This window comes from Ambystoma mexicanum, chromosome 1p, assembly GCF_040938575.1.
Source record: "Ambystoma mexicanum isolate Mex_15411 chromosome 1p, UKY_AmexF1_1, whole genome shotgun sequence".
Taxonomy (NCBI): domain Eukaryota; kingdom Metazoa; phylum Chordata; class Amphibia; order Caudata; family Ambystomatidae; genus Ambystoma; species Ambystoma mexicanum.
In genome coordinates this window covers 1,079,071,502-1,079,143,590 of record NC_090921.1, presented here as the reverse complement: position 1 = coordinate 1,079,143,590, position 72,089 = coordinate 1,079,071,502, and positions in this window count along the sequence as shown.

Below are 72,089 nucleotides of genomic sequence, written 5' to 3'. Positions count from 1 at the left end.
TGTAGTAGTGCTGGCACAGATGGAGTGGTGCCAATGGGAGGTGTACACCACAATTGACCTGGGCAATTGGGGTGAAGGGGGTGGGAAGCAAGATGTTAACAGCCCCCCTGCACCTGCAAGGCTGTATGTGACCCCGGTGATGTGGTGATGGGTCACGCAACGCTCAGGCACCCCAAAACTGCAGTAAAACCGTGCACGCAACCCTGCAGCCTACGTGCGTGGATTCAACCTCCCGCAGTACGCGGTGGCACCCAGTAACACGAATAACGCGTACGCGTGGGACACGCAGGCTACTATGACATCGAAAATGGGTGCGATACACAGGGGCACCCGCAGTGGGAAAAAGAGCGTGTGCGACTCACCGTCTGACTAGCGCGATGCAGAAAAACACGCGTAGCCAATACCCCCGCCAAAAGAAGAGATACGTCCTTGATAGCTGTGAAGTTGTGATGGCGCGCGAAACAACAGGAAGCAGCAACACACGTCGGTCTCCACGAAAGGCACGTACAGCGAACTGCTGGGCCCGCTCACCTTTAACCGTGCTGAGGGAAACGCACGCGCGCGTCACGTCACTTACGCGCATGGGCCCTTTCCTCGTATTACATGCGGACGTGCAGTTTTTCACGCGCGCTTACGCGCATGGGCCCTTTCCTCGTATTACACGCGGACGTGCAGTTTCCACGCGCGCTTACGCGCATGGGCCCTTTCCTCGTATTACACGCGGACGTGCAGTTTTTCACGCGCGCTGAAATGCCCATGCACGTCTGTACGCGTCACGTCACAGGGGCGCTTGCGCTTGAGGGGCCTTCTGTCCAATGAAAATGCATATGCGTGCAGACGCGCTTACGCGCTAAGGGCTTTTCCTCGAATTACACGCTGACGTGCAGATTTTTCACGTGCCAAATCACTCCGTATCAAGCTGGCCACGCGTAAGCACACGGAAGACCACGCTCCTGCCCAGAAGGCCGAACTACTGCCCCCCAGAGCCGCGAGCACGCTCCCACCTGCCATCTGCTGCTGCCTGACTGCCTGCTGCCCACGTGCCCTGCCATTTGCTGCCTGCACATCAGCCAGGGGTGCTGTTGCTGTGACCACCCCTGCTGGAACCGAAGACTCCCGACTGGGATTCCATCGCTCCACAGCCCAGCCCCAGGACCCAGTTGCCCACCCACTCTTGCCTCTGGGGTTGTCATGTCGGGGCAAACACCATCTGGGACCACTGACAACCCCCGGCCAGAGAGGCAGAGGGGCACCAGCTTCAGTGCCACCGAAGTTGGTATCCTGGTGGAGCAAGTCCTGGGGCAGTATGATGCCCTCTTCGGAAGTTCCCGCGCCGACAAGGAAGGACGGACTCGGATCTGGACTGACATCTTGACTGCCATCAACGCGGAGGGGGTGGCAGTCCGCGACACACAACATGTCAAGAAGCGCTGGGAGGACTTCAGGTCCAGGACCCTGAACAAGGCCCGACGCCTCTTGAAGGCAGCGGATGCCAAGGGGCGCCGGGGCCACTTGTCGGAAGAACAGATGAGGGTCCTGGAACGCATATCCCCAGCGCTCCACGTCCAGGTCCTTGAGAAGCAGACCCGTCTGGAGTCGAGCGGTGAGTGTACATGCATCCTGATTGTGAGCAGTGCGTCTGGTGATTATTCAGTAGTGTGCAGGTTGCACATCTGTTTGTATGGGGTCGAGTATGGGTGGAGGTGTACAGGGCCGTGGGGATGACACATGCGAGGGCTGTAATGTGTGAGACATGGATGGTGCTTGTGTGTGTAGGCTTGCATGCCAAATGCAGTTGTGTGGGCACACATGTTTGGATGAATGTGTATGTAAGTAGACATGTCCGTGATGTCACGCATGTATGTTGTTTTTGGCTGCATGTATCAGCACTGTGTACATGTGCATGTGTGTGTATTTGACAAGAGTGCAACAGTGATGCAACATGGATGCATGTGACAGCGGTATGTGGAAGCCTGATTGGCAGATGTGACAGGGATGCCCGTCTGAACACTGCGACACTTGGCAGAGGTGTACACATGCATGCAAGTGTGGTGGTGTGTGTACATGTGTGGTGCACTTCCTGTGTTGCATGTGATGTCTGGCTCACCTTTGGCTGCTCATGCTGTTGTATGTGTATGGATGGTGGTGGCAGTTGCGATATGGCTGTGGTATGGCTCATGTGAGCGCGTTGTAATGACATGTGTGTTGGGGATTGTGATGACATGTCTGAGGTTTGCCAATGCCACTCATGTACAACTGTCATGTGTGTATGTGTCCATTGTACAGTGCCCTGATGCCTGTGTTTTGTTTCTCCCTGTCTGCAGCGTCAACTGATGAAGAGGGCGGAGAAGGTGCTGTGGAGCACAGCGGCGGGGATCCCACCGCCAGCCGGAGACGCAAGGCCCGGCTCCCCTCCCATGTTGTCATCTCGTCGGGGAGTGAGGAGTCCGGTGCCGCGTCCCAGGCCGCAGCTGCCGGGGGGAAGTCCAAGAGGCGGAGGTTGGAGTTGGACTCCTCGGCAGCAGAAGGGGCAGCTGGGACCCCACAGGGCCCAACAGGGGAAGATGGCACGGAGTCATCCAGGTTGGTGGGGGGTTTGGTGGAGGAGGAGGCCGTGCAAGCACCAGAGACGGGGTCTGGAGGTGGGGATCCCACTGGTGCTAGTGGTGCAGTGCAGGACCAGGGACAGGAGGCAGCACAGGCCGCCGCGGAGGTGCCTGTGTGCAATCCTGTGCCTGATCCTGTCCGTGCATCATCTTGCACCAGCAGGGATGCCTACGTCCAGACCCGTTTTCAGGCAGGGGATGAGCTCACGTCAACTGGCCTTCCTCTGCCTGCGGACGTGGCTATCCAGGTCCGGGTTGAGCCTGTCCTGGCTGGTGTGGCGTTGCATCAACGGGCCATGCGAGGTGACCTGCAGTCTTTTCATGAAGAGACTGCACGTCATCTCGAATGGCTCGTTGACCACGTCAGCCTGCTGGGACAGGTCACCCAGGCCGGATTCCTCTGTCTGATGGGGCTTGCTCCGACCCCCTCCTCAACTGGACCCCCTACGCGCCAGTCGTCCTCTGTGCCATCTTCCCACCCATCAGTCACCAGGGTGCCCTGTGGAGCTGCCTCTGACGGTGCGGCCAGGCTGGTGGAGGGGGCATCCCTGCCACAGTCGGGAGTCGGACGTCCAGCAGGGGTGGCCACATCTACGACTGCACCCCAGCCGGCGGAGGATGTGCAGGCAGCAGGAGGCAGTGCACGGGCAGAGGCACAGCAGCAGCAGCAACGTGGTGGGAGCCATGAAGGCTCGGGGCCTTCAACATCGGAGGGGCAGGCATCGGCCGGAGGGCAGGAGGACCCAGGACAGAGAGTGTCTTCCGTGTGGCAGCGGTTGGGCCACGCCATAGATGCGGAGCGGCAGCGGCGGAAGAGGCACGGCTCACAATGGTCAGGGCGGAGAACTCCATGCGGAGGGCCCTGAGGCGGGCCGAGTGCCTCGAGGCAATCCGCAGGGGTTTGGAGGTGGAGACGTCGACGGCCCTGCGGACCCTCGGGGCCATGGAGGAGGACCGCCTCCGGGACATTGAGGAGGAGTTCGATGATGCCCTGGCCCGGGACATCCACAAGTGAGCCGTGAAACTAGCCCGCTGCCCTTGTACATAGTTATGTAGGTAGTGTTAGGTTTCATTTTTGTTTTTATTTTATTTGGACCTTTCAGACATTGGCCACATTTTTGTATATAGTTTATTTTATTAGTTAGTGTAGTTAGATAGGTTTCCTTTATTTTGTTGGGATAATGGACCCTCGCTTGTTCCCATGTACATAGTTCACAGTTGGATTGTATTTTTTTTTTACTTTTTAACCATGGAGCAATGGCTTTCTTTTTTATTTCCCATTGGATTTTGTTTTGTGGACATTGACTTTGGACAACATTACTTTGGAATTTTATTTTTGGTTTTGCTTTTTTTAACGGACATGCTTCTTTTCATTTTTGTACATTCACGTTTCTGTTTCTTCATTTTTTATTCTATTAATGTTTCCTTTAATACATATTTTTTTTTGGTGAACTTCAATGTGTGGTATCTCATTGGTTTCATGCATTTCATGATGTGTGTTTTGAGATTCACTGACACCCATTGGGTGTATGTGAGGGAAATGTGTTTGTTTCGGAACTTGCAATTGGTGTTCTGTGATGTAATTGCAAATTATGAGTGGGTGGATGCAATACTCGGGTGGGTGTTTTGCATTTGGAGGCTGACCATAGGGACCAGGGATCTAGATTGTGATGACATGTTGGCTGGGGAACATGAGTTGCACATGGGTGGGGGCCTGCTGGCAGGTGCCCCACAGTGCTGGGGGGTGGGGGTGCTGGGAAACATGGGTGGGGGCCTGGTGGAGGCTGCCCCTGGTGACTGGGGGGTGGGGGTGCTGGGAGACATGGGTGGGGGCCTGGTGGAGGCTGCCCCTGGTGGCTGGGGGGTGGGGGTGGTGGGAGACATGGGTGGGGGCCTGGTGGTGGGTGCCCCTGCACTGCTGGGGGGTGGGGGTGGTGGGAGACATGGGTGGGGGCCTGGTGGAGGCTGCCCCTGGTGACTGGGGGGGTGGGGGTGGTGGGAGACATGGGTGGGGGCCTGGTGGAGGCTGCCCCTGGTGACTGGGGGGGTGAGGGTGGTGGGAGACATGGGTGGGGGCCTGGTGGAGGCTGCCCCTGGTGACTGGGGGGGTGGGGGTGGTGGTAGACATGGGTGGGGGCCTGGTGGAGGCTGCCCCTGGTGACTGTGGGGGTGGGGGTGCTGGGAGACATGGGTGGGGGCCGGGTGGAGGCTGCCCCTGGTGGCTGGGGGGTGGGGGGGGTGGGAGACATGGGTGGGGGCCTGGTGGAGGCTGCCCCTGGTGACTGTGGGGGTGGGGGTGCTGGGAGACATGGGTGGGGGCCTGGTGGAGGCTGCCCCTGGTGGCTGGGGGGTGGGGGTGGTGGAAGTCATGGGTGGGGGCCTGGTGGAGGCTGCCCCTGGTGACTGTGGGGGTGGGGGTGCTGGGAGACATGGGTGGGGGCCTGGTGGAAGCTGCCCCTGGTGGCTGGGGGGTGGGGGTGCTGGGAGACATGGGTGGGGGCCTGGTGGAGGCTGCCCCTGGTGGCTGGGGGGTGGGGGTGGTGGGAGACATGGGTGGGGGCCTGGTGGTGGGTGCCCCTGCACTGCTGGGGGGTGGGGATGGTGGGAGACATGGGTGGGGGCCTGGTGGAGGCTGCCCATGGTGACTGGGGGGGTGGGGGTGGTGGGAGACATGGGTGGGGGCCTGGTGGAGGCTGCCCCTGGTGACTGGGGGGGTCGGGGTGGTGGGAGACATGGGTGGGGGCCTGGTGGAGGCTGCCCCTGGTGACTGGGGGGTTGGGGGTGGTGGGAGACATGGGTGGAGGCTTGGTGGAGGCTGCCCCTGGTGACTGTGGGGGTGGGGGTGCTGGGAGACATGGGTGGGGGCCTGGTGGAGGCTGCCCCTGGTGGCTGGGGGGTGGGGGTGGTGGGAGACATGGGTGGGGGCCTGGTGGAGGCTGCCCCTGGTGACTGTGGGGGTGGGGGTGCTGGGAGACATGGGTGGGGGCCTGGTGGCAGGTGCCCCACAGTGCTGGGGGGTGGGGGTGGTGGGGAACATGAGTTGGACATGGGTGGGGGCCTGCTGGCAGGTGCCCCACAGTGCTGGGGGGTGGGGGTGGTGGGAGACATGGGTGGGGGCCTGGTGGAGGCTGCCCCTGGTGGCTGGGGGGTGGGGCTGGTGGGAGACATGGGTGGGGGCCTGGTGGTGGGTGCCCCTGCACTGCTGGGGGGTGGGGGTGGTGGGAGACATGGGTGGGGGCCTGGTGGAGGCTGCCCCTGGTGACTGGGGGGGTGGAGGTGGTGGGAGACATGGGTGGGGGCCTGGTGGAGGCTGCCCCTGGTGACTGGGGGGGTGGGGGTGGTGGGAGACATGGGTGGGGGCCTGGTGGTGGGTGCCCCTGCACTGCTGGGGGTTGGGGGTGGTGGGAGACATGGGTGGGGGCCTGGTGGAGGCTGCCCCTGGTGACTGGGGGGTGGGGGTGGTGGGAGACATGGGTGGGGGCCTGGTGGAGGCTTCCCCTGGTGACTGGGGGGGTGGGGGTGGTGGGAGACATGGGTGGGGGCCTGGTGGAGGCTGCCCCTGGTGACTGGGGGGGTGGGGGTGGTGGGAGACATGGGTGGAGGCCTGGTGGAGGCTGCCCCTGATGACTGTGGGAGTGGGGGTGCTGGGAGACATGGGTGGGGGCCTGGTGGAGGCTGCCCCTGGTGGCTGGGGGGTGGGGGTGGTGGGAGACATGGGTGGGGGCCTGGTGGAGGCTGCCCCTGGTGACTGTGGGGGTGGGGGTGCTGGGAGACATGGGTGGGGGCCTGGTGGAGGCTGCCCCTGGTGGCTGGGGGGTGGGGGTGGTGGGAGACATGGGTGGGGGCCTGGTGGAGGCTGCCCCTGGTGGCTGGGGGTGGGGGTGGTGGGAGACATGGGTGGGGGCCTGGTGGTGGGTGCCCCTGCACTGCTGGGGGGTGGGGTGGTGGGAGACATGGGTGGGGACCTGGTGGAGGCTGCCCCTGGTGACTGGGGGTGTGGGGGTGGTGGGAGACATGGGTGGGGGCCTGGTGGAGGCTGCCCCTGGTGGCTGGGGGGTGGGGGTGGTGGGAGACATGTGTGGGGGCCTGGTGGTGGGTGCCCCTGCACTGCTGGGGGGTGGGGGTGGTGGGAGACATGGGTGGGGGCCTGGTGGAGGCTGCCCCTGGTGACTGGGGGGGTGGGAGACATGGGTGGGGGCCTGGTGGAGGCTGCCCCTGGTGACTGGGGGGTGGGGGTGGTGGGAGACATGGGTGGGGGCCTGGTGGAGGCTGCCCCTGGTGACTGGGGGGGTGGGGGTGGTGGGAGACATGGGTGGGGGCCTGGTAGAGGCTGCCCCTGGTGGCTGGGGTGTGGGGGTGGTGGGAGACATGGGTGGGGGCCTGGTGGAGGCTGCCCCTGGTGGCTGGGGGGTGGGGGTGGTGGGAGACATGTGTGGGGGCCTGGTGGTGGGTGCCCCTGCACTGCTGGGGGGTGGGGGTGGTGGGAGACATGGGTCGGGGCCTGGTGGAGGCTGCCCCTGGTGACTGGGGGGGTGGGAGACATGGGTGGGGGCCTGGTGGAGGCTGCCCCTGGTGACTGGGGGGTGGGGGTGGTGGGAGACATGGGTGGGGGCCTGGTGGAGGCTGCCCCTGGTGACTGGGGGGGTGGGGGTGGTGGGAGACATGGGTGGGGGCCTGGTAGAGGCTGCCCCTGGTGACTGTGGGGGTGGGGGTGCTGGGAGACATGGGTGGGGGCCTGGTGGAGGCTGCCCCTGGTGACTGGGGGGTGGGGGTGCTGGGAGACATGGGTGTGGGCCTGGTGGAGGCTGCCCCTGGTGACTGGGGGGGTGGGGGTGGTGGGAGACATGGGTGGGGGCCTGGTGGCAGGTGCCCCACAGTGCTGGGGGGTGGGGGTGGTGGGGAACATGAGTTGGACATGGGTGGGGGCCTGCTGGCAGGTGCCCCACAGTGCTGGGGGGTGGGGGGTGGGGAACATGAGTTGGACATGGGTGGGGGCCTGCTGGCAGGTGCCCCACAGTGCTGGGGGGTGGGGGGGTGGGGAACATGAGTTGGACATGGGTGGGGGCCTGGTGGAGGGTTCCCCTGTACTGCTGGGGGGTGGGGGTGGTGGGAGACATGGGTGGGGGCCTGGTGGAGGGTGCCCCTGGTGGCTGGGGGTGCAGGGGGACATGCGTTGGTGGGCAGTAGTGCAAGTTGACATGTGGGTTGGCTGGGGGGCATGGCCATGGTGGATGGGGTGCCTGCAGGACATGTGCAGGGTAGGCCCCTGTGCAATTCACGTGTGGTGCTCCCCGCGCACCCCTGTAATACACGTAGCCTGATGGAATCGCGTGTGGAACTTCCCGCGCACCCCTGAAATACGCGTACCCTGCTCGCACGGGCCCAATTGCGTGTGGAAATTCCCACGCACCCCTGAAATACATGTACCTGATGGAATCGCGTGTGGAACTTCCCGCGCACCCCTGGAATACACGTACCCTGCTGAAATCACGTGTGAAACTTGCCCCGCACCCCGAAATACACGTACCCTGCTGAAATCGCGTGTGGCACTTCCCGCGCACCCCTGAGATACGTGTACCCTGCTCGCAAGGGACCTATCGCGTGTGGAAATTCCCGCGCACCCCTGAAATGCACGTACCATGCTGAAATTGTGTGTGGAACTTCCCCCGCACCCTGAAATACACGTACCCTGCTGGAATCGCGTGTGGCACTTCCCGCGCACCCCTGAGATACGCGTACCCTGCTCGCACGGGCCCGATCGCGTGTGGAAATTCCCGCGCACCCCTGAAATGCACGTACCATGCTGAAATTGCGTGTGGAACGTCCCCCGTACCCCGAAATACACGTACCCTGCTGAAATCGCGTGTGGAACTTCTTGCGCACCCCTGAAATACACGTACCCTGCGGAAATCGCGTGTGGAACTTCCCGCGCACCCCTGAAATACGCATACCCTGCTCGCACAGGGCCAATCGCGTGAGGTACTTCCCGCGCACCCCAGTGATACACGTAGCCCGCTTGCCGTGCTGGTACAGGGTTAGCGCAGCCCTTTGCGCTGGATTGGGTATATTGATGGCTTTTCCCTGCGCGAGAGGCGTTCTTGGGGGCGTAACTGGCGCTGCTGCAGGGTCGCTGCGCCACTGTGCGCCACGGCTGGTTTTGGTGGCTGGAATCCATGAATACGCTGTGCGCGGAAATAGATTTTAGCGCACGCAGCTGGCGCAGGGATTCGCACGCGCACACTGTGCGCCAGCCGCGTGCGCCACTTGTGCGCTGAATTCTATGAATTACCCCCTTAATCTCAGTGGGCATTGTCTGCAGACAACAGGGTGTGCCTAGAAGGGACCTGGGCCCAAGATGCAGCGCCAAAACGGCTGGCACCGAAAGCGCTGCGCTGGACTGTCTAGCTTCGTAGCTTGGTGAGTACCTGCACTTCTTATTTTCCATTTAAAGAATTGCTTCATTGGTACCAGCAGAGCAATGGCACAGGAAGGGCCGTTAATAGTATTAATGCCTGATCTGAAGACTAACTCAAAGGCAAACATTGATTTGACTGAATTACCTGGAGTAAAAATTATGAAAACATTTATTTTTCACGTGAAATATATTTTTACTCCGATAAAAAATGCGCACGTTCAGAATGTTTTTTTTTATTTGCTAATATATCATTTTATTCATAACAAGCAGTGAAATACTCTCCGTTAAAAATGTCTGGAGCCCTGGTTGCTGTTCAGAGCCCCTTAATATCTGCCTCCCCGTATGTGGGAGGGAGGTGAGCAATCCTGCAGTATGTGGTGATGTCGTGAAAACGCTACCTATGTACGCTATATTAATGTAAGACTTCGCTATTAGACAATTCCTTGGTCCCTATTTAGTAATATACCATGCCTCATTGGCTTGTCTCAAAATTAACGTGCCCCCACCTGTGTGCCTTCCTCGGCGCCCCATCTGTTAATTTAAGTGGTAGGGTCAACAGTCATCTGGACCCCATAGATCTTTGATGAAGCCGCCTCCCACATAACGGCTTGATTTTCGGATGCTCATGAATGATGCGAGCATGAGGCGACGTCGCAATGTCCCAGACCAGGTTTCTTGATCCTGCACTGACACCGGGTGGTCACAATGGGTATTGAAGAGATCGTAACTCAGGCGACGCAGGCAATCCCTAAAGGCAGAGCCGATAGGGACCATTGACAGCATTCATATGTCCAGCTAGACATTTGCACAGTGAAAGTCACGGCGTACAGTATTTTGGTTTGACTGTGTGGCGAACTGCAACTCAACACAGTGCTCCTGTCGGTGCGGGATAAGAAATCGAGGGGCGGGGAGCTCTAATGCGGTGTGATGCAATATTTGGGGGTAGGTCCTATAAAGGGTCTAGCGCAGCCTCAAATCCCCAGTAGCTGATAAAGCTTTAAAAGAGTAGTGGCCTGTGTAATTAAAGGAGTGACCTAACAGAGCCAGTCACGCATACATATGTGCAATGAAAGGGCAGAAATTCGGTTTAAAAGATGTATTTAAATATGGTTAATGTGTGTAAAATGTGTCCCCAAATAAATATATTCAAATATGAAACAGAACATCGAATCAAAAGGGGTCGGTACACCAGGCAATCCCACAGTTCTCCTGAAAGTAACCCATTATTCATACATACCAATGAAAGGCATTCTAATGATAATACTTTAATACAATGTGTGGCAAAAATCAAACAATGTTATCTCTTAAAATGTCCATTTCCAGTCTGAAAAGTAGCCAATTGCAAATGTCTTTAACTGATGTTGTGATTCTAAACATTACTGAAGGTGCCATGACACCTACTGGCAGAGAGCAGTATTGCCGCTCATGTTTGCCACACTTTAAGCCCTGGCTACTGCTGATTCTATGTGCACACACAGAGTACTACATTACTATCTGACCTTAACTCTCTTCCCTCAGGAAAAGATCTGCGACTACACTAATATCGGGACTGTCGGGACTCGGGGCTAGCCAGCCTTTTGCTTGTAGCCCCTGAGCTTCTATCCGGGGCTTCAACCCAAATACCTGGGGCTGTAGCCCCCTCCCTCAGCCCCTCTGTAGGACACAGCTGCAGGTTAATATTATCCTGATCCTGCTGTACTGTGCCCCACTGCTTCTGAGCTAGATTCGGCCCCATAAATAAAAATATAATTTATTACAATCTGGGTCAAAATGACACGTGACCACTGTTCATTGTCCTCTAACTATTTTTTCTAAAAAGAGAGCAATGCAGCCTCACTTCAAAGCACGTCTGGTATCACTTGTTCAGGCGGATCAGGTTCACGAGATATAATTGGAATCAAATGGGGTTTCTTCCCCAAAGAACAAGAAATGTTAAAAATGGGAATCCGCCCTCGACCATCAAACACACTGTACTGCCTTGCGCCTCATGCTCCCGCATAATGTGTGAAGGAGTCCGTGTATTGCCGTGTGTGTCAGGCTACTAGTAAATCAGACTTAAGATACAAAAGGCTATGTTTAAAAAGCAAACATTTAACCTTTTAAATCATCTTTGGTTGGGTAGATTGAAAATTAGAAAGGCAATGCTGAAAGTAGCTCACACGTTTTACCTGCATTAACATGAAATTCCTTGCTAAATAGGATAAAGTTGCTTCTGAAAATGTTATTCAGATAATGACATGGCCATTCACATAATGACAGAAAAAATCGGAAATATAGGTTGCCATTCAACTCAATAGAATGTACATTGTCAACCCGAATACAATGCAAGGCTGTGCAGCCGCTGCCTGGGAATGAAAACCTAAAGACCCAAATCTCTGCCGTTGTTGTTTAACCTACTGAAATATCTTGTCAATAATCAATTGTTAATGTTTTCACAATCAACAAAGAATTGGCTACACTCACTGTCACACTCATGCTAATATTTGTAAACAAACTGATTACTCATTAGTGCCACAACCTACCATCGAAAGTGCTAACTAATGAACTGTGATTCATTGTAACGCTTAGCAATGGCTCAGAATAATCCACATCCGTGGCTCAATATTAAAGCAATAATGCTCAATTCCGAGGATAGTTAACATGTGGCAATGGCCCTGGGCATTAATAGGCCTGAGGGAAGTGAGGGCCTTTAACGAGCAGAAAGGGATGTTACCAGCTGTAATGGCCTGAGGCCGTGGCCATTAATTGCTATTAGCAACCGGGAAGAAACCCGTAAGTTGCAAAACGCAAGTTGAAAGTAAATAACATGGGCCATAGCAAGTGAGCAACCAGTTCAGCCAGTGTTAGAAAGGTAAAAAAAAAACATGGCTGCCATGGAGAAGGAATACGGGGCCCCAAACAGAGGCCCTCTTCCTCCAATTCCATAGCATCTTCTGGGAGGCGGCAGCATGGTGTGCGAATGGCGCCTGGGTGCGATGGCAGCTCCTGGAGGTAATGAGAACAGATGGGCATGGTATGGATAGTGAGAGAGAGTGAGAGAGCCGGGAGTGCTGGGACAAGGCCACACAGCAGACAGCTTGGGTGATCTGGACAGTCAGCAGCTTGGAAGGCAGGTGTGACGAGCCAGTCACTGTGTTCCAAAGAAATAATGTAAGGTATCAGGGTGATTTCAATATTGTACAAAACTAGGTGTCAGGAAAGTAAGTCCAAGTGTATCATGTGAAGGGAGGGTCAGTGGAATGCTCTTAGCAAATGGATCAAAGGAGTGGAGCTCCCCTCTGGCCACAAAGGGTTCGCCAAGTTCTACATATCCTAAAATCAGGAGTCAGGTGAAGAAACGAAAAGTAACTTCAAAACCTAAACATAAAAGGGCCCACAATGTCCTCCTTTTTCAAACGGATTGTCTCCTTCCCTGAGGGATTTCCGAGGAATGGGTCATCTAGTCCTACAGCACTATTTGGATTGCGGGTATCCCGGGGTCCTGGGCCCACGTCTCACTGCCACACAGGTGCTTCTAGGACTCTCCACAGCATTGCCTGTTAGGATTCCTTCTTTGGGGGGATTGTCCTGCAGAACAATGGAAGCCCTCCTCCAGGGTGGTGCCCATTCAGCAGGGTGATGAGGTTTTTACTGGTGGGATTTGGTAGAACAGTTTAGCCCTACTCTTTCCTTCTGCCCACTTCTCTGCCCAGTGTTCCCTATCAGTCCCTCCTTCATCCTGGCTACCCCTATCGTAACGGTGGTGCTGCTTGGTGTAATGGCAGAGGTACGGGAGGAGGGCCTGGGGTGGGATAAGATCGGGGCAAGTATTTGGAAAAACGTTTTGTGTACCCCAGTTGGTACCCCCTTTCCACCGGTTAGACATATCTTGGGTATTACATCTTTGGCTACCAGGATATTTTGGAAAATAATTCTTCTTTTAAGATCCATCTTGTTCCCTCCGGTGTCAACCTTATTTGTCCATTTGAATGCAGCACATACCCAGAATAAATGCGATGTGCTAAAGGTCTGGGTGAACGACGTAGTTACGGCTGCTTCGAATCGTATAACACTATTTGATGAATGCGTCGATGCTGTAATGGTGAGTGAGAGTGCCTGAAACATCTTGTTGTGGAATGCCCGGTCTTAGCTGTTTACTGAGATGAAACTTTTAAACCCTATTTTCGCACTCGCCTTTTGTTAAATTTGGAGACTCTCTGGTGGGACATTTGAGTGACTCCTAGCGACAGATTGTTAATCAATGTGAAAAATAATTTAAAATTGGTCAAGACTGGTTATGAAATTTCTTTATTTTAGGAAAAAAAACGTTTTTTAAGTATCAATATGTATAATGCGATAGATGTTTTTTATGTGTGTTTTCATTCTTGGAACTGTATTTTATTGTTTTTGTTTAATTTATTGTTGTATCTATGTGTGCATATGTGTGTAAAGTTTCTTTTGTAAACTATATCACACTAAATAAAATCATTAAAAAAAAGTAATGGCACCATCCCATAGCTCCACTGACCTTTATAGTCTCCCCTGGACTGAGCTGGCCCACTGGAACCCCCCTATGATCTCTAACTACAAGGGTCGTCTGTCCTGTCTCCCTCTTGAAGAGGTCCAGCCCTATCAAATTCTCTAGAAAATTACTTTCCCTTTCTCCTGCTGTTATGTCTCTCTCCCTCTTGTCCCAAATGGGTCTCCCTCTTCTCACTGTATTCATTCTCCTTTCTCCTCTCTTCCTCCCAGGCTTCTCTTTCCTTCGTAATCCCCCCCTCCAACACATTTGGCCTCATTACGAGGTTGGCGGTAACCCGACGGTGCTTCCCCTCTCAATACCACAATAGCTCCTGCCTTCTTTAGATCAGAGTTTTTCTTCCTACTCCTTTCCATTCTCCCTGATAATCCCTTTCTCTGGCTGCTCCAAATGACTCTCTATCTTTCCTCAGGAAGGGGATATCCCTCTCTCTCTGCTTTTCTCAAGGGGAAATCCCATTTCTTCCACTCCCACTAATATCACTGTCCTCAAATTAATTACTCTTTTCTTTAGCCAACAGGCTCTTTCCTTTGTTTTACAAACCTTTCCTTCCTCCAAAATAGAAAATTCTCTCTCTGCCCCACTAAAATCCCCTTGCTCTAAACTCTACATTTCTCTCACGTTACTACACATCAGTCTCTCCTTGAAGGTCTCCACCTCCAAGCTTGCCACAATCCAGGTCTCCACAACTGGGGCCTGGAAGGGTGTGCTGCTCTCTTCCATCTACCTCTCCCCGGAAATGACTTTGACTGGCTGGACCGACTGGCTTTTAAAAGCAGATCTCTACATCTCTAGGCTGGTGCTTAAGGTTATGGGTTGCCCCTGTTTAGTACTGACTGGGCTGTCCTGTAATCGGCCATGTGCTTGGGGTCAGGTGAGATGGAATCGGACAGAGCCAAGCTTACATTTAAACCCTGTGTTTTTTTAGATTCTGGAAGTTCCTTGACACGTGCGGGAGGTCTGATTCAATTTCCTGCTTTAATCTGGGCCCCTAAATGTTCATTGCGTATGAATTTAAAGTGATAACACCTTCTGGAAAGTCAGTAAAGCTGTCTGGTATCATTGCTACTCCTTCCCTCTGCTACTTTGACTGGAGTAGGAGAATGGATTGTGTTTAATTTCTTTCTCGTGCATATAACATGTCCGCGTTTTCCTTTCTCCTTTGTATCCAAGGGGCTTCCTTGGTCTGCCTGTGCGTGACTGACAACAGGAAATCGTTCTTTTGGCATCTGTGTTTAAGAAAACATGTATATTCGTGCTCACTAGTGACTTTGAAATGTTGCAACTTTGTTTCCTTAAAGGGGAACACTTGGTTTTCTACACTGGATGTTACGGTCTAGTTAGGGAGCTGTAATGGCTACTCGAGTGAGTCAACCTCATGTTAAGCGGTACAATTACGTTTCTTTGACTCCCTTTTACCCCATTGGTGAACCTGGATGTTTTGAGTCAAGCTAGGTATTGGGTCTCTAAGAGGGTCGACCGTAGGGAACGGGACACCCTGGGGGTTTATTAATGCCCCCTTCTCCCCTAGGTGGTCCTGAGTGGGTATACAGGCGAGGGGACTGGGAGTGCTTCTATGACAACCCACTGGGAATGATGGGGGTCTGCAGGGTTTTAGGGCTTGTGGGTGCTCCTGTCACTGCCCCATGCCTTATTGCTGGGACCCGGGCAGTGTGGCCTGGCAAACCCCTGTATGCCACTTCAGGGTCCAGCATCTACTGTTTCACGGTGACCCGACCCTTTGACCATCTCACTGTCATTCCACAAGATTAAGCAGGGGACTCTGTCACACAGGCTTTCAGCTGAATATAATGCCTGCAAGCCCCAGAAGCTGATTGTTCAGCTGTCAACCCCTAGGTCCTAATATCAGTTTGTTAGTTAAATCAATGGCTCAGTATCTTCAGTGACTCAGTATCATCAGTGACTCAGTACCATGAGTGTCTTAGTATACACCGTATTATCAGTGCAGGCCCTGTATCTCACCTTGGTTGAAGAGACACCCTGATCACCCACCTACCCAAAACTGCCCTCGCGCCTATAAGAAGTCTCCCCAGCCTGCTCTCTGTCTCATTAAAAGTCTCCTCAATTATGACCGCATAATGCCAACACTCATCAAAGTTCAGTGGCTAACCCTACAAGCATGTACCTCCTCGAAAGGCAGCGGAATTATATACAAAGCTGTCACCATTCACGCTCCCATCTACTCTGCACAAAAGTCAGCATCTCTGGATGTCAGCATTGTGGTCCACCCTGGACGGGCCTAGAAGGAGGAGTACTACTGCAGGCAGCTGTAGATACTTTATTCTCCCTATGTCTAATACATGTGTGTCCAACTCATGAGGATCTGGACCGCCCTCATTTTAGAGTGTCCTTTTTCTTTCTTGCAGTTACCACAGGGAAGTGGGCACTATCTTCAGTTTATAAAGAACATGAAAAATGGATCCTATCCCATTAATTAGGTTATTTCTTATAATTGAACCATGACAGTAAGCCGCCGGTTCCAGACAGTAGCTAAACAAACACTTATGAACCTGAGACTTGAGGTCAGATATCGCTACTAGATTAGTCTTCTGTTATATCAGTAAAATAAAGGTGTAAGCATTTATGTATATACAACACAGTTATGTTTTCAAAAGAGAAACCTTAAACAGGGATAGACTATGTCCTAGTGCGCTGGGTAGATAGGATTATTTATGTGCCAGCTGCATGGTGAGTAGTATGTGGTTAATTAACCCTGATACCACTACATATACTAGTCAATGGTGAAAAAACCACTCGCGTGCCGCGCTTGGCCAGTAAAGGTCATAATAATTGTCCAGATACAAAGTGTCCCAAAGTCTTCAACTGCTTGTTATTCCAGTTTATTGTCTGGTATATAAGTTAGCAGAAACAGTTAAGTAGATTGGAGTGTTCCTTTGAAGTAAGTATTAAATGATATGGATAATGCTAAAGCCAGCCGTCGCCCTCGTTGGAGTTGAAGATTTGGTGAGGTGTCCTGTATGGAGTCACTTCACGGATGCTCCGCGTGTCTGACTCTGTTCATGTTCATTTTTAATCAGGAGACAGAAATAGGAGAGGCAGAAGTCCCAGAAATTCTTCATCAGGGACCAATATGCAATGGCCTGTACACGGCAGAAAACCGAAACAGGGTGTGAATATTACTGCCTTTTCTAATGATCTAAGATGCAGGATGAAAAGAAAGAGAGAAAAACTACTTTGCTGTCTCCTTCTCCTTCCTAGTCATTCAGCTCCCCAGAGTTGATCTGTTTACAGACATGGAAATTCACAAGAGACAGCTCCAACTGGTGCATATAGAAACCTCAGCAGAGACCTAGGTGCTAGGCACTGTGTTGACCTAGTTTGATTCCTTTTGCAATAAACAAGATCCTCCTTGCTCGGCAACACGTTCTTGTCAGTACGAAACAAAACTTGTTACACAGTACTTTTCTTGTGCACAAAGTGTTCAACTTCAAACTGTCACATTGGGCCTCATTACAAATCAGGCGGTCTGGAAATAACGGTGGCGGTAAACCCGCCGCCACCGTTGTTTCCGGACCACCTGATCCCGACTCCTGCAGGCGGGAGGTGATGTTCCCGCCAGGTTTGACCTGGTGGGTTTAACACCGCCCACCTGCAGGCAGACGAGGAAACACCAGCAGCATTATGAGATGCTGCCGGTGTTTCCATGATCCCCATTCCCTTTGAGTCCAATAGGACTCAATGGGAATGGGGATTAACACCATTCCGCCTCCGTGATTCCCGGAAAACCGGGGTTGTATTGCCCCGGTAATTCCGGGAATCACGGAGGCGGAATGGTAATACGAGTCCGGCGGTAACCAGGCGGTTTTACCGCCTCAGTTACCGCCGGACTCGTAATGAGGCCCATTGTGTCCTACATCAATTACAATCGGCTAATTAACTGGTGGTAACAAAAAGGCTATAGTTTATCTGGTCATATCTTTTCAATCACTGGAGAGCGGGTTCTTAAGCAAGTTGCAGAATTCTCTTCCTCGCACCACTTCCCGCCCTACAGGACACAGGAAATGGTGTTCCATTACAGTGATCACCCCGTCTTTAAGTTCATGGACACAGCCATGGCTCCCCATGGTCTTACCATAGACAATAAAGGACACATTCCATGGGGGACCATGGTTTGTCCATGAGTTTGGCCATGGCTTACCATTGACATCCAAGGTTGGTAAATGGCTCAGGAAAAGACCATGGACACGCATGATCTGTTGTTGTAAGTGCTTGTCCATGATCCTACAGATTTTACATGGTATCTAGTATAGCCATTGATGGACTTTCCATCAAATTCATTTGCATCGAGGGATTTACATCGAAAAAATATGCATCGAATGCATGTTTTTGAGGGGTAAAGGGTCAAAAAAAGAATTTGGGGGGTTTTAAAGGGTAGAAAATGGGAGGTTGGGGGGCCTATTAAAAAACTAAATAAATGAAAAATGCCTTCGATGCAAAAGATTTGATAGACATTTCCCTTGATGCAAACAAAATTGATGGAAAGACCATAAACCATTTTAGACAGTAATGGACAGGTCATGGATAACTATGGTCTTGTTATGTCCTTGGTACCATGGAGGTACATGCTTGTCCCTGACGAGTATGTTTGGATGACTAATGAAAAACGTAGACATGGCCATTGGAATGCCATGACTTATTACTCTACCCCTTGTTCATTTTATCTGTAGATTATCAAAAATGTGTCGGGATGCTTGTGGTCTCGTGCAGAAGGGATGTGACCTAGTAATTCGAGCTGGACGTCCCCATTTGGGGTGGGACCAAGCCTGATTTGCATATGGTCTTTTCCCTTCTGTAATGGCTTGACAGGCTGAAGAAGGATGGTCTGGAGGGTTGCCCAGAGCAATGCCAGAAGTTAAGATTCATTCTAAACATTCCAGCCATCACTCCTTGCTTTTGCTTAAAATTAAAACCGTGCATCACCCTGGATATTGGTGCTTAGTAATACTCACCCCAAAAGGTCTAATTTCCAGGATGTATTGCTGGTGGAAACAGTCCCCCCTTATGCCATTTGACACTCGAGTATTCCAGCCAAACAAACTACCACTGGCAAAGCAGACACCATACAACAACATGGAAACAGGCCTTTTGTGACAAATCATGTGCTACTGTGTTTGTTATAACAAGTGCCTGCGCAGTTGAGTGTCCACCTTCCAAGGACCCTAACAATAGCAGGATGACTTTAGGACTTGAAAGGATTATAACAGTGTTACGCAGAAGTACACATTTATATGCGCATTGTGAACTATTTTAGAAATGTATTCATGTTGGAATGAAAACATAGCTCACCGTAATTGTGCAAAGATTCATGGGTATGCAAATAGGCCCAACCCTGGAAATAGAGCACGCATTTCTCCACTATCCTTAAGACATATGTTTACTTTTACTACACCTCTCAGTCAGCCTTTGAGGCCTTCTCACATTTCCTTCTGACATTGCTATGCCCTTTGTGTTGTCCTCTGATGTCCTGTCCTCATGGAGATCATGTTCTTCTTGCCTCGTTAATAGGACCTTCATCAGAGGCAGTGTGTATTTTAAAATGTGGTGTATCCCTGGTTGTTCCCTTGGCACGAGTAACTGTCAATGAGATGGTGTCAACAGTAGTGACTGGTTTCTTGGTTGTATTCTTACTAGAACCTAGTCCTGTTGCATGTTGTGAGTTGATGCTCCTCAATGTTGGCTGTAGTGTATCTTCATTGTTTCTTTTGCCTCTCTGTCTCTTTCTTTGTGACCTCATGATGTCTTGGAGGTGTTGATGATCTTTGAGGAAGCCGTCCTCATGGAAACCATTCCAGTTGATTTCTTCTCAAGGAGGTCTCCCCATAGAGCGGTGTGGTGGTGTTCTGTAGTCCTTCATTGTAGTACACGCTATGGTGTTCATTAATCGGCAGGTTTTTTTCGAATGATTTTTTGGTAAAAATGTTTCCCTGAAAAAAATCAGCAGAAAATATGTGTGGCGAGGGGAGATAAGGGCATATAAGGGGAAGGGTGTGGTGGGGAATAGGGAGTAAATAATATGGGTCAGCGGTCTTGTGGAGAGGCCCCCCACTGCCGCAAATTAAAATACATTCAAAATGTGATGAGCTTTTTCGGGCAGAAATTTCAGCCAAAAATGCTGCGAAAAAAGAACTGGTAATGTAGTAGACATAACTTTATTGACTGGCATTCCACTAGCCTCACTCCTTCGATGGTACCCAGGAAGTGTTACACCATTATGTTTACATGGGTCCATACTGGTATTATCTTCGTAGTATTTCCTCACATGTATTTTATAAGTCTTCCCCATTGAATACTGGGCCATTATCAGTCGTTAATGTGCCATGGATATCCCCATGCTGATAATGACTTATCTAGAAGAGAGGGCAGCTGCTAATTATGTCAATGAACTCTGTATTACAATGGGAAAACTCAATATGCATTAATCTGTACCAGTACATAATTGTGTGCCCTTACTGGTCTAAAGAAGTCTTATGACCCATCATGCCTTCCTTTTTCTGGCAGTTGTGACATATGCCATCCTCCTTGTTTTTCTTATTAGCTGGTGCACTGGCATGTTGGAGAAGGAAGGCTCACGCATCAATTTCGGGTAATGGCAAACAGATGCATCTTTATTGATAGTCTTACAAGTCAAGGAAAACAGCATTCCTCTCCTAACAGGAGCCCACCTCACTGATCTCGCCCGCCCTCCTCTTTTATAGAGCACTCATCACCTGACCATGGAACGATCTAGAAATCTACTGAAAAAGCTTCCGGCACGTCTATCCCACCAAAACAATGAACTTATAGATTCGGCGTAAGTTCATTCTCTGTAACAAATTCTGGTTTGTCGATCCCGGCCGATGGCCATTGGATCTCCTCCCCCATGATGAATTGTGGTTGCTTATGAGTGGCCTTATTGTCCTTACCGTAGTCTGAATAGGGGCTGGCAAAGCCAAAATAGAGACCAAGGGGCCTAAGAAAGTCTGCTATAAGAAAGAACATCTAAGGAAAATGGGAATTACATGATGTAATTGGAGCAGCTAGAAATGTATTCTAGTTCATGATCAAAGTCCAGCTGAAAGATAAATTGCTCTACTCTTCCTCTTCATTGAATACGTATTTATTTGTTTCATTGGTCATGTATTCCTGCAATTCTCCCGCCCATTGCACTTTAGTACAAGCTAAAATCAAGCAAACTTTATGTCAAATAACTCCTGGTCCCTCGCTGTGCTACAGACACAATTCAGGTGTCATGGGAACCGGGCCAACGCATAGGGCCTCATTACACGGTAGGCGGTAAACCATGGCGCTATTAGCGACATGGTTCATGCCGGTAATTTACTGGTACCGCTTTGGAGGAAAGGGGAATTACCGCCCTATTCCAAGGTTGGGAAGGCGGTAATTCCTCCTTTCTCCATTGCCCTTCCCAATTCCCATTTTTGCCCCATAGGGCATAATGGGAATGTGGAAGGCACTAATTACGGTACCGCAAATTGCGGTACCGTAATTAGCACCCCGGTCCCTTTGCGGGTTCGTTTTTTAACGCCTGCTAAAAGCAGGAGTTAATGTACCAACCCGCAAAGGGACCTCGTAGTAGGCGGTAAGGGTTTACCGGTACCGGTAAACCCTTACCGCCTACCGTGTAATGAGGCCCATAGAGTCCTTTAATGCTCCCCTACTGTACAATCTGATATATATATATATATGCATCATGGATCCAGCACTACTTGCAATTCATTTACTTCTTCAGAGATTTCCTGTAACTTTACTGATGAATAATAATTGTCTTCAAATAACATTCCCTGGAGTCTAAAGAGTCCAGAATGTATCACTATTTAGTCTTTCTTATTTTAACCTCTGAAACAACAAGCAATTAGTCACACCAAGAGGACAAAGAATAGAACTGCAGACACAGAGGTGGCAAGGAAAGTTCTTTCTTCGATGTCTCCGGTAACAGAGCCTATAGCATCATGAGGAGTACAAAGAGTGGCAGAATGCCGGGAGACCTCCAATGCCTTTTTCTCATGTTAAACACAATTCTGGAACATGTACATCTTTCTGTATATCTGTTGTTCTTTCCACTTCCTTAAACAATCCCAAGAAGACCTCAAACCTCCTTGGAATCATCCCTGTGCATTCCTGCTCAACTCAACATGCATCCTTCCCACCGGTTTCTCTTTTACTGGCTGGTAGACCTTATGACATTTCTCTTTTGCCTGTAAGATAAAATGGATATCTACAGAAGGCAGACACTAACTGGACACCACTGTCATTCTCATGAACATGTTTACTTTGTAAGGTGTAAAACATTGCAACTGTGGAGGCTGCATGGGCCAGAGATTCCAATTTGAACCAAAACCTAAAAACAGGTCAGATGTTGACCTTGGGGCAGAAGTCAAATAAGGCACAGGACTACATGGATGTCACTTCTCCCACACATCATAATGAGAGACACACTCCCAGTCATAGCTTTCCCAAGGACATGGTACACCTTTTCTTGTCTATAGCCGTATTCTAACCACTGGAAAAGGGTGCCTGGAAGGTGCATGCTTGCTTTTCACATCTCCTTCCATTGTATTTCCAATAATCTTTGGGAATTCCAGAGACATTTTGCAGGATTTCCGGATAGCTGTGATGAAGCACGTTTTCTCTGATGCTTATTAATTCATTATTCAGGAATTATTCTTGCACTTCAGCACAGGCAATATCCCACTGCAGAGTTGTTCCCAGATTAGCTCTGTCAATACTTCTCTGCTGATCGTACTTAAAGTTCCAATGATGAGAATCTCACTGACATTGGCATCTATGTTGGTGAGCTGTTCCCCAGTGGTAATCCCTATTGCCCATTCCAATCAGCCTAAACAATCACTTAGAGAATGTCCTTGAAAAAGAAAACTGCATACTGCAGGGGCTGTATCTGCACCATCTTAAACCATGTCCATCAATTCTCTCATACCCACCCCAGTGAAAAAGTATTCTCTTTGCTGGTACAGTCTTAGGGTCACTCCTTCTGAGCAAGTTGGAAACTGAGCAGTAACCTGAAAGGCAGCCAGAGGGATGGAGAAGCCAACACTACCTAACAACGTATTGATAACAGCATAGCAGAACCCTGACCCATCTATCTCATTAACTGTATCATAAAACAATGACCGTGGAAGGGCTCTAGTGGTATTATTCAACTCAGAGACACCATCTGCTGAATAATCAAATGTAACCCATTTCCCGTAAGTCTGTTGTATTGACAAATTACCTGTGATGTATTCAAGCAACTCATGATTCCATTTGCTGTTTACAAATACCACACCTTCCCCTGATAGCCACTTGGTGAAATCTCTGTGGAATATCTATTGATGTATAAACCACCTCTTCACCAAGACATTGAGCTGTAGTACATACCACCCTGGTGAAGACAGAACCTTCTTTTTCAAGGTAACCTCAATTTCCCAATTCACATTTACAAAAATGTTAATTTCAGGCAAAACAATATCATTTAGGGCAGGGGGAGTTGGTGTAGGTAAAGTTTTAGTCAGACCGTGGGTCCAGCATTAAAGCTCGCTATTCTTAGGTGAGTACCCAATGTAACTTTCATCACAGAGCCAGTTCGAAACAGCTTCCCATGGATAAGGAATCTGACCCGGTTGGCAATCAGCTGGCTCAAGTAAAAATCACAGGAGGAAATCAACTCTACAGTCCCAAATTCCAAAAAATCCAGAGGTCCCTCCTTGCCAGAGAAGAATGTATCACTGTTTATACCAAGGACTTGATACCACCTCAGCAGTGGTCACAACATGCGAAAGGTTCAACTTCCTCCCGGGCATATGTCTGGTGGGAACTGGTTTACGTGGTTTGGCAAGGAGGGAGTCATTAAGAGCAATGAGTGACCAGCAACATCTCAAAATTGAGGGGTGACCGGGTGGGGCCGGCAATGGCATCACTGACAGGTTGGAGGCACTGGGCCGCAGCACCCCAGGGCCCGCCTTCCCTTCTCCCGGCGCACAGAAGTGACACAAAGTGAAACCATAGGCTATTTAAGACGAGGTAACACTCTACAGGGTGGATGGGGATGGAGAAATTACTCAAACATCAATAATAAAACGGACTCAGGAAGTTGGCAAAGAGTTGGTCTGTTTTAATAACAATTATCTAAAACAGGGAGTACAACGGACATCATTGGATGTCTGACAGCAAGATCTCAGCGAAAAACATAAAAAACAAATGTATATACTAAAAACTCATCATCATTGACAACACACTACGTGGCAAACTGAGAAAGGCCACATTATTGTTGATTTTGGACCTATCCGCGACCTTTGATACAGTGGACCATCAGATCATGCTGCAGCGAACAAAGAAGGTCGGGAGGGCATCAACGCCGGTGGTGGACTGGTTTGGCTCCTTTCTGAAAGATAGGAGCCAACAGGTCACTCTGGGTGGCTTCCTTTCTGAGATACCATGGTTGAAGTGTGGAGTCCCCCAGGGTTTAGCTCTTTCACCTCTGATGTTTAACCTCTACATCCGTCCAGTGTTCAACATACTGAGGAAACATGGGGTGGGATTTCATTCATATGCAGATGATACCCAGGTCTATGTCCAGATTTTTAACCTGGAAGAGACACTGGAAAGAATAAACCAATATATGGAGGAAATCCAACAATGGATGGCAGGGAATCAGCTGCAACTGAATGCAACAAAGACAGAGTTGATTCTATTTTGGACGGAGGGCAAGGTGACAAAAGAAAGACAACATTCAATACCTTGTATCCTGGGTGAGGAATTACAATACTCAATGAAAGTGAAAAATCCTGGGTGCCTTTGGCAGGAAAACCTGAGCAGTGAGGCCCAGGTGGGGGCCAAAGTGAAGGCAGTGCACTACTCCCTACGAATGCTGAGAGATGTGCTGCCATACATCCCTAAGGAAGACCAGGCAGTAGTAATGGGGGCAATGACCAACTCCCATTTAGACTGCTGCAATAGCCTGCTGGCAGGTATTCCTACAGGCCAGATTAATAGGCTACAGAAGGCTCAGAATGCAGCAGTCCGGCTTGTGGGCCCTTAAGATAAAGGGACCATGTGTCTGCCCTACACAGATCTTTACATTGGCTTAAAGTGGAAGACCGCATTAAGTTCAAGGTCGCTTGCCTGATGTACAGATGTGTGAATAACTTGGCTCCTGAGTATCTCACCGCCAAAGTATGTTGCTATCATCCCAAAAGAGACCTTTGGTCAGGAGGGGAAATGCAGATGTGTGTACCCCAAACAAGACTAGTCTCCAAGGGTCACAGGAGGTTTGGGGTATTCGGCCCCAAACTATGGAATCAGCTATCAAGGGAGATTCGGTTATGCCAGACCATGGAGGCATTTAGCGCTAAGTTAAAAACGTTCTTATTTAGATAATTTAGATGGACTATAGATGGTCCACAACCTCGTTATATCCCTGTTTGATGGTATATAGTGAACATCTGCGCCCGAATACAGTTAAGACTGTCCAGTGCGCGCTAGAAATTCTCAAAATCAAAATAAGAAAACATATGTGTGCCTATTATTGGGTAACGGAAGTTATCTAGATATACTTTATATGAGGGTTGGTGTTGTGATTGAGACTCTACTGTCAGGTGGGCAACTCTGTCCACCCCTAGCGCAAGTCATTGTGAGCGTCATAAAATACACAACATCTCATTGGACCTCTAAACCATAAGGCTCTTTGATACGTGGCCCTTTATAATTGGTTGGCACGCTTGTACCATTCTGGAATATTCCTCTCTTTAGCAGCATGCAACCTGGTACCCCAGGTGCTGGTGGTTTCGGCCTGGTCATGCCTCCCCAACCAATTAGCCCATCATCCATCATCACTCAAGCTATCTGCCATGACACTAGTCTTTGAACTCGGCCTTGCAAAGTATCACTGCTCCTGGGAATAAAAGGGAGTATGAGCATGACCTTATCTTCTGGTCTCGGAGTATCCTGCCCAAAGTCTATTTTCATCCGACCATGTGACTGGAAACCATTTTTTGAGCTTCCTTGTTTTATTTAATCATGTTAAATTAATAAAACTTGGCATTCAATTTCCTTCCGCCGCACCTTAATAGAAGCTCGGCTCTCGCCTTCTCGTCCATTGCATCTTTTCATTATAATTAACTAGTTTCTTGGCTGCCTCATCCCTTGACACGGGGCCAGGAAGGCCTCTTTGATTCTTCTTCCATCTACAGCCAGGCTTATACTGCTGCGCCACACTTTTCCAGCCCTGCTATTCATGGGGTCCAGTTTGCCCAAATACAATGTGGAACTTCCAGATTCCTATGCATATATGTACTTTGGCGCATCGCCGCAATCTATTCACTACATAGCCAGCTTTATGATTACTTTGTCTACTTGTGTTACTGCATCTGTACAATTATAAAATGGTTGTCTGTTTCTTCCGTGCTCTTCACACGTGTGATCATCATCCCATATATGAAAGTTTACTTGATTCTTACTTCATCATCAGATTCTATATGGTTTATTCATCTTCTTTTCTGTCATCTCGTCTGAGGTATGTCACTTTACTTCATGTGACATCACCAGTCTCATCTTTCATCCGTCTTCACGTGCTCTTCAGGGATCTTTCCTAAAAGGCTGTCAGTTCTCCGTGGATACATAAAGTATGGTTTCCTTAATGGGAACTTTGCTTCAAAGCTGCTCATGTTGTAGGCATCATTACAGGTGTCTTGCTTGTCACTATTTCCGGTACCCAACATATAGGTAATTTAGGGGCAGGACTTCCTGCAGAGGCTTTTGGCTCCTCCTCTACACTCCCCCCTCTGGTTGATTCATTGACTACTCTCTCACCAGTCTCTGCATCTAGACAGAAGTGCTTCTTAGGAGTCCAGATCTTCATCACGCCTTTCAAAGATCCTGCTGACTTTACATTTTCATCAACACTCCTCTGTCAAGGTCCCATTCTCTTCATCGTGAGCAGGTATGAATGTTCAAAATGATTCTCCGATTTTGGCACACACACCTCCATCCATGGCTGTTACCATGTCAAAGACATATCTATTCTGGAGTTTCATCAGTCTTATAGCTCTCAGCTCTTCTTTAATAGCATTGAATCCCTTTATGGCAGTGTTGATCATCTGCAGGAGCTCCCATCTGGTTATCTGTAACCATTTGGCATTCGTCATCACCTGGATTCTGGGCATGAAGATTGTCGTGAATATTGCTGTAGTCTGACTGAACAATCGGTGTTCATAAGGTATGGCCTCAAAAGCTTCCATTGATTTAGCTGAGAAACAGTTATCTCTTGTTGTTCTGTTGAGATTCTCAAGTGATCTCTTCTTCCTTCGATGAGCATCATCTTTTAGAAATGTTCCAATCTTGAAGTCACTTTTAGGAATTACTAATGCTGGAACATGAATAATCACTATAGAGCATAGTCCTCCCCAGTCTCTGGGTAGAATTATATAAGCCCTGTATCCACAGGCCCAGTAGTGGTCCATTTTCACTACTGTCCCATACTTCATTCCTGGTACATCAAAGATTTGTTCACATTGTAGGTTTTCTCCAACTGTTCTTGTGCCATTATTCCTGAAGCATAGTTCTGCGCTTTTCAGAGGCACTATCTGCACTGGGCCTCCTTTATCTTCAACCCATGTCAGCAGCTTGGAAAGCTTTGGCCAGAGAGGTTTGCATCCCTTCTCCACACGCTCAATAACTGGTTTATGATGTCCTGTTACTGCCAATGCTCTGCATATGACTACGCCTTCTTCCCAGTACTGTTCCCCAAATTTTCATTTGGCCTCTCTCTTTGCATCTTCGTATTTCTTCATAGTCTTTCCTTAGCATTTGAGCTTTCTGTTTATCTCCCACCTGATTCCTGCTCCTTTCATTCCAGGTTGTTCGTATCTTATCACATGATCTCTGGTATATGGTCCTGCTTTTGTCTTCAAATCTTGAACATAATTGTCTTCTTCTGGTGCTGACCATTCTGTCACCCATACCAAGGATGCTGTTCGACCTTGGAATTGACCTATCGTAGGGCAGAGTGCAAGGTGTGTCAGGCAATGAGCAGTTTGGACGTCTATTTCTATAGCTATGAATATTTTAGATTTCTCTACTGCATAGGGTACGAGAGCGCAAACATAGCAGCTCTCCTGAGAGGTCCTCATGCCCACCTCTTTCATGTGCTGATACCACATGTTGTCCCCAAGTGTGCTGTACTGCCTAGGTAATTATTCAACTCATAATCATCCTCTCTTGCACTTCTCTTGGGTCTCATTCTTGCAAGGTGAGTCTGTACATAATGATTATGCAATATATCAAACACGGATCATCTTTCAGAGAGACTCATAGGGGTACTTGTCAGTGAAATAGGTGACCTTACATGTGTCACTGGTCTAAGTATAATCACATATGGTCTTGGCCTTCGTGCAACAGTTATGTCTGTAAGAGTCACTGGTGTGGGAAGAATCAGAGGGACTGCTGCCTTCTTTGGACCAGCAAGGCAAGCAGCATGCATTAATAAAAACAGGAAAACAATAATAGATGCTGTGCAAACATATAATAGGCACCAATACATTAGTCCCCATTGGTGGCGATTTCCCATACGTTGTTGAACTCACTCGTTTGCCTCCACTACATCATTTTCAGGATTCCACATTATGCCTGTGTACTATTTTTTAAGAAAGGAAACAACCTTTTTAATGAGGCAAATTCGTTAAATACTCAGGTAGCTGCAGGATCTGCTCAATCATTTCTGTGAGCAATCTCCTTATAATTGGACAATTCTTAGGATCATGCAAGAAAACCAGCATGTCAGTACTCCTCCCCACAAGTACAGCATATGCCCGAAAAATACAAATAAAAACAGTAATGAAGAGCTTGTGAATGTCGACATCAAATTGGACCATTTGGGTGTCCACAGAGAAATTCAGTAAGAAAACAGTCGAGATACTGCTCCCTCTTCCAAATTTTTACCAAATGTTGTTGTTTAGAAATCATCATGCTGTGTCAACAATTTTCTAATGTTCATTTTTTCAAAAGATTACTTTGGCTCAAGAATAAGTTTGCTTTCTCACTTTCTGCTATAATATCTATAAGGAGTGTCCCATGGGACCACAGTCCAAAATGCACACTTGCACTTATTTAACTAATCATTTCACCGTCCTTCATCCTTGTCATCGATCGAGTCTGCATGTGCTGAACTACGTTGCGTGGACTTGCTTCTGAATCGTGTGGGAGTGTTCCGGTCTCACCAGCATATGGCTTGATGTCGCTGAGGTGAATCCATGTGCGTCATCCTTGGATCTTTACTGCTGAGGGAGTAAAGTCTTCCACAATATATGGACCACTGAACCAGGGCTCGTGCCACTTTCTAGTGAAGTTACAGGTTAGCATGGAGTCTCCCTCAAAAAGCTTAGGCACTGATAGAAATTCCTTAGTTCTGGTTCTTGAACGGTCCTCATCTGTGTCCTGAGACTGACACCCCTTATGCTTCAATTTATCTGCAATGACAGAGATACTAACGGTCATATATGCTAAATAAGCAAGTAACTAATTTCCTAACATTTTAGCTGTCTTCTGGGCATCACTCCTAATCCGCGATGGAGGAGTCAGAGGCGTTCTAATTCGCCTCCCTGCTACTAGTTCATGGGGTGAGAGATGGTTGTCCGAATCGGGCTGATTCCTTAATGCATATAATGCTAAGGGCAGACAATAGAGCCATCCCTTCTTTAGTGATAATTTTAATTTAGCAATCCTCTCTTTGAGAAAGCCGTTGAGCCTCTCACATATGCTGTTCACATGCGGGTGATAAGCAGAAGAAAACTTGTGTTTTATGTTCAATAACAAGCTAACCTGTTCAAATAATTCATTTACAAAATGTGGACCATTGTTGGATCTCAGCACCTCACATACTGCCCTTCTTGGAAATACATCTTGCACTTAAAACCTCATAGCGCAAGTGGCATCAGGGTTTTTACATGGACCTGCTTCAATCCATCTTGAAAAGGGACACACCAGCACCTTCATATACCTGTATCCACTACAAAGGTGCAGCATATCAACATAATCGATATGTAAACGCTGAAAAGGACTATTCGCTTGAGGGATCACTCCCATGATTGTTCACAATGTGTGCCCAGCAGTAACGATTTGACATGCGATGCAGTCTACTACATAAATTGCAACGTGTTCTAACAGGTTTGGTACAAACCAATCCTCTGACAAAGCTGCTGCAAGGCTTTCCCCAGTAACATGCGCACGGTAGCATAGCTGTTCTAAAGCCACCCTCAATAAGGTTACAGGCATCACCGATTTACCCGTGCTGTCCTGTTACCACAATTCTTCAGAAGGGGATAAGGAGCATCCCCTCTGTTTCCACAATTCCTGCTCTTCCTGCAGTGCACTGCCTTGAATTTCCATTAACTGTGTTTTCTGCAAATTATTAAAACCTTTCTGCATTATCACATCCATCATTTCCCCCTTTCTAATATGAGGGGTATCAAAACTCGAGATGTCTGAAGAAGTTGCAACACTTTTGGCTTCTTCGTCCGTGGCTTTGTTTCCGCGTGAGATAAAATCAGATCTCTAAGTATGAGCTGCACATTTAACTCTTGCAATGGCTGTTGGGAGATGTAGTGCCTTAATAAGTCTATGCAATAATGCTGCATGTTGCACAGGAGTGCTGTCTGCTCAAAGGTAGCCCCTCATTTTCCAACATGCTAGCCCTGCATGTACGGTTGACGTCACATAGTCGGAGTCACTGTACACCACCACTACCTCCACCTTCATATTTCTCAAGCGTGATAATAAGCGCCACCAATTCTGCAGCTTGTGCTGAAAAATGAGATGGCAGCCACAATTTCAAATTCCCCATTCTCTCTATGCCTCACCACAGCTGACCCAGTCAATCTTTCTCCATTAATTTGATCAATTTTTGATGACCCATCAATAAAGAGAATCTCTCCTCCGGACAGCACATTTTCTTTTACACGTGGCATGTCCTCATAAGACTCTTCATAACTTGTGCAGTCATGCACATGCTCACCCTCTGCCACCGGTTCAGCTACAAATGTGTCAGGATTCACTATTCTGCACCTGATTATTTTAATCACAGGATTCAATATAACAACTTCATATGCAGATGCTCTCTGGGATGTCAACATACCCTTAAGTTTTTCCAAAATGGCAAACAAAGCATGCTCAACAAATAATGTCATGCAACACCCCATCCCTATGCTCATAGAACTCTCAATAGCGAACATGGGTGCTGCCAGCGATTGTTCGCAAGGAAAGTGTCCTCTCATAACTGGATCTAAAATCCCACTGTAATATGCCAGAGGTTTATACCCCAGTGTAGTCCTCTGCGTAAGCACTGCTGTCATAACTGTCCCATTCATGTGCGAAAACAGGTCAAACTCTTCAGAGTAATTATGAATTCCTAAAACTGGAGCGGTACAAACTGTTTTCCTCTATTTCCTCAGTCAATTCTATTTTCTCATTATTCACCTGTGCCTTTTTTAAAGCATGCAAAAGTAGTCTTGTGTATGAACTATAATCAAATACCCAAGCTCTAACATAGTTGCATAGTCCCAGAAACTGCTGCATTTGCTTTATCGTGTGCAGTTTTGCTGTTTTCAAAATTGCCTCAGCCCTTTCAGGTGCAACCTTTTTCCCCTCATGTGAAATCAAGTGGCCTATGTACAGCACCTCTTCTCGGCAATACTGTAACTTCTCCTTTTCCACTTTATATCCCTTGTCTGCCAGGATAATCATTAACTGAATCGAGTCTTCCCTGCACTCATCTTCTTTTGTGCCACAAACCAAAATGTCATCGATATACTGCAAAACAACACTTTTCAAATAAATTTTGCGTAAGTGCATCTGCAGGACCCTATGAAAGATCGATGGAGACTCACAATACCCTTGAGGTAAGTGAGTGCTTTTCAGTTCGGTCTGGTGAAAACTAAATGACGTCAGTTCTTGGGAGTCGTTATGTAGGGGGATTGAGAAAAATGCATTTTTCAAGTCAATCACTGTGAAATATCGTGCCTCAACGGGGATACTACATAGTATCGTCGCAGGATTTGGATCTAGAGGAAACACTACCTCTACAATCTGGTTAATTGGCCTCATGTCCTGAATTAAGTCCTACTCCTTTGATTTTTTCACAGGGTACACAGCGGTATTGCACAGTGACTCTGACATCAGCAAGATACCTTGTTCCTTTAATGCGGAAATAGTTTTAAAAATACCCTCATCCTCCTCTCGAGATATGGGATACTGTCTTGCTCGAGGTAAGATTGCTCCTGGCTTCAGTTTAATCTTAACTTCTCCCACCCCCTTCAATAGGCCTATGTCATAGGGGCCTGTAAGTCCTCATCAAAATATACTGGACACTGTCACACTATCATCATTCGCTGTGGGACCTCTATTTTCTCTATTTTGATCCAATAGATAATGTTCATTTCAAATATTACTTCATAATCTGCTGGATCATCTCTAAACATATCCTCACCTGTGACGTCAGTCAGTCTCTACCCTTCCGCAATGGCTATGACTGTCTTCCATGGCCAGCCTCTGTCAAATCCTCGATCATGGCAATTCCCCTTGCACTATGGCTGCAACTAGTTCTAGAGGAACCGTGTGTCCCCACTCTTCTTCCATAGGTATCTGGGTCTAAATAAAAACTCATCAGGTATTCTCATAGACTTTCCCACCTAGCCAGGAAGCCATGTTAACAAAATGCATACCCCATAATGGAAGACTTCAGGTTCCATTGGCACTCCCCGCAGGGCAATGTGCCCTGTAAATGCCATAATAAATTCACACACGTTTAAATAGTGTATCCCTGGAGTCGAACACACTATTCCATCATCAGTAAAAGAAATTGTCATATTAAGCTTCGTCATTAAATCTCGTCCCAGAATATTAACCGGTGAACAGACATGTCACACTCTCCTATAGAGACTGGTAACTCATCAGTAAACAGAACTCTAACTGTAGCTCTAGAGAAGCCTTGAGCATTAATGGCATTTCCTGATAACGGAAATGTTCTCTCTCGAATACATGAGCGAGTTGCGCCAGTGTCTACTAAAAAAGAAAAAGATTTGCCTCCGATCGACACCTCAACCCTTGGTTCCTCTTGAGGGTCTGGTGTCATTAATAGTACTGAAGACATCAAGTCACCCTGTGAGCTCTCCTGTTGTGGATATATACTCATCCCTGTACCTGTGAAAGGACTTCTTTCCACTTCAGAAACACCTCCTATTCTAGGAGTCAATAAATGCCCTGTGTTTGCATTCTGCTGTATCTGCATGGGTGCATGCTCTGACTGTCCTTGCAGTGGATTCAATAGTGCTTGCAGTGACTGTTGTACTTGCTGTGTTTGTGGTACTTGATGCATTTGCAGCACTTGTGCTTGATACACCGTCTGATCTTGTGCAAACCCATTCCTAACTTGTGGGCCATAGCAGCAGGATACGCTGTCCCCCTCTTGAAAATTGGCCATTCTGTACATACCCTGACTTCCACACATGCGCGCAACGTGCCCTGCTATGCCGCACGTCCAACATATAGGAGGTGTTCTTCTAACTTGCCCTCCTCTATTAAACCCTCCTTGCATATTCTGGTTATCATTCTGCATATTTTGGAAGCCATTCTGATCATTCTGAAAATTACCTCTCCCTCTGTAACCCATTCCTCTGCCTCTCGGCATAAACCCATTTCCTCCTTGGTCCATCTGGCGTTGATTATTTGACTGTGATGCACCCATAGCTTGTTGCTGAATTCCCAGCCCTTCTCCGCTCATCAATATTGTACCTTCTATGGCATATTTTGACAATTCTTCTGAACTTACTTAGCTTCCTCAAGCTTCTTAGCCTCTTCTTTCTTCTTGTTTTTCTCTTGCAGGAGTCGACATTGATGCACTATGGTCAACTGTATCTCTGCCCAAGGCCTTGCTTCCATACCCACTAATTTATTGAGCGGTCTCTGTACTTGTTCAGGTAGACCCTGACATAAAATGTGGTAAAATACCATCACTGATTTCCCACACGGCTCGCAAGTTTCCAAAGTCCACTGTTCCTGAATATTTTGCATGTAAGCAAGCAGATCTTCACCTTCTTACATCTTACGTACCATAATTGCACCCATATCTGATGTGTCAGGATATTGCACCCTAAGAGCTCTCGATACGTATGCTCTACAATTATTGAATGGCGCTCCATTATGAGCTGTATTCTGCGCTGTGACACTTGAGTAGCTGGCTCGTGTCCAAATGTCATCAGCCTTCTCCCAAAGAATGGCTGCTAGGAGACCTTCAATGTCCCCTATGGCTAGAGTGTTTCCTCCTGTCATTTTCTTTAGTTCATAAATCCATTTTCCTGCACCCGCCGTTAAACTAGGGAGTTTACATCTTACATTATCCTTATCCATCTGTGGGCATGGGATATACTGTGGCCTAGCTCCTCCCTTCTCCAATAACAGGAATTGTGTGAACCCAAATTCACAATCAGCTCCCATTGATATGATAGTTTATTTATATAGCGCCTACACACAATGTGTTTCAAATTGATTCACGATAAGGGAGGGAACAAGGGAAAAATACAGACATTCTTACAGGTCATGAACAACAAGAATGTGAAATAACTATCATACTCGGCCTAGGGACATTTCAGATAGTAAAAGTGCTTAGACACAGATAGGAAGAAGAAGGGAACAGACAGGCGACTACCGTACTAGGCCTGATGACATTTCTGGTAGAGCTGGAGAATTATACGAGATGAGGGAGAGGGGATGAGAAGGGTGAGAGGAACAAAACAAGCGACTATCGTACTGGGCCTGACGACATTTCAGATAGTGCTGGGGGGGGTGAATAACAAGTAAGGATGGGGGGAGGAGACAGAACATTAGATACTATCATAGTAGGGCCAGGGACAAATTCTGATAGAGTAAGTGCAAAGAGAAAAGTAAGGGGGAGGGGAGAGAAGCGGGGAGGGGAGAGAAGAAGAGAGCAGAGAATAAAACAGTGAGAAGACCAGAGAAGCATTGTTTGCCTATTTAAAGCGGGGACAATGGTTCTGGATTGCCTTCTACCTGGCAATGACCTTAACTTGCTCACATGTGGTGGCGATTCTCCTTTATCACTATGTGATCGTCCTTTATGGTGCTCAGGATATGCCATGGGATCTTGCGTTCTATCCTCAGGCTGTTGCAAATCAGACCATCTTACTTCCTTATCTGATGACATGCATCCTTCAGGGCCACATGCACTGTATCCCTTCTCCCCCACAGAAGGTTTCTCTTTCTTCGTCCGACATGTCAAGTCCCCAACTAGTATGGCTGTCATCTCTTTCAACTCTGTTTAAAGTTAGCCTGTCCAAAGACAAGGCTCTGTGCTCGAGACTAAACAGGGTTTCTTCTTTGCCTCATGACCGGTCAGTTGACGATAAATCCTCTTTTCCTCGGCTTCCCGATTCACCTGTTGCCCACATTTCTTGATAAACTTTATCGATCCTATCTCTGATGCTTCCTATGTCAAAATTATCATCAAGTTTTACCCTAAATGGTCCTGACGTTGCCTCCTTTCACGGGGCAAACTCTCCTAAGTTTATCCCAAGCAGTTCTGCAGTTGCTCCCTGCGGCAGGAGAAACTTCTCTATATGGCTGCATGATATTGGTGGACATGGTTCCAATAACCCCTTTTGGATATGCTCAATGTTGCGTTCTCTCTGCCTCCTTTTTTGTTCAATTCCTGTCTTTGCATTCTTTTATCTCGAAATTTCTGAGCTTCTTCCTCTTCTCCTTTCTTTTCTAGCCTGTCTTCTTCTTCGAGTGCTCTGTGCCTGTTGTCATACTTTCTTTGCTCCTCTGCCCTTTCTTCCTTTCTTTGTTGTTCCTCCTGATACATCTGCTCTCGTCTTTGTCTGTTCTTTCTCTTGTTCTCATCTTCCCTCAATCTCCTTTCTCCCTGTCTTTTTTTAATCTTGCTTGTCTTGGTCTTCCCTTTACCTAACCTCCTCAAGGCTTTTCCCATCAAGCTTTAACAATATCTGTCCACCCATCCATTCATTCTGTACGAGCGTAATCTCGCCAGCTTTGTCTTTTTCTCCTTTCTATCTTTTAATCTCTCATTCTATGTCTAAAGATACATTTGATCATTCACTTTTCTCTTCCTTGCCCTATAAGACCTTAAAGATATCTTCCTTTCTTTTAGTCTCTTCTTGACTATCGTCACTACCATAAGCGGGTGGTTCATATATCGGGTTGATATATCCTGTCCCTGCTTTTAGTTCCTTTAACGGATACAGTCCTGCGTCTTCTGTATGTACTATCGCCATTTATCTCCGCTGGAGTAAGGGGAGCAGAAGGCTTATCAACTTCCTCCCTTCTCTGGTTAAGAATCCACATTACAGGTGTCTTGCTTGTCACTATTTTGTTCCCAACATATAGGCAATTTAGGGGCAGGACTTCATTCAGAGGCTTTCGACTCCTCCTCTACAAAAGCGTTAAGCCGGAAGCTGCCGGGTGCGCTGGGAGGGGGGCAGGGCCCTGGGTGGGTTCTTTTCGCTGGCTTTCCAATGGTGGAGAGGTGGTAGGGTGGTAGTAAAACTGACATTCAAGGGACAGCTGGGAAGAAGGAAACCAACATTGCATCCTCCTCCGTGATCCTGCCTCCAGCCCGCATTTCAACTCACCCTACGGACATCGGCTCTTCTTTGTTGGTTTGCCATCGCTAAAGCCGCCCTGCTGCCTTTTTGCCTTGCCAGCCCGCTCGCTGCTCCGTGGTCTGGCTTCTCAGTTCCTCAGTCCAGGAACTCAGGAAACCTGCTCTTCGGAGACTGAGTCCTGGCATGGGGATTCTGATCAAGTGAGGTCCTTGTGAGGGGAACATTGTTGTCCCAGTGAGGTTGGGGTGGGGGGCTTGGGTAGGAACGGGCAAGGGTTTTGTTTTGCAGGTGGAGCAGAGGAAGGCAGGGGGCTGTGATGCAACGGTTTGGGTGTTGCCTTGGGCTGTTTACCAGTAGATCAGGTGCTTGGGGTGTAATCTTGAACATAAAGTACTTTTGTAATGCAGGGACCTTGTACTGATTGATAGAAGGGTTTCTGTAACGCCTCCGTTAGGAAGTGATGGGTGCAGCCTAGTTCGGTCCACCTTTTCGACCTAGTACAGGAGAGGGGGATGGATAGAGTAATGGCACAATTGAAGGACGCCGGGCCGATCAGGGGTGACCGGCCCTGCCTGGGGAAAACGAGAGGTCCTTACAGGGAGCTACCAGAGTCAGGCCAAGAAAGAAGAATATACCCTCAAAAAAGCATTTCTGCCATTACAAAAGAAGAAAACTACTAAAAAGGTGGCAGGCGTGGGGTGCCCCACTGAGATCGCAGCCCCTGTGGCCCCTGAAGTGGAATTCTTTGAGATCCCCTTCTCATGGAAGGGGTAGTTGATTTGAGGAATACAGGAGGAGGGGCTGGGTCATCTAAGGGGGGACGTGTGAGCACTGCAGCAGCATCACCGGGGTGGGCCAGTGATCACAGGGGCTTCAGATGAGCCGAGTACGAGCAGAACTCATTTTGTGGCTGGATCAAGTATGGCCCACAGGCAATGGTTCTGACTGGGGGCAACAGGTTGGGCATGCAGGGGGGCCGAGCATGGGTGGTCATGGCTACTAGATGCCACCCCCTATGGACAGCCCTCTGCTGCCAAAGGTCTCCCCAGACACCCTCCTGGGGTTCTCAATGTGCGGTACAGCAGGGAACCGGGTCCTTGGCTGGGAAGAGCAGGCAGGGCAGCACATCCGGGACAGGGATGTGCACCCTGTTGTCTGTACCCAAGTGTGCTAGCCCAGCTGGGTGACTAGAGTGCCTGTAGGGCCACCAATTGATGGGACAGTGCAGGGACCATAGCCATCTCCTTTAATGCTTCTCATGGTTACAGGGCCTGGAGAAGTGAAGGCTGGATCCGCCTTCGCTGGATGTTCCACTCAGGCTGGTATGTTAACATGACACATAGTGCCAGAGGTAAAAGCGAAAATGTGGAAGGACAATTATAATGACCTATTCTCATTGTTCGATAATAAAGAGAATAAAGGGGACAACAAAGATAAGAACCTTCCATTGAAAAGTCTATTGTTAATTGGCACGTGGTTGGTGTACAATGAAAAATTCGGAGGGGCGAAAGCTGGGAGCATTGACTTATATTGGGGCAAGAAGGCCATTGATTTATGGGTGGACTGCAAAGCAGCTAAACCGCCATCCAGGAGGGGCTTGGAACAAGGGTTTAGCAAGACTGGGCGGTCCTTTCGGATCAGTTCACCCTCCCTCGATGAGAGGGAGACCTACAGCCCATTCAGTAAAAAAGCAGGTAGTAGGTCCACTTGCCAGTTTAAATACCTATGCCCGTTCTGCGGTCTTGGTGGCCACCCCAAGGTCCACTGCCACAAACAGGCAAAGGACTAAGAGCAAAAGTGAGGTAAAACAGCTCTCGAGGGGTTGGCACTAAGCAGACAGCAGGGAGGCTAACCCCACCCATTCAGGTTGACCTCTTGCGAGTATGGGTGACTGAATGCTGAAGAGACTTTGTTGTTGGTGTCAGGTTTTTCATGTGGTTTTCTTATTAGGTGAAGGGGGTGCATATCCTGATCATCCCGAGAAACCAGCCTTCGGATGTCAAAAGGCCAGACGTTGTTAGGGTGTCAGTAGAAAAAGATAGATCAGTGAAATGGCGTGACTTGCCCTTTCTCAAGCTCTGCATTAAATGGGTTTTTCTGCTCCCCTTTGGGGGTGGTGCCCAAGAAAGAAATTTCGTTTGATTCATAATTTGTCCTTTCCACGAGGGGCCTTTGTTAATAATGGCATTGATGAAAGTTTGTGTGCAGTTCGGGATGCCTCTTTCAACAGGGCTCTCATGCAGCTGTAACAGCTGGGAAAGGGGGCTCTGTCAGCTACGGCGGAAATCAAATTCACCTTTCGGCTCCAGCCGCTTCATCCCAATGACTTTCACTTGTTAGGTTTCCAAGTAGATGGGATGTTCTATTACAACAAATGTATGCAGTCTCGGTCAGCTATTTTCAAAAGTTTAGGACATTTTGGGAATGGGCCACTGTGCGGGCTGTAAAGGGTCCCCGGGTGCTCCATTACCTGGACAATATTTTGTATTTAGGGCAGCCATGGACATGCCAGTGAAAGGCAACCCTCAGGCTTTTCAGGCATTAGCAAGCAATCTCGGGGTACCATTGGCCACAGACAAGACTGAGGGGCCAGTGACCACCCTGACGCTTCTGGGAATTAAAATGGATTCAGTGCTCGGAGTGTGTTGTTTGCCATTGGGGAAAATACAGGACTTCGGGAGTGAGTGGAGTTGTGCATTCTCACCAAGAAGGTGACCATGGCACAGCTTCAGAGATTGGTGGGGCAATTGAATTTTGCCTTGCGTATTATTCCAATGAGTAGGCCCTTCACTGGGTCTATTGACGGGGCAACGAGCTGTATGACAAAGAAACATCATCATTCAAGGAGGTGAGGTAGGATTTGGGGATTTGGGCGACATTCTTGTCCAACTTGAATAAGTCAAGGATATGTCCTTAGTCAGAGGAAACAAACGGCCAGCTAAGTGAGTATACAGATGCAGCAGGCAGCATAGAATGTGGGTGCTAAGTGGTTTGGGTAGAAATGGCCTTCAGAGTGGGTTGAGTTCGTTTTGGTGCATAATGTCACCTTTTTGGAATGGTTCCTCCATCGTGGTGGCCATGAGGATCTGGGATTGGGCGTTGCAAAACAAGAATGTAGTTTTTGGCAGCACAGGGAGGCTGTGTGGGTCCATTGTTCTTGTATCAGGGTGGCTCCAGTCTGTCTCGATTCCAGTTCCGTAGAGTGTTCCAGAGGGTGTTAGTTGGGGCAGGACTTGGGGTGTTGGATTTCACTTTTTATTCCTTCAATGTAGGGGCAGCCAACATGTTGGCTAGTTTTGGCTTGGAACCTGGACAAATTATGAAGTTGGGGGGATGGAAATCGAATGCGTTCAAAGCCTACATTCGGTCTCACCTGTTATGTTAACAGACCAGGGCCAGACAAGGGATTTCGGGGCAGCATGGAGCAGGAGTTTTTCTTGGGGTTGCCTAGGACATACTGCGTACCATTGGTTTCGTATCTAACTTCTCCTGTTTTTCACATTACCTTAGTGGATGTCGCAAGGCGTGTGGTGTGGATTATTGGTCCTTCATTCATCAGTAGGATGTACCGATGAGTCAGAGGGAAGCAAGGTCTTGTGATGAGTCCAAATGTGTCCTTTTGGTGAACTGAAGTTGGTGATCTCCGTCTGCATCAATTGCAGGATGTCTTGCTAAAGCAAAGCGCCAGGAGAAGCATTACACGCCCGGACCTGGTCATACTGCACATAGAGGGTAACGATCTGGCTCCTATTGGTTTGAAGGAACTGAGAGAAGAACTGGTGTTTATCTTCTCATGGATAGGCAGGGTTTGCCTATGGACTATCATCACCTGGTTACAGATCATCCCACGGACAACATGGGGGCCGGGTGTGCTGGTGAGGCCTTTAAAAATGTCTGCCCGCAAACTGGACTGGCATGGTTGGCATCCTGCTATTGGCCACTTCCAGATTTTAGCCAATGGCCGTTGAGAGGCACCGACAACTTCCATCATGACTGGGTACACCTGTCGGAGCAGGGAACAGAAATGCTCTTACGAAACATTATGGCTTTTGTCAGTACCCCTTTGGGATTGGAGGGGTGGCCGGAACTAGTTGGTCCTGGTCCCTGTGGCAGGTGGTGCTGGTCCGATAGGATGGTGACTTGCACTTTTTGGGGGGCCTGGTGTCTGGGGCTCACCGGTGGTGTAGGCTGGCTGTCTCTAGCTGGGGGGACTTTGGCCGGTAGGGGTCGTGGGTTGGGGAGTCCGATCAGGAGGCAGTCCAGTTATAGGTCCAGGTCCTGGGCCATCCTGGTACCACTCCCAAAAGGACATGGCAGGGAGGTGGGGGCAGCACCTCAGCGTCATACACCACTGTGGGCCAGAGTGGGCCACCTGTCATGAAGGGGATTGATGTATTGATGATGTACCCCATTTGGTGCTACCACTTGATGAATGTTCCTCCTTCTGAGATGTTTTGATGCGATGGATCTTCGTGCCGCCTTTAAGTTGTTTTGATGTGTAATAAAGGTGAGCAGTTTTCAGCCAAAGGCGTCTATAATATGTGCCTTGCCCATGCGCGCTGCCCCCTGCTCAGACCATCCATAAGCCTTCACAAGAAAACAGGCTCTCATCAGTGAGCTGTGTGAGCTAGCCGCTTCTTTACTTTTAAGTGTCCACGCACCATAACTTTGCCTGACCTGGACAAACAAGTCTCGCTTGATGCACCCTGGGTCCTTCCATAGTTCGTAATGACCTATTTTCCCGAATTACAACTGTACACGAGCAAACCAGGGGAAGGTGCTGCTGTTTTCTTGCCCTAAGCCATCTGACATGGCTTCCCCATAGTGGATCAGTTGTAGGGCTTGTCACAGTTCTATCCAATATTTGATTGGCTTTGGAGTTGCCACATCCTCTTTACTAGTCCCTTCAACCTCATGGTAAACAGAGCGAGTTGGAGTCACTCGTGAAAGGCCCAGAAACGTTTAAAAAAAATCGGATATGCTGAGCATTTTGATATTCTGGTGACTCCATATTGTGAAGCTTGACGGGCTTTCACCCTGTATATTGTTAAGGCTGGTACCCCGTAAGCCGCACAAATCATCCCACGGCTACACTAACTTCAGCTAAAGTCATGTTACTCTTTTGAACATGCATAGCCAATGATCCTGTGGCCGAGAAGCCTCACCCCAAGTAATCATGAGAACTTACTTCCTCCAAACAGTGGCCACGGATTTGGGATTTTTTAAAATAATGTTCCTATTTACAATGCAGGCCATCACTTTTGTCTTTCTTTAGTTAATCTCCACCCCCTTCAGCGCACACATATGTGAAGATATATTCAACTGTTTCTTGATTCCGCTCAGGGTTTTGTAGATCACCACTACTCCATCTGTGCATAAAAGTATACTCATAGGTTTTCCACTCATGTTTGGCGCATGCATTGGTAGGCAAGGATGCAATGGCTTTGCCAATGTCAATAATATATAGAGAAAAAGCGCTGGTGCCAAAACACATCCCTGGGTGACAGCTTTACCAAGTACATTCGCCTCCAGGGCCCCATCTCACTGATGCTTGATTATTTGTATACAAAGCAATGATTGGGCTCAAGATGTAGAATTGTGTTGTGCAAACCACTGAAGGAGTGATAAATCGCAATTCCTCTTAGAAACTGTTAAGAATGATGGCAAGGCGCGCACTCTGGTTCCCAGTCAAGTTTTCCTGCTATAGCAACAAACTGTCTTCTCCTCCAAACGTTTTCTTGACTCCATCAATCATCAGGGAGGCTGTGTTTCTTTTCCTTTTCAGGCATGTCTAGTTACATTTCCTTTTCAGGTGTTTCAGGTTAATTCACCTTGATGTCTCTAAGGATTCTGGTACTTGTATTTTCACACTTTTTCAATTGCAGGTGACTGGGAAACAACTCCCTCCAGAGCACAAATCTTACCCTTGATAGGGGGAGGGGGAAAACCATGTTGATGGCTCTACATAGTAAGGCATGATGGCCCTGGTGCTGCAGCCTCTTGAGCCCGGGACTCCTGGAACATAGTGTTAAGAATGATGATAAGGTGCGCACTCTGGTTCCCAGTTAAGTTTTCCAGCTATAGCAACACATTGTATTCTCCTCCAAACGTTTTCATGACTCCATCAATCATCAGGGAGGCTGTGTTTCTTTTCCTTTTCATGCGTGTCTAGTGAAGATTGATGGAGTCATGAAAACGTTTGTTTGGAGGAGAAGTCAATGCAGGAAAACTTGACTGGCAACAGAGTGCACACCTTGTCACTAATTCTTAACCATTGTTCCAGGAGTCCCGGGTTCAAAAGGCTGCAGCACCAGGGCCATCATGCCTTACAATGGAGAGCCATAAACATGGCTTTCCCCCTCCCCCTATCCAGGGTAAGATTTGTACTATGGAGGGAGTTGTTTCCAGTCACCTGCAAGAGAAACAAAGAGAGAAAAATACAAGTACCAGAATCCTTAGAGACATTTTGTCAATTAACCTGCAACACCTGAAAAGGAAATGAAGACACGCCTGAAAAGGTAAAGAAATTTAGCCTCGCTGAAGATTGATGAAGTCATGAAAACGTTCGTTTGGAGGAGAAGTCAATGCAGGAAAACTTGACTGGCAACATAGTGCGCGCCTTGTCACTAATTCTTAACCTCTTATAAACTCGGCAAGATTGATGAGGGTGTTGTAGGAAGCCATGAGTGATAGCTGACCTGGAGGAACGATGAAGAATGTAGGCGACTGGGAAGTATGGGGTGTACTTGGAGGAATGTGATGGGAGGCTGATCTTCTACAACTAAAGTTCAAGAAGGTGCTTGAAACCGGGCATTGGGTGCACGTTGGTGTGCCACAGTGGGCGAGTGATAGCCCCAAAAGTGTAAGGGATATAATTCTTGGCTTAACCTATGAGGGGCATTTGATGGGGCCCAAAGCTAATGGAGCGATTAAAGCAGATTATTGCTGGATTAGTGTAGGCAAGGACATTGACGATTTAGGATGTGTCTTTTGCTACGACAATGAGAAAGGTGTGTACCAATGACACTGTTGGAATTCCGCAGTTTACCATGGCAATGCATTGGTAGGGCCATAACAGGCCTAATCCCACTGTGGGCAGCCGATAAAGGTTCATTGCAGCCTTCACTGATATTCTTTCCTCTAAGTGACCAGAGTTGGAGGTAACTTCAAATATAACCACTAAAATTGTGATTATGTTTTTTTGAGAACATTTCTAGATGGGAAGGTTATCCAATCCTTATGTAGACTGACAGTAAATTTCTTGTTGTATCCAATGAGATGGAGGACTATCTTGCAGCCAATGGCATTAAGCATTCAAATCCCTCACTCTATCATCTGGAAACCAATGGGTGTATTGAAAGTTTTAACCAAATGCTGTTGTCACATGTAAAAGGTGTGGCTAAGCAAGAACTGGATGAGGGGCGAACACCTACCGATTTCCACACCATGCCCTAGTGGGACTAGTTGCCTTCGAGATGCTGAGGACATTGAAGCTAGACACCCCATTGCCCCTCGCACCAACGGTTGGAAAGAGCCAAAGCAGTGGTGCATGATGACAGCTGTTTGAGCTGAGGGAGAGAGTGTGAAGAAATGTTGAAGAAACAAAGACGTATTTTGATGAGAGCAATGCATTCAGGCATTTGGATGCGATAGCAGGGGATTTGCGGGATGTGTGAATATCAGGAATTGTGCAGAAGTGCAATCATTTGCTTACAGACTCCGTACACTGTCTTAACAGTGATGAACAGTGCTACTAAAACCAATGATGGCAGTGCCTGGGACAAGTACAGGGTGGTTGTGGCAAGCCAGGTTGCTGTAAATGGGGAGGCGCTTGTTCTTCATGAATCTATCTGGTGCTAGGTGGGTCTGTTGGAGCACAGAGAGGGAAGCATGCTCCCAATAACAAAAAAAGGGAAGTGTGATGTATTCTCATTGTACCTCTGGGCCCTATATTTTACATGTAGGCCTTAGTATGGAATGTTATGCCAGTTTACTGTGTTGTATTTCCAGGTCAAGCCTTTTTGCTCTATCCCTTTCATGTGCATTCCCTTTAGAGTGTCTTGTCTCTAGAATTCTTGCTGTGGCAACTGGGGCAGTGTTGGAGGTGTTGGCTCTGTGGCTGTGGTCCTTTAATGTCTGCTGTGAACTTAACTAAAACAAATCAACCACTATATGCTACTCCAGTAATGGACACATTAATGACTCATTTCTGTAATTGACTTTGTATACTCAGACTGTATCTTTGGGTTGTGTGGCTATATGTCGGCTTGTATATGCATTTATTGTTGTGGGAAGTATTTGGAAATGTGAGTGCTTGGCTTCACTCTTCCCAATATCTCTGACCCTTCCTAACCTCTGGACCCTTTCTAGCCGTCTCATTTCTGCCTTGAGGTGTATCTCTCTCGTGCCTCTGTATCTGGCTCTTTCATCCTTGTGCCTCGGTTTCACACTCTCACATCTGTGTCTTCAATCTACATCCCCTTGGTTTTCATTGACATCTGCCTCACCAACAATTCACTCACCTGTGAGGCTTTTATATCAATTGTATTAAACATGTTCTTTTGAGTTGTGTATCTCTCTCTCTTCCCTCAGCCTCTAACCCCTCCCCCTTTCTTTGTAAAGGGGCAGTAGGGGTCTGGAGGGAGAGGGACAAAGAGAAATCATGACTACTCCCAGACCCTCTTCTTCCAAACCAAACTCAGTCTTAGACTTCCTTACTATCAATCCGTTAAGTTTTACATTCGTATTTTCATAAAAACACGGTGGCCCTCATTACAAGGTTTGAGGTGCAGTAAAAAAGTGATGGTAATTATATTACCACCACTGTTACCGCACTGCCAAATTACAAGAATAGAGAATCAGCGTTCATTCCGCTGGCGCTAACTCAGCCAGCGGAATTAGCGCAGACGGAATTACCGCCAAGAAACTAGCGGTAATTCCGCCAGTGCTAAATCTGTTGGCGCAGCTAGTGCAAATAAAAGCAGCAGTAATTCCACATAATTAAACGGTGAAATACCAATGAATTACCACCATAAACAAGCAGTAATTCCGCCAAAAATGCATTTCAGTTACCTCCACCTAAAAGGTAGAGGTAAATGAATGCAGGTGTAGAAAAAACCACAACTGCACCCAATCGATTTAGGATGAGTACATAAGGCCCACGCCTACACCAAACACACATCCAAGCAACATGCTGCCACAACCAGAAGTCAACTATGGGATCCACAACATGCTACTCTACATCGACCTACAGCGGCATGCAAGGCTGCAGCAAGTCAAGAGACAGGCACCACATGTGTGCTGCGGAGGCCAAATATCACATGTCCGCCCATCACCTTGGACACTGACTGACAAACAATTAGTCATACTCTATCACTTGGACCAGCGCACCGTATCAGGCCTGCTGACCCTGACCGAGGCTGACCTCCAGAGAACCATTGCCATCAGAACTGTCATTCCATCCCTGTTAAAGCTGGTGTCTGTCCCACACTTCTGTGCCACTGGCGGATTCCAGCACACGGTTGAGACGCTACATGGGATGTCCCAGCCAACATTCTCCTAAATCCTGTAGCAAGATTTGGATGCGCTCATGGGGCATGCCCACGTCTCCCTGCGTGCCACCCAGGCTCAGCTGCATGCTGCTAAAGCACGTTTCTACGCTATTGCCCATTTCCCCAATATCATTGCAGCACTGGAGTGCACACATGTGGCATTTGTGTCCCCCCAGGTTGTTGTGCAGGCATGCATGTACCAGAAACAATATTATTCCATGAACTTTCAGATGATATGCAATGCAGATCCCACCATCAGCCACTGTTGCACCCGATTCCCAGGTCCCCACCACGATGCATTGATACTGAGGAACAGCACCCTACCAGTTTACAAGAACACACACAGAGGACATCATACCTGGCTTGTGGGCAAGTAGTAAATCTGACAATGAAATGGCATCCAGGCACACACAGAGACCGGATTGAGAACCAATATGAGCATATTGTCATGTCCAACACTGTAGTTTCAATTTGTTGTGGGGGACTAAGGCAATCTGCAGTTACCCTGGTTCATGACACCTGTAAGGAACCCTGGTATACCCCAAGCGATAGCCTATAATCAGTGGTCAAAGTGTACGAAAAGAAGTAGTGGAACTATGTGCCCCACTGGCCTTCCCCACTCCCCACAAACCCCATCGCCGCGCCCCCTACCACACACAATACAAACCCCAAAACACATGCGCCTGCTGTTTAAGGGAACGTTCAGTGCAGTGCACTGAAGTGCAAGATACAACTTCTTCCTACACTTTAATTTTAAAATGAAACCATTCGGGAACGGTATATTTTGTAAGTAAAAGTATAGGAACAGTAAAACATAGTAAAAAAAAGTAGAGGAGCCCTGCTCCCGCCCACTTTGTCCACTGCTTATAATGAGACACACAGGAGGACCAGGACATGCATTGAGCACACATGTGGACTGCTAAAGGCAAGGCTCAGGTGCCTCCGCCATGGCAGGTGACATCTGGGCACTTCAGAACATACATGGGGAGGTGATGCGAGAAGGGAGCCTAATCCGCCAGGACATAATGGACAACTATTTTTGATTCTACATGTATGCACCTCTGACAGTACTGCGACCATTCACTGAATGCACATACACTTAAATAAACAATGGATACACTGAGTGTACTCAACAGTGATTTATTCCATATGTGCACACCCTCATCCACTCTCCACACCATCATCCTCAACATCATCCCCCTTCCCACACTCCCATCCCCAACATTGTCCTCCTCCCCACACCATCATCCCCAACACTGTCCCTCGCCCCACTCCCATGTGGTCCCCAATCTGTCCCATGAAGGTGTCCCCTACCTCCTCCTCTTGTCTGCTTTACATGGGGGCATGACTAGTGCAGTGCTGGGAGCGTGTTTGTCACTGACCCCTCAGTATGAGTGGCTGACACAGAACTAGCTGGTTCACTGCCCCGGAGGTGCTGCATGGTCATTTTGTTGGCCCTTGTTGATTTGATCAGCCAGTTCCCTCAACCCTCTGACTGACTAGGGTGTTACTGGCACTGGATTTACCAAATTGCCGGCAGATGGTACAGGGAAGTGGCCACCCAACTGGAGGCACCCAATACTGCATCATGCATCGCCTCGGAGTGTACCAGTTGCTTCTGGCAGATCTGTTGCATATACTCCTGACGCTGCTCGATCTGGGTGAGCTTCTCCCACATTTCATTGAGTGTGTGGTCTGGCACTGGCCCAGTTGATGGATGGGGGCTTCTTCGCTCAATGCCAGATGCCTGGCCTGCATGCTCCCCGTCATCATGATCTTGGCATTCCATGTCCTCATGACGGTCAGAAAGGAGGGCATGGCGACATGACAAGGGGGAGGGTGATGGATGCATGGGTGATATGCTGAGCAGGGGCAAGGAATCAGGGGACATCTGCCTCTCAAGGGAAGCTGCAGGACTTGAGACAGTAGTGACAGACTCCAGCGGTGCAGTGGCATCGGGTGCAGTGGCCTGGTCCTGTGCGTGCATCTTGTCAGCACTTGGGTGGGTGGCTTGGTTCACTGACTCCCCAGCAGTGCTGGGAGGTGGCACAGTGGTGGGAGGTCCGGCAGCCTCCAGCATGGCCAGAGCCAGTGCCCCCAGTGGTGGCAGAAGCTGTGCCCTTGGACAGGGGTGTTTTGGTGGCACTCCCCTTCCTGGGTGCAGCATATCCTGTGACCTTCTTCCCAATTGCGGGAGCAGGTGTTCCGCAGGTACTCGCCCCTTCCATGGGGTCCTTGGTGTCTTGTGTGCGGTTAGGAGACATGAAAGAGTGCATCAATACCTTGATGTTCTTTAGTAGGGGGTGCTGTCATGTAGTGTTCTCTGAACTATGGAGTCACAGGGTGCTAGGGCCCCATGGGGACATACTTCATGTGCCAGACAATATGCAGGTTTACTTCCTTGATGGTTGTGTATGGATATGGTTAGTCTGGAAGTTGTGCAATGTCGTACAGGGTCACGTGTGCCTATGTAGGGCAGCAGCAATGCTGTTTGCACATCCTGATGTACTGTCTGCTGAGGGGTGACGTGCTAGCTATGGTGTTGTGATTGTGACATTAAGTGGGGCACAATCTACATAGAGGCCTTGCAGGGATTGCTTTGTTGCACTAGTTGTTAGTTTGAGATACACATCTAGTGGTGTTTTTTGGTTGACATATGTTACGTTTGTGGCAGCAGTTTGGCTGATGTGTCTGTACATGGGTGCTCGACAGGTTGGCAAGGGGCGGCAGCGAAGTGATATGTGTATGGGTGAATGTCCTTGATACTTGCTGTTGCATGGTATTTGTATGTGACCACCAATGTTAGGGAGCATAACAGGGCTTGAATGTCTATGTGCTTGAAAGGGTAGCTACGTCTGTAAAGACTGGTAGGGGGTGTCTGTACTTCCGCTCTCTATATGGTAGAGGAGAGGCACAGCGGACCCCAGCCAAGATTCTCGATAAGGTAGCAATGGACGAGCAATCAAGGCCTAGCTTCTCAGGAGGTGATGCGGGCTGGTTCTTAAGTACAGTGTAGTCCCCGAACCCCCACAAAGGAATGTCTACACACTGTATTACTGAAAACACAGTCTTTATATAATTAAATATTCCAAGGTATGTACACGATCACAATAACGCACTTTGTACTTGGAAGTCAATAATGATAAATATATACACGTCTAGAGTGGTACCACTAATGTTATCAAATCTCATTTAAGTGCATCAACTGTATGGTTAAAATGTCACACAGATCAATAACGAGTAAACCAGCAATAGCGAGAGGAAGGAACGTAAGATGGTTGAAATAATTGGCAGAATGCTGGCCCCGTTACCTAGGCACAGTTCTGCGTGGAGATCCCCCCACCTGGGCAACCTGTAAATAAAGATATATAGCACAAGCCCAGTCCATATATTGTCCGATAGTCTTACTTCTTCCTATTAAGGTTTTACCCCCCCAATGTACCTGGTGGAGTACAGTTCTCCGACGATGCACCGACCGATCCTTCTTGAGTGCCTCCCTTTCAGGCGGGAGCCATGGATCGTCGAGAGGTGTCGGGGAACTTGGCATTTGGTGTCGGGGAATCGACGGTCCTTCTTGAGTGCCCTCCCTTTAAGGCAGGAGTCACGGGTCGTTGAATGTCCGACGGTGAACAGGGTGAACTATGGCAGGGAAGTGGCCGCTTCGTTCCTAGCGGTGCTCGTCGATGACAGAGCGTTGGCGTCCTGCAAGGAAGAGGCGTGCGGGGCACCTCGGTGACAATAGTTCTGGACCGCAAAGAGATGATGAACTGTGGCCCAGCAAGGGCGTCGAGTTGTCAGCGTCTCTGCGGTCTGTAGGTGGCGGGAAACCCACCGGTGGATGCTCCTCGGCGCGTCGATGGTCGGGCCTTCTCCAGCGGGAGACAAGCGGATGACGATGCAGACAAGAGCGTCCGATGATCAATGGAAGTTCTTAGGCAAACGGGAGCACGGCGGCTCCGGTCGGTGACGGCGGTCGTCGACAGTGGTGGATAACAGTCCGAGTGCTTCTCCTTGGAGTTCCGCAGCAGTCCCCGTATCGGGTCGGCAGCCTGTCGTAGGTCTGTCTACCAGGGAGTATTGGCAAAGATCAGCTGTGCACGATGGTCCCTCGTAGCTCGGGAAGAGGGCGCCTTACCAGGTCCTCTCTGGGTCAGTCCTTGGAGGCACAGCAGCTTTCAGATTGTGAAGGAGAGCAACAGCAATTCTTCTCATCCAGCAGGGCTTCAAGGTCAAGCGTCAGTTAATCCAGTTACTCGTCGTAGTGGACTTCAGCTTCTGAACACGATTCTAGCAGTGAGAGGTCCCCAGATATACTGTTGATCTCTCATTCATTCCGCTGGGTCACACTCAAGCATACAATCACGACTACGGGCATTCATGCAGGCAGGCAGCCAATCAGGCACACAAGATATTCAGGCCATTCAGTACTCTCCAGACACTCACAACAAGTTATGTGTATTGGGACAAGTACCAAGCCATTCAACACTCCAAGCTGCATTCATACCGGTTTTGGGCAGGGTTGTCTCAGTCATTGTGTCAACCACCAGATACTATACACCCACAACACAGAATGCATATTCGTCACACACTCTATTCACCCAGGTCCCACCCACAGGAGGTACCCACAACATACATCACTCGAAGGCTCCAGCTAGTCTGGCCGGGCCTTCACAACAACACCATATATGGCATTTCCACCCAACAGCCAGTCAGGGGGAAGGGACAGAGTCAGGGCTTCCCAGGACTTTGGGAAACAAGGTAATGGGTAATAGAAAGCAAGAGGCCACCAGGGCCATCTTGCTTTCCATCAGGAATCAACTGATCCCAATGGCAGGGCCGGGGTATCCCAAAATGGAGGATACTCTGCGCACCTGTCAATTCAGCATGGAGCTGCCACCAGCCCATACCCTGCTCTGTGGGCCATCCACAGGTGCCCAAAAACATACACTAGGGGCACAGGGTTGTACCCCGCACCCATGGGTGCCATAAGGGTATCCCACAGGTCCGTTCACCAAACCAAAAGAAAGAGAGCTGCACCGCCAGGAGTCCCACATGAACTCCTGCGTGGAAAACCCGACAGAACACACGATAGAAAGCAGTAAAGGACAAGGATACGGAGGCCCTGTCCCTCCGATGCATTTCCAGCATCACAATGTCACACTGTCCTACTATGTGCAGTGCGTTTAAGAGCAGGGCCAGTGCATGGAGTTGCAGGTGCTTCGACTCCAGTTGAATGCCAATGAGCCATCTAGTGGTGAAATGACAACCAGGAACTCAGAAGACTGTATCCGGTGTGTAGGGGCCAGATGGGGCCCGAAATAGTGATCAAATGTGTTCAACTATTCAGCTGATAAAAAGAGCACTATTGTCAAATGTCACTCTCAAGTACAGTGTTCACAAAAATGGGAACTAGGAAAGCCAGAGCCACTCAGCCTGAACTCGTAAGAAAGGCACTGCAATCATGTATGAGGAAACGGATCGCAGGATATAATAGTGTTCATTGCTCAGGGGCAACGTGCTCATGTTGAAAGGAAGAAGACAAAAAGCACCACAGGTTCGATCCCCAGGTCCGGGCTTAGAAACCTCTGGGTATTAAGCAGTTATAAATAACCTATCATATCATATCAACAGTGTTGTTTCACTAGAAAGAGGTCCCCCCACAAATCGGATTGGACTGGATGATCAAGGGGTTGCTTCTATGGGAGAGTGCTGAATGGCACCTGCTTGGAGTTTAGGAATGCGACAGAGCCTAGCGAGGGAGCCCCAATGAAGTCAAGAGTATTAGGTCGGGGGAGGGGTACTCCATGAGAATTTATTTTCTTATGTGTTAAAATCAGGCATGTTACAGTACACTTTTTGTGAAAAATTGTTAAAGGGCATTTAAGTCATTTGTTTGCAGGGTAGCACATGGGGGGACATGAGGGTGGGAGGGCGGGGGGCATTAATCACCAACAGTACAAAATAACATTTTCCAACTCTGCTCTGCACAACATGGATCAATACAGAATTCACAATGGAATTAACTTATTTTAGTCATTTGGGAGTCTTGGTTTCCAGGTGGTGTGAATGACACACTAATTTAGGACAGAGGTAACGAGAGCAGCATGCACCGTGTTTACAGTTGAAATCAAAATGGCAGTCTATTTTCAGGTGGCGCAACTTCAAATGTTCCTTCTCAAGAGTAAATACGTGCACCCTCCACTGCTGTCATGTGAGGCAAGACAGTCGGCATTGGCTCCAGTCCTAATGCCTTCTGTACCCAGCTAGTAACAGCGCCTGGGCTATTTACTCAGGCCACGTGGTTGTACAGCACCACACAAAGAATGCTTAACCTCAAATTAAATGGAGTATCAGATCAGCAGACTATGAAGAGAAGCACAGGGAGAACACAGGAGTGCAGCTCGCATTGTCCATGCCCAGAAACGCAGGGCAAACATAAATGAAGCCAAGAAAGCCATAGTGACGCTGGTGCATTTTGATTATGGAAATAGGAACTATATTGTCACTATGTTTGCGAGTTTGTGATGTCGTGTGTGTTTGTGGGTACACTGTGTTATCCATTCTACAGATGCATGTAGCTCAAACTATCCAGTAATTCACATTTTGGTTCCACGGTAATCTTATCTTCCAAGTTAAGCATGCCATCTGCACCAACATCCAAATCATGCTCTTCCTTTTCGGATTATAATTCTATATAATGCATGCCTTATAAAAAGTAAACTGCAACCCGAAATGCAGGGCTGGACTGCCCCCTATTTTAGTTAAAACATTTCCCATAGGAACAGGGTTGTGCTTGCTGAAAATGGGTCATATGGGCCATTCTCTTTTGGTTCCCAGTCCACCCCGGTCGAAATGGAATCGCAGATTTATGACAAACCCGAACCCATCGCTTGGTATTTTTTCATCGTTGGGATCACTATTTGTTGTAGCACTCATGGGGCCTGATTTACAGAAAGAAGCGCAAAAGTAGCACACAGAAATATCTGCGCATGCGTTAGGATTGCGCGGCACAAATGCGCGGTCCAAGGTGGCGATTTACAGAATCAAGTGCCAGCAGGGCCCTTCAGTGCAAACAATATAGGATTGCAACAGATATGTCCACAATGCGCCCCTAGCGCAAACCAAGGACCCCCGAAATAGCCCTTCTTGCGCATATACCGAGCCATGCCACACAATGCATCAAAAAACGTCAAATAGCATGGTGAGCACCCACAAGTCGCCACCATTCCCTCTACCCATACCAACCATCAACAAACGCCCGGAATGATTTACATCTGCACACCCCAAATGCAGCACGCACTTACACCCACCATTCCTACATCCTGTACACACACGAAACTGAGCCAGCCACATGCAAAGGTCTGCTACACCCACTAGGCCTACTCCCTGCACACACACAAAACTGAACCAGCCACATGCAAACTGCACCCTCTCCCACTAGTCCTACTACCTGTAAACACACGAACTGAGTGAGCCAGCCACTTGGAAATGGCACCTACACCACCAGTCCCATTTCCTGTACACACACGAAACTGAGCCAGCCACATGCAAAGTGCACTTACACCCACCATTCCCCCTCCCCATACACACATGAAAGAGAGCCACCCATATGCAAGGGACACCTACACCCAACATAGCCACTCTCCGAACACCAACCAAAAAGAGGCACCCACATGCAAAAGGCACCCAAACACAATAAACACAACCCCTGTACCACCACCATACACCACACCACACACATAACCCCACACGCACGCATCACACCAAAGGCCGTGCACACACAAGGTGGACCACAAAAGGGGGCGTGGCTACGAGAGCCATGTAGGAGGACGCGTTCCAGCGGAGCTCCCGAGATCCTGAACAGATCCGGGCAAATTAGTGCGGTGTGACTGCTTACTGAATACCGACGATACGCATGCCAGCGTGTGAAAGTGCTACCTAAGCACTGTGAACTTTTGGAGGACATAGTAGCTACGGCGGCGAAGATTGGAGAAGAAAAGTCGAGAGACGTTGAGGACAAAGGGCGACTCCAAATGGCCGACATAGGCCCGAGACGGAATTGAAAAGAGTAGCGGGAAGACCTAACCAGGTCAGCGTGCAGTGCGCCCACTCATCATTCGGAAGACCTGCACATCCCCAGAATCATGTCAAGTAAGGCAGTGCGACCCAAGGCGAAACAGCCCACGCTGGACGACTTTACCAAGACGTCCCCGGGCCCGGACGCCACCAAGAATAAAGATGCATCGGCCGTGGGTGGCGCGACGACTTCGAGCTCTAATCTAGAAATCCTGGCGGCGATTGCGGGCCTGAGAGCAGCCTGGGAGTCGAAATTAGAACTGGCTGTCTCTGAATTAAAAACGGCATTGGACCTCAAAGTTAGGGAGGTCCAGGAGGACGTCAATCTGCTGAGACAGGACGTTAGGGCTCTGGCAGAGCGCACAGAGTCCCTGGAAAAAGAAGTTGGCCCGAACACGGCGGACTGCGCCACCCACAAGGCAAAACTGCACGCCCTAATTCAAAGGGTGGGCAACTTGGAAAGTAGAGCGGAGGAGGCGGAAGGACGAGCCCGTCGCAACAATATCCGCATTGTGGGCCTACCGGAGGGGACGGAGGGCCGTGACCCTACTGACTTTGTTGAGACCATGTTGCTGCAGGAGATACCCGGAGGGGCCTTATCCCAAGGCTTCGCAGTGGAAAGAGCGCATAGAGCCTTAACGAGGAGGCCGCCTCCCGGAAACTCGCCTAGACCCATCATTGCCAGAATTCTTAACTATCGCGATCGGGAAAGAATATTGGAACATTTTCGAAAAGGAGGCACGATCAAGAGAGGAGCAGCAAACATCACGGCGTATCCGGATTACACTCTAGCTGTGCAGCGGAGCCGCATGAATTTTGGGACTGTGAAACGGAGGCTGAGGGAGGCAGGTTATAAATATATGTTGCTTTACCCTGCAAAACTGAAGGTTATACAGGCGCATAAAACTTTATTTTTCGAGACCCCAGAGGACGCCATGGAGTGGCTCGACACACAGGGGTGCCCTCAGGAATCGGCGGACCAGCCCCAGAAGGACTCGGAGGAGCTGCGGAAGGCGTAAAATGGCGTCGCAAGATGGCGCGACTCATTGACTTTGAGACTTGATTATAGTCGGTTCGGAACCTTCGGTATGGAAGGTCAGTTGGTTGTACTGTTTGTCGCAAACACTGAGATTATTATCGAACGGGAGCCCCATGGAGCGATACTCTTTCCCCACAATAGCTTAGGTTAGGTGGCCATTAGGGCGACCTCACCCTCCTGGGCTCTGTGCACTGATCGGTGATTGCGGAACTAGATGTGGGGGTGCCTGAGCTCTGTTGTTGAAGCTGGGCAACAGTTGGGGTGTGTGGTGTTGGGGGGAGGGCGGGTGAGGGAGGGGAAAGGGAGTTGGGGTTTGGTTGTGTGTGTGGTTAGTTGGGGAATGAGCTTATTCGCGGAGTGGCTGCAGTGGGACGCCTTCTGTGTCATGCGAACTGCTGGAGGTTCCTGCAAATGGGGTGGGAAGACATATAATTGCCATGGGTGACCTCAAGATTGCCACCTGGAACGTCCGCGGACTCAATAATTACCTGAAAAGAAATAAAGTCATGTTGTATCTTAAACGACAGAAGATCGACATTGCCCTGCTACAAGAAACGCACCTGACCCAACATAAACTAGACCTTGTAAAGAAAAAATGGGGTGGCACGGTGGTGGGCTCCCCGTACTCGGCCTATGCCAGGGGTGTGCTGATCTGGGTGGCCCCGCATGTCCCACTCAGAATTGTACGAGAGGAGGTAGACACGGAGGGTAGGCTGGTAATACTAAGGGCACTGATTGAGAACAGGGGACTGAGTATTATTAATACATATGCCCCCAACCAGAATACTGCTATATACTTCAGGACTTTATGTACACGCCTGGGCTCGTGCGCAGAGGAACGGATTATCTGGGGGGGGGACTTCAACTGTGTTCTTGACCCCAAGATAGATAGGTCCGACAGTAAAGTGGACAGGCCCACCCCGGCGGCTAGGGTTTTACGGGTACTATTAGACGATTTTGGACTAGAAGATGTCTGGAGATTGAAACACCCCACTGCCTTGCAGTACTCTCATTATTCGGCCCCTCAACAGTTGCATACGAGACTAGACTATTTCTTTGCCACGCCAGAAGTGGCGATGGCAACTACTCAGATTGAATACAGAGCGAAGGTCCTGTCGGACCATTCGCCCTTGGTGATGGCCTGGCAATATGGCCGCCCCAGAGGGCGGATACCAACAAGGCGCCTTCGGGCGGAGGCGCTCAGAGACCCGGTCTTCAGAGAGGATATTAGAGAGGCGATTATTAGGTACTTTGAGGAGAACACGGGCAGTGTAGATTCGGCTGGTACACTTTGGGAGGCCTTCAAGGTGGTAGTGAGGGGCGACGCTATTTCCAAATCAAAGGGCCTTCAGGGGGGGGTTCTAGCTGAGCTAGAGAAAGTGGAGAAAGAATTGGAGCGTGAATGTACCAAAGCGGGGGGGGACACAGACCTAGTACTCGAATTACAGCAACGATGCTCGGAGCTTTGGGAGCGGCTTTGTGACCTCAACTACAGGAAATACGTGGAGAGGCAGCATGCAGGCGGTGACAAAACTGGCCGCCTACTGGCATGGCTTTATAAGAGGGAAACCCCTAGGGCCCCGATCATGATGATAGAAAGGGAAAATGGGGAGGAGGCTCACACTCAGGAAGAGGTTAACGCTGCTTTCTTAGATTATTGTAAAGCGCTGTATGAGGACAAAGGGGAAGACAATCTGGATAAAATCAGGGACACACTGGAAGATATGGAATTTCCTAGAATTAGTGCAGAGGAAAGGGAGAAGTTAGATGGTCCCATTACGCTAGATGAACTGGAAGAGGTGGTGAAACGGCTGTCTACTTGCAAGACCCCGGGCACTGATGGACTCCCGAGTGAGTTCTACAAAACATATAGCGCAGAGATACTCCCCCCCATGCTGGAGATGTATAATGAATCATTTGAGGGAGGCCGATTGCCGGACACGCTCAGAGAGGCGCTGATCGTGCCGCTACCCAAGCCTAACAAGCCGAGACAACACTGTGGGTCGTACAGACCGCTGTCGATGTTGAACCAAGACAGTAATATCCTGACAGCGGTCCTGGCGGACAGGCTACGCAAGGTCATCGGCAGACTGATACACTCGGATCAGACAGGTTATGTCCCTGGCAGGAATATAACCCATAATCATAGGCGGCTCCACCGGGTGATCGAAGAAGGGAACAGAAGAGATGAGGAAATGGCAGTGATCTCCTTAGACGCAGTCAAGGCATTTGATTCGGTGAGGTGGCCGTGGCTGTTCGCGGTCCTGGGGGAATACGGGTTCGGGCCAGGCTATATCAGATGGGCGAGGCTGCTGTATAGCCAGCCAACGGCTAGGGTGCGCACGGGATCGGTGATATCCGATAAGTGGCGCCTAGGTAGGGGTACTAGGCAGGGATGTCCTTGGTCCCCGATGTTATACATATTGGCCCTGGAACCCTTAGCGGTATATCTTAGACAGCAATATGACGTGGTGGGCATCGAGGTGGGAGGAGAGAGCCACTTGATATCCCTATATGCCGATGACTTGCTGCTGTACCTAAAATATCCGGAGGAGAACCTCCAGTATGTTTTGGAGGTCATGCAGAAGTATGCCGAATTGTCCAGCATAGCGGTTAATCCCGGCAAGTCGAGCATGTTCCCCCTAGGGTATTATTCGAGGGTCCCCACAGAACGCTTACCGGTATTGCCCGTGCCTTGGGCAACCAAGTCCTTCCGATACCTCGGAATAGACATATATCATACTGTGGTAAACGAACATCTGCACAATACTGCAGTTGCTGTGGATAAAATCCGTGCGTCCATGCGATTTTGGGAGAAGCTGCCGCTGGCGATGATAGGGCGAGGGGCGTTGCTTAAAATGGTTGTCCTGCTTAGACTGTTGCATTTCTTCAACAACATACCATACTTAATACCTAGGAAGTTCTTTACCAAACTCGACAGTATGTGCAGGGACTTCCTATGGCACGGCACTCGCAACCGAGTGGCACTGTGGAAGCTGCAAAACTTTTACGATAAAGGAGGGATCAAATTACCACATTTTGAGGCCTATTATGTAGCGTGCCAATTGCAATATGTTACACAGTGGCTCTCTGATGAGGAATCTCCCGAGTCTAGGTTGGTTGGGACAGATTGCACCCCGTTTTATTTGAAGGAGATCATCTGGGTCCCTAGACAGGACTTAAATCTTCGCCCTGGCATGCTGTTACTTGGGTGGAGAATGTGGCGTAGAGCATGTCGGCTACTGGAAAGCCTGGACCCGTGTTCGCCGCAAGTGCCACTGGTCGCCTTGACTGCGGGGGATAGCCAACTTAGGAAAATGATCAGAATATACTGGGAATCGGTTGGGTTGGCCACGTTAGGAGATATATGGCAGGATGGCCTAAAGAGACCTGAGCAGTATTCCCAACTGCCACAGGTGCACACAATAAGCACAGGTGGAGGCAATGGAGTCAGGCCCAGTACAAAAGGAGCCCACCCACACACCACACCCCCTCCCACACCAAGATGATACCAATAGTAGAAGCATTACTGGAGCTGGAGGACCTGCTTGCAATGCCTCAACATCAACAACAACAGCTGCCACCACAGAGGAGACGCAGGAGGAGAAGGAGGGTGAGACAGGCCCAGGATGCCCCACCAGTGCAGCCACCGTTACCACGCCGGCAGCCCCCAATCCCTCGCATCAGAGCCACTCCCTTAAACCGAACGCCAGAGCAGATCCACACCCTGTACCGTGTGGACCGGGACACCATCACCACCATAGTGGACCTGATACACGACGACATAGTGCGCCTCATTGAAATACGCACCGCCATCCCCCCTCTACTGAAGGTAGTGTCTGTGCTCCACTTCCTTGCCACAGGCACCTACCAGCACACAGTGGGGCACATGCATGGCATATCACAACCCTTATTTTCCCGGATCCTGGACCAAGTGTTGGATGCCCTTCTCAAGCACACAAGGGACTACATATCCCTACTAGGGACTCCCCAGGAGATATTTGATACAAAAGTTGCCTTCCATGCACTGGCAGGCATGCCAAATTGTGTAGGTGCCCTCGACTGCACCCACGTGGAGTTGGTGGTCCCACATGCCATGGAGGTGGTGTACCGCAACCGCAAGCAATACCACTCCATCAATGTGCAGATTGTATGCGACACCAGCAAGATCATCACACATTTTTGTGCCCAATATCCCAGATCAACTCATGACTCTTTGGTCCTGTGGAACTCCACGCTACCACGCTACATGGAGAGACATGCTGGACGGCGTGCCTGGCTGCTTGGTAAGTAGCAGGACTGGCACATGGCATTGAAAAGGGGGGAGAGATGCACACACCACCATGCTGCCAATGTTGATGAGACTGCACGGTGTGCACATCACCAAATTATGCCCCAAACCATCACATACCGTACAAGACACAAAAATCCAATATGAATGAAGTAAGGTCCACACCTTTCATGACATGACTAACAGGAAACCACCCCACATCCCACGACATGTGCACCACCCATCAGCGACCCTCACCCTCCGTAACGCCATCCTGCACCATGCAGTGCATATGCACCATGTTGATGTCTCCACCATATCACCACACAGGACAAGCATCTCTGGGAGTGCATCATAATGAACCTACTAGGGAATCCACAGTCCGGCACAGGGCCGGCACGATCACAGGAGTGCTGCATGTCACCATGGGAATGCCAATGCTGATTGCCCATTATTGCACAGACTACTGCCAAATCTCACAGGACACAACACCTCACTATTTTGGCACTTACACAGCTGTGTGCATACACCATGCATGTGCAACTAGACGTCAGTGCACAACATCATCATGAAGATGAAACCCACACCATTAGACCATGGCACAGGACACATGGAGGGACAGTAAATGGCGGCAATGCATCCAGGGACATGTGCATATGGGCAACCATAAACTGCAGGCATGTGTGACTAGTACAGCTGTCCTTCATGATTCCTCTGACATTTACCTTCATTTTATCTCATACAGGTGATAGTGGCTATCCCTTGAAGCCGTAGCTCCTCACCCCTGTCTGAAACTCACAGAACAGGCACGAGGAGGACTACAATCGTTCCCATACCAATATACGTGTGGTCATCGAGCAGACCTTTGGCCTGTTGAAGGCACGATTTCACTGCCTCAGCCGGTCGGGTGGGGCACTCCTCTACAGGCATGAGAAGGTGGCCAAGATCACCATGGCATGTGTAATGCTGCACAATATGTGCATACGCCGGAACGTGCCCCTGCTCCCTGACATGGAACTGCTGCCACCTGATGATGATGAAGGGGATGATGAAGATGTGGAAGGACCTCATCACGGTGCCGATGCACAGGAGGGACGTGCTGTGTGGCAGTCATTCATCGCACAATATTTCTGACACACATGTCAGCAGAGGGTGACATAATGTTTGGACATAGGGCACTGGGTGTGGGGGTACATGTACAGTATGCAGTGAATGACACATGTGCAATGAAGAATGTCCACTCAGGTCTTCTTTTTCACACAACTGGTGTATTGAATGTAACAATAGTAATGTAAGTGTCAAAACCCTCCACCACCCTTACCCCCTCCCCCTCCACAACTCCCCCACACACCCTGACCCTCCTCCCACTCCCCCCACAACTCCCCCCCACACCCTCACCCCCCTCCGTCTCCCCCCACAACTCCCCCACACAAGTCCCATTGAGTCTACGAAGCCGACATGAGGCTGCCATAACATTCACTCGGCACTCCCAGAGCCATGGGGTGGCATGTCCCGTCGGCGCAGTGCACGGACCGACTGGCGGAGCGGGCTGGTTTGGGTTGAACTGCTGGAGGATGGTGTGGCCTCCTGCTGAGGCGGTGGGGCGGGACGACCTGCCTCCAAGGCATCAGCGATGCGCCCTAGCACCTGCCGGAGGACCGAGACCTCCTCACACAGGCAGTTGGTGGTGTCTGTAAAGGACCGGTCCAGTGCTGACAACTCTGTACGCCACTCAAGTCTGGCATGACGGTTGTACTCTACGAATTCCCGGATGAGTGCAGTGAGCACGTCGGCCCGCTGTGGTCCTGCGGCTGCACTTGTGGGTGTGCTGGGTATATGGCTGGCATGCCCAGCCTGCTCATCCTACCCAAGACTGGATACTGGACTGATTGGTCCCTGGGTGTCGTCATGCGCAGACTGCTCTGGGGTGTTGGTGTTAACGGTATCACTCGTAGATACCTGGGGGATGCAATTTGGGTTGGGGTGTGGACCACATCCATTGTATCATCCTCAATGGTGCCCCAGATGTCATCCTGGCTGTCTTCCACTGTGAGGGTTGTCGTGGCTGCCACCTCCCCAGCCACACTGGACTCCTCTGAATGAATGGGGTGTCTGGCAGGTGTCTCCAGGCAGAACAGTGGGTGGGGGGGTGGGGCTGGTGTGCCCTCCACGGGCCTTGGTGGTGCAGGTGCTATGTGTCCCTGCGGTGGCTTGCTTGCTGGGACACGGCGCCCCCTGGCTTCTCCCATGAAAGTAGACGGACGGCTGTTGTCCTCCTGGGACCTCTTACTGGGTGTGGCCTGTGCAGAGGTGTTGTCCTGCTCTTCGCTGTCATGCTCATTGCCGGTGCGGGTGGAAGAGAGGGGCGGCATGAGTGATGTTTGGATAGGCATCATACATACATTGGGACAATTGCTCATCCACACAATTGTGGGTAATAGATATTTGTGTTGGGAAGGGCACATCATTTCATACATGGTTGGTGAATGCAGCCATATGTCGGTGTCACTCATGTTGGCCAGGAACAGTGCTGTCTGACATGCTCACTATTTTGGTCATGCACGCTGTGTGCCTCGTGGAATTTCCTACTTTGTGTGGTATGTGTCATGTACGATATGGCCTTGCAGCAGGCATCAGCATGTGTCACTTGCTTCGGCATACTTTACAGGGAGTGTGTGCGTGGCCAACCATGGCGTGACTCTTTGGACAGACATTGGCATTGACTTTCGTCAGATTTGGCTTAGCAGTGTTTACTTTGGACACTCAACTCCATCAGCAGATGTCGTGGCGCCACACTCCATCTCTCCTACGCCTTCAATCGATTCAGGGCCAATCATGCTTGCACATGTGCCCTCCCACGAGGTGAGCTTTATGGGTGAACTTGGTCCTCCTCCGGTTTCCATGGCCTGGGTGCGATTTACCGATAATATGTTGCGCACCCTTAGGCGCAGATCATCCCACCGCTTACATCAATCCTTAACCGTGTAGGGTGTGTTGCTCACTGCACTAACCTTCTGGGCAACAAGTGTCCAGATCTCCTTTTTACGCAGCACTGTCTCCCTCCTCATGTTGCTGCTGAAGACTGTGCCTGAATGCTCATGCAAAGTGTCCACAAGCATCTGCAGTTCGTCCTGGTTAAATCTCTCCTTTCGGAGGCGGGTGGATCCCATTCTTGGCCTGTAAGGGTTACTTTTCAGAAGATCAGCAGTCTCCCAGGGGTCCTGTGTGCTGAGGATGGCAATGAATTGTGTTTTTCAAGATGGCCGCCGTGCTTCTTCCCGTTCCTGTGCGATGACGCTATTTCCGGTTCCGCTATTTAGCGGTGACTGTATATTTACGGTCACCGCTAATGACGCATTGCACTATGTTGAAAGTGTAATCTGCCCCTAGTTTCATGCCAGTAAGGGCTTTTTGGGAGCCTTTTGCGGCATGGCGCTAGGTACCTTACCGGCATGGCACAAAGCTTGTGCCCGCGAAGTCGTAATAGTCCTTTATCAGCGGACTGGTGCCAGTACGGACACGCTATTTGTGCCATGCCGGTAAGGGACGTTACTTACCTCCAAACTCGGAATGAGGGCCTTTGTCTAATCTGTTTATTTCACTAGTGACCTCATCCCTCACTGCTATGGGGACACACCTGGCCTTTGCTGCAACAGGTACAGCATCACTCTTCAGTTTAATTCTATGGTAAACCCATTTCAGTCAACCAAGACTGTCGCTAAACACATCTTCAAACCTGTCTTCAGGCTTGCCCATTTTACCAGCAACTGTGGCAATGTGACCAGGTACGTTGTGATTGATCCCAATGACCGAGTCATACTGTTTGTACCAGCCAAGTAGACTTCCCCCTCTCTTAGAGACATATACACTTCCTTCTGTTGCCCTCCCCAAGTACTCTATAGTAGCCTGGAAGTATCCCACAATCTCAATGTGTACTCCTCCATATGTGCTCGCCTTAATCCTCTGAGAACGCAGAGTCATTCCTTCAAAATATTCTCTATATATGTTGTAGTTCACAATTTTGTAATCTGACTCAGAGTCAACTAACATGTGTACTACTTTACCATTTATCAGTGCATTGGCAAGCGGTTTGTCATCTCTTCTGGTCCCAATGCCCACGTCACTCATCGACCAATTGACACCATCATATTGTTCCACATTTGCATACTCACCACTATCATCCTCCTGTTCCATTGTAATTTCTTTGATACCTTTACTTGGAAAAGTCTGACAACATCGAGCATAATGCCCCTTTTTTCCACAACAGAGACACACAGCATTAAGACCTGGGCACTCCCCAGAATTAGCAAGGTGGAACATGCTACCACATCTAAAACATTTCTTTACCCTTGTCAACTGTCTATTCTCAGTCCCCTTAGAAGCTTCAGAATTGTCAATCTCCCCATTCTAGTTGAGCTTCTTTATGGAACCCCTGGCTTTCTTGAAGCCTGTCACAGTCTTCTTCGTTCTCACACTGTTCACTGTTCAAACCCCACGTTCCTTTGTCTCTTTCCTTTCCAGTTCCTTGACTGTTGAAATGGTGTGTTAAATCCTCTTGTCAATGTCCAACACCTCATCTAGACTGGAGTCACCTTTAACCCAAATCTTTTCTCTAATTGTATTCTCCCTGACCTTCAACATGAATTGATCTCTTAGACGTTCATTATGAGAAGGTCCAAAGTTGCACCTGTTTGCTAGTTCCCTGAGAGCTGTGATGAAATCCTCTACAGACTCACCTATGGTCTGATCTCTGGTCTTAAAGTAGTACCTGTTCAAATGCAGGTGCACCACCCACAACGTGAGCGCAAGTATCATCTGAGAAAGGTTTTCTAACAGGGCATCAGGACCCTGTCAGTGATGTAATGGTCACGTGTCAGGAGAACCGTAGCAGTGCTGACAAATTTAGGTTAGTAGTTGAAAGGTGCCACAAAATAGCAATAGCACACCGTAGTATATATATATTTTAATGATAGTGGCAATTGTTGCATTGTAGCTTTACTTTTTTTGCCATCTTTGCAGCACATGACATTGTATTACTTGCATGCACTGCACCTCACAGAAGATGGCACAGCATATAATTATTTGTGTAGCACATGGCCACACGTCTGCGAATGGCAAGCAGCATATTACATGGCACCATATTCACCACACATTGCATGCATAACATGATTGCAGAGGATACAGGGTGCATGACACCGCCTTCCTGCATGCATCACGCTTCATAAAAAGCACACAACACATTGTGTAACACGCTTACCCACAATAAAGCTCATGGCACCACATTCTCGAGTTACATGTCAGCTGGATAGAAAGTGTATAGCACGTACAATCATACTTTCACCATCTGGCACAACACACACACAGCCACTCACATTACATTTTCTTTGATGGCAAACATGTGCACCTATTTTTTTTAATATTTTTAGGACACATAGTGTGGAACATACGGCCCTACATTATTGTGTACTGTGTCTGTAGGTATAGTAGGTATTATGAGCAAGAGCCTTGTTCCTTTTGAGTTGGCCTCAGTTAGAGGTATAGAGCTGCTATTATAGTGTATTAGGCCAAAGTTGTTAGTTGGGAGCACTTGATTGAATTTCGTCCTGTCCTGCAAACGGGCTGAGCGCTCAAAGGGCAGGTGGGGAGGGGTATGAGATAATTGCCATCTTATTATTGCAAGCAAAGTGTTTCTAAAGGCACGAATGCTCAGTCCCAGACAGCAAATGCTGCCTCATCAGATAGGGAAAGAATGCATCATATGTGTAAAGGCCACAGTGAGGGGTGGAATTAGTTCTCAGGCAGCCAAGGTGTGAAATGGGCTGAATAATATCGAGAAATTAGCAGAAATTATGGTCCAGGAGCAGTGTTGAGCAGTGGACCTGTCAATTGTTTTCTAGGAGGCCATTCGTTGCGGTCAGGGTACTAGAAGATGGTGTACAAGGATTGGGCAAAATGTATCGAGATAGGGATCTACATAGTGAGTAGGTACACGCAGTGGGAACTGGAAATGGAGAGGATAAGAAGTAATTGCGGTATTTAGAAGTGTATAACTTGGAGGTGTATTGTTGTGGATAGGGGTGTGTTTTGAATTTGAAATATTAGAACAGAGGTATTTTTGTTGTGTTCAAGGCAATGTTGGGTGAGGTATTTGGTTTTGGTTGGATTGGCTTCATTTTTCAGTGTATTTTTGATTGGTGAAATATGTGCAATTGGATTATGAGGGGATGTCTAAGTGTGAGAAGTGTGTAAAGGTTTGTGTTGTGTGGACTTGAAGAAGTAAGGAGTGAAGAGTGCTGTGTGTGTTGAAGACATCAATAAAAAAAATGGTTGACAATTTGCATTATGAAACTAGGGTTTTAAATTGGCATTTGGGGTTGTAAATGTATATTTGAATTTTATTGCATTTGATATTGACAAGGGGAACCACGCAGAGGGAAGACGTATCGAGCACAGCTGACATAGTGCCTAAAGAGGGTCAGGGGTGGACACATGTCGGCACTATGGGGACTCCATTGAAGCACATGTCGAGACACTTCCACAGCACTGGGACAAGATATTGAAATATCATTTTGAACGGGTACGAGACATAGCAGGGCAACTTTTCACACCATGGCCCAGGGAAGGTACACATGCAAGGGACAAACTAGGGCACATATACGTATACCTCACATCGAAGCATAAGGGGCAGTAGTTGGAGAAAAGACAGGAGTCTGGCGGTATCCGCTGGGATACCGACAGCACAAATAGCGTTACCGAAACTCGGTCCGGCGCTGGATCATGAGTAGTGGTACAGCGGTAAGTTCCCATTCCCTATTGGGTCCATTGGATCCAATGGAGTTGGGCGGCACTGTAACTATCAGCGGTAACCGCTCCAGTGGCTGAAACAGGCAGAAAGCAGAATTTTTACCTCAAGCAAAAACTGGTGTTAAAACTCCAAACTTTCTGTCCAACTCATAATAGGGCCAGCCCTGAAATGCGGCAGTAATAGCCCAACCCATGATGAGGCCCAAAAAGCATTTGGGTGTTGTGGAAAAATTATATAAGGAGGAGGTAGCACCCAACGAAAAGGGGGGAAAGGCAAAGGTCAGTATTAGCACCCCTGCCCAGGCTGACACCATCACCACAGCATGCACAGCAGCTGCCACAGTACTGTCCGCTCTGCCCCTGTTTGGGTCATTTCTTCGAAAGCCCATCACAGGTCACACCAATCCCCGATATGCCCCGATCGGCAAAGAGATGAAGTAAAAAGAACTACAACACATGGCAGAAGCATATCGAAAGAGCTAGTACTACATTGGTTAGAGAGATAGTGAAGAGCGTGCAGCGACAGATCGATGAGGTGTTGAAAGAGGAGCAGCTTATGCATGCAGCAAGGGAGCAGGAGGAGTGGCGATGTATGGCAATGCCCCCAATCAGTGGAGATCAGGACAGATAATGTTCAACCTAGACAGCAAACCTGGTGTCAATACAAATGTTTCATCACATGGGCAGTCCAACACCGATTAAGTTTGCATGGCCAATGAGGAGGAGGAAATTAGGGAATTATGGGAACATGAAGAAAGGGAAAAGTGGGACAACAGACCATGGGTCAAAAGGCTTAGAAGAATAAACACCTGCATAGCTGTAGCGATGGCTAAATGGGACGGAGAGATGGGTGAAAATAAGCAGCTGGGGACAAAGCTCCCCTTATTGCAGAAAGGTTGAGGTGCTACTCACTGTGTACCTTGACCGAATATGCACAAAGATAATTTGATTAATAGCTTTCTATCCCTCACAGCAGGAGCAGGAGGATGGATGTATGCTCTAGAAAAAGAGACTGCATGCATAACTTTGGCTGTGGGCGACATGAAGAGTTTGTTAAGCACCCTACTGGGGGAACAAGTTAATGACTTATGGCAGAAGGCGGGGTATTAGAGGGTGGCAATAAACATTGATGCTCACGATGGCATGCCATTCAATAACTGCAGGACGAATGTATGGAAGGCACTGAGGAAATTGTACCCAGACTTGAGCGACATGCTGTCCATTCTGGGTCACACAGACTACATTCAAGAAATTAAGGAGAAGTGGCGTTTAGAGATGTGACAATCCTGGGATACAAACATACCTATTTTATTGCACATCCTACTGAGAGGTCTAACAGCAGACGTCCAGGCAGATTAGGGAAGGTGGTAGGGATAGAGAATAAGGTGTGGTCAGAGATACTGTCATGGTTCCAGGGGGTTGGAGACAAAGGACTCACTGGAGGAGCCAGCTCCATTGTTCATATCTTCACTTTTCGGCCGAGTTCTGGCTCACACAGTCTAGTGTTCCTGCAACATGGCCGCCGCCGGGAAGCATTTAGCCATTCTGTTCCCCGACATCCGATGCATTGCAACTAGTTAGGTACTTTTCCTCTGCTTTGTTGTTTACGCTCCCTAGAGTTTTCTGCTTGGTGGTGTTCTGCTTCTTTCCATGCTTGCCCTTTGCTCGCCAACCCACGTTTCTTTTCTGCTTTCCTGTTTCTGTGCTTGCTACGGCTTTTGTGCCGGTTTTGCCTTTTCTCTCTTCAGACTGTTCCTTTCTTGCTCAGCGTGTCTCTGCTGCGTACTTCCGCTACCCGGCATTTCCCTCAGTGCCGTCAGCTTTTCTCTGTCTTTACCGGTCCTTCCCGGCTCCCCCCTCTTTCATACCTTTCTTTCTCAGTGGGCATCCGGATCCCTTCTGCTCTCCCGGTGCCCGCAGTTTACTCTTTATCTTTCCGGTACCTGTCTGGTTTTGTTTTCTCTTGGAAACTCATATTGGGCTGTAAGCACCTATCTTGCTACGGTGCCCTTGCTGCCTCTGTTTATCTCCGGTCCTTTCCCCATCTACCATAAATTATTGGGGCCAGTGTTACACAATCGTCTGCTTATTATCTCCCCGTCTACTCTGGTGGTTACAGAAGATTTACTCTAAAGGATACCTGCTGCATCCCGGACTGTTACATCCTCGACCTCTGGAACCAACATTCCTGCAAACCTGCTACAGCTCCTGGAGGATCTCCCTTCTACCATCTCCCTTGGTTTTTTTTATGGCCTCCTGTCTTTTTCCCCATACACACGGCTGTTCCGGGAACGAAGTCCCTAACCTGCCATATACCACAGTCACAGTGGCTTCTTTCCGTAGCAGACCATGGGCCTCATTACACGGACGGTGGTGGACCAAGGTGCTTTTAGCACCTTGGTCTATGCCGGTAAAATACCGGCACCGCCTTGGTGGAAAGGGAAATTACCGCCCTATTCCAAGGTTGGTGGGGCGCTAATTCCCCCTTCCCCCATTGCCCTTCCCCATTCCCATTTTTGCCCCATAGGGCATGATGGGAATGGGGAAAGTGCTAATTACGGCACCGCAAATTGCGGTACCGTAATTAGCTCCATGGTCGCTTTGCGGGTTGGTTTTTAACGCCTGCAAAAAGCAGGTGTTAAATTCTCCAACCCACAAAGGGACCTCGTAGTAAGGCGGTAAGGGTTTACCGGTACCGGTAAAATACCGGTACCGGTAAACCCTTACCCCCTACCGTGTAATGAGGCCCCATATCTTCTAAAAGAAAAGGAGATACCAACAAGAAGAAAGAAGAAGGTGCCATTGCCAGAGCCAAGTTCATCAGGTGAGGAGGAAGAGGGGGACTTTGAAACCGAATCAAGCACATCAGAAGAAGGGGTGACTGACAGATACAGGAAAGCATAGTACATCACTGCAGGGCTAAACCGGACAAGGGGAAAAGGACAGTAGAGGACTCTCAAAAGACAGAGGTGAAATTGGTGCAGAAGAAATTGGCTAAAATAAGTTTGGAAGGTGCTATCCTAACTGTACTTCCGCACGAGGGGCCCGTGCCACAGGAGGGATTTGTCACACCAGTTTTTGTGCAGCAAGGGGGTTCCTCCCACGTGGGGATACCTCAACAGGGAGTAATTCAACAGGGAGGTTTCACACCACACAGAGGTTTTGCACCACAAGGAGTGTTTGCATTACAAGGAGGGTTTGTGCCATCAGGGGGGGTTGTCCGGCAAGGAGGATATTTTCTGAGAGCACAGGGGGGATTCCAGAGAGGGAGGGGGTTTGGATATGAAGGAGCAAGGTTGCAATATGGAGGACAATGCTGGGCTTGTGGAGGAATGGGATACTTTGCGAGGGAATGTATGAACAGAAATCAAACACAGTATACCCCTGATGGCACCCCAAACTACCACAACATGCCTTACTATCCACAGACAAAGCAGCAAGCACCACCCATGCAATACACATTCCCTGAGAACATTCAGAGTATGCCACAATAGCAAGCACCGCCCATGATATGATATGATAGTTCATTTATACAGTGCCTATACACAATGTGTTTCAAAGCGCTTCAAGGCAAGGTAGGGAACAACGGAAAATACAATGGCCCTCATTACGACCCTGGCGGATTTTTACCGCCATCGACGGACTTTCCGGCCATGGCGTAAAGTCCGTTTACGCCATGGCGGATGGTGGACTTACCGCCCCATTCCGAGGTTGGCGGGGCGGTAAGTCCCCATTGACCCATTTACCCTTCCCCATTCCCATTTCGGCCCCATAGGGTATAATGGGAGTGGGGAAGGAGTTAATTACGCCACCGTAAATTACGGTGGCGTAATTAACACCAAGGTCCCATAGCGCCATGGATTTCTCCGCCCGCAAAAAGCGGGCGGAAAAATGACCATGGCGCTTTGGGAACTCGTAGTTGGCGGTAAGGGGTCGGCGCAGCTAACGCTGGCGCAAACCCCTTACCGCCAGGGTCCTAATGAGGCCCAATGACATTCTTACAGGCCATGAACAATAAGAATGTGAAATTAACTATTGTACTCGGCCTGGCAACATTTCAGATAGTGCAAGAGCTAAGACATAGATAAGGAAGGAAGGGGCAGAGTGGGAAGGAAATGGAAACAGACAGGTGACTACCGTACATGCTATACACGTTTCCCTAGAGCATTCAGAATATCTCACAGCAGCAACCCAAATGCCCAGAATACGCCAACAATGCCCCAGCAGCAGCCCACACCAGTTCCAACTACATAAGCGGCTACCATTAGTGCCACCCACTGGCAGTACACCACAGCAATATATGCCACCAAATCCTCTCCAGACACAAGCACAGACACAGATCCAGGTAAAGACACAAGCGCAGATCAGCCAATCAGCTATGGGACACCAACTTGTTACCTCAGGGCACAGTATCACACTACACAGGAGCAGCAGTGTTGGGGGACAATCCTTTCCTACCTCATGCACAAACATACATGCCCAAATAAGACAGCCCACAGAGCTCTGCATCAATTTGAAGAAAGGGGCCATACTGCCCCGGGTCAAACAGTACGCCCTGTCCAGGGAGGTAGATGAAGGTGTATATGACACCATTGCAGCATTATGGGGACAGGGCATAATACAGCACTCAGACTCCCTGCGCAACATGGCTGTGTTCCCTGTGAAAAAGGTGAAGGGGGGTCTTGGAGGATGGTGCAGGATCTCTGTCCACTAAATAACATTGTGGAGGCCGAGTTTCTGGTAGTACCCAATACGGTCACCATTTTGTGTAACATTCCCACAGGGGCAACTTGCTTCATAGTGATTGATCTTAAGAATGCATTTTCGATACCATTACACCCACATTTTCAGCACTCAGACTCCCTTGTGTGCACAATCCTATCAGTAACTGCAGACCCAGAGAGGGACCACAGGTAGCAGTGAGCATAGGCAGCAAGACATTCTCATTTTTGGCTGACACAGGGGCTACCAAATCTTGCATTACAGAAGGAACATTCACTTTGTAGGAGAGGATAATCGACATGCAGGGTTTCTCTGGGGCTGTTGTAATGGTTCCTTTCAACAAAGACCTACCCCTTATCATTGGCAATCAGAAAATAGTTGCACCCCTATTGCACTTCAAGGATTCACCAATTAACATATTGGGCAGAGATACTATGTGCAAATTGAACATGACCATTTTGTTCACTGACAAAGGCATAGTGTGTTCCACTCCTGGGGTGTACTGGAACCGAGCATGTGCACTACACCAAACACTCTGCACCCAGAGTGCACTTTGAGGGGTCCCAATTTACCCCCAGTTATTCCTCTGTGAGGTGCAGGTGCTGTTAGAATGGGTACTTAGGATAATAAATACAACCTTTCGAATTACCCACAGAATTTCTGTTCAGACCAGCAGCACACATGGAAGTAGCACCAGGAACTGTCATTACTATACAGCTAGATGTGGTAATAATTCAAAAGGACAAAGTGATTTTACAGGGGGCGGATGAGGATGACATTGAATGATGCACTGCCCTGTGTGTTGAGCCCACCTAGCGCTTGACTGACTTCATTTATGAACAACTTTTTGATGATGAGAAGGAAATAGGGGAGATGGTAAGTCAGATAAGCATACCATGTTACCTGCTTGTACAACATAAGGAGGTTGCCCAATTGGCACTCCTTACGAGGGGGAAGTTGGCACACTTGCAGGAGGGCTTGCAGAAGGTGCCTGCAGAGATTTGACCAACAGGCCCCATGATGTAGGGCTTTTGTAGGGGATGGAGGTAGTCTGCATCAATTTGAAGGAAGGGGCCATACTGCCCCGGGTCAAACAGTACCCCCTGTCCAGGGAGGTAGATGAAGGGGTATATGACACCATTGCAGCATTATGGGGACAGGGCATAATACAGCACTCAAACTCCCTGCGCAACACGGCTGTGTTCCCTGTGAAAATGGTGAAGGGGGGTTTTGGAGGATCGTGCAGGATCTCTATCCACTAAATAACATTGTGGAGGCCGAGTTTCTGGTAGTACCCAATACGGTCACCATTTTGTGTAACATTCCCACAGGGGCAACTTGCTTCATAGTGATTGATCTTAAGAATGCATTTTCGATACCATTACACCCAAATTCCCAGTACCTCACTGTGTTTACTTACCGT